The sequence below is a fragment of the Dermacentor variabilis genome, chromosome 5 (assembly GCF_050947875.1).
Source record: "Dermacentor variabilis isolate Ectoservices chromosome 5, ASM5094787v1, whole genome shotgun sequence".
NCBI classification, from domain to species: Eukaryota; Metazoa; Arthropoda; class Arachnida; order Ixodida; family Ixodidae; genus Dermacentor; species Dermacentor variabilis.
The window spans coordinates 89698545-89770633 of NC_134572.1; the positions used below are offsets into that span (position 1 = coordinate 89698545).

Sequence of the window (72089 nt, forward strand, 5' to 3'; positions counted from 1 at the left end):
GCCTTTTGGACACTAACCATTTGGACATATTTGCTTTACTTGTAGTGCCCCAGACTAGCGAACAATTATTGAGCTGCGACTGAAACAGAGCAAAGTCTCTTTTGAGTTTTGCTTTCAATGGAAACGCTGATCTGCAGTGACAAACTGCACTTGTATTCTCACAGAGCTTTTTACATATTTCATTATCGTGGCTGTCGCAGATCAAATGTCGCAAAAACGTGCCTCCCAAAAGCATTGTGCTCATAACAAGTTCATTTTTTCTTGTCGCAGAAATGAAAATTATTTACAAAGATAAATAATTTTTTTATCTCGCCTCTTAATACGGCTTCAGTTCTTGACGGAGTAATTCTAAGGAAATATCTGTTGGATGATATGCGTAAATTGGTTCATTCAAGATTCATTGCAATGTAATATTAAGGAATAAGCATCAGTGTGGGAAAAAATGCAGTGATGTCGACCACTTATATGACCAATTTTGCTTCTCATTGCGTCTTATTATATATACAGTCGAAACACGAAAGCGCCTTGCCGCATCGTAAAAAAATTCGCTATTTCTTTTAATTGTGGGAGTGAGAATAGAAAGCACAAATCCGAGAAAATGTAACTTCCTGGACAGAAGTGCATCGAGCGTTTTTTGACGCTCTCTGCAACAATAGAATCAACAAAGGCGGCTCCTTTTTATGCCTATTATTTTAATAATGCATCTTACCTTAATCCTAAATCTAATATGAGATGCTTCGACATATCTTCAATTGCACATCAAATCGATATTTTTACATCGCAATGTAAAACAGCCCAGCACACAATGTTTATTCAAATGACTGCATTGTTTAAATTAAAGTGGTTGGTTTCAGAAACGATACGAAACGCATTTGTAAAGGCAGCAAAGAATGCAAATGCTGGACGCAAGAGAGACGTTAATTAATAGGATGTTGCGAAAGCTATGGGGAGCCCTGGATGGTACCGCAGAAACTACGGTCAAGTTTGAAAGAATAGATGCGTTAACGGAATACGTGTGCACCAAGCAAGAAAGCACACTTATTGCAGGTCACTACGGTCCACTGCAGAAGCCAAAACGTTAAAAGGCTTTTGGACGAAGAGGAGCATGATGAGACTACAATCTATGCATGGCGGCCTGTTTAACATTATACTTGTCACGATGTTCAAACAGGCGCTGTTTGTTTCTGATTTTCAAACTACTTTTCGGAATTAAGCATGCTTTGTTCTCACCAAGAAGAACATTTCATCCTTCGAATAGAACGGAAATAAAAAAGGTAACGATAGACGTAGCGTTGACGTCATAATTTTTAGCAGGAATGAGAAAAAACTTTCCTCACTAGGTATCTCACCGCATGTGTTGTTCAAAAACTGACACGAGGGCAAGCTATATAAACTTGAAGTAGTCCTACTATAGATTGGATTCGCCTATATTCCAGCCTCGTTTATATAACGACTTTTTCTCAATAAGTACACGCTCACCTAAACCGCACAATAGTGGATTTTAAGAACATATCCAACTTGATGGCAACATTACGCCATGACAAAAGGAAAGAAAGGAGTTCATGAGAGTGGCCTGTTGGGCTAGTTGGTACATGGTTATGCTAGAAAGGAGTCCGAACTAAAGGTGTGTGTTTACTAATACAGCACCAAGAACGTCTAGCAGACACACACCTTTAGTAAATAGGATGGTAAATAAAGCAAACTCGCAAAAGTATTAGTAAACACACACCTTTAGTAAATAGCATGGTAAATAAAGCAAGGTCGCTTTCCTTACCACGCGACTAGCACAACTAACCTTCTCCCCCTCCAAATACCGCAAGTACATCCTCAATATATGCTTCCACTGAAAGAAAGATATGCAACTCAAGTTCAAAGGATACGGAAAGGCAGTTTTTTATGCGGGAAAAACTTCGCAGAGGCACAGCCAAGAAAAAGTCAGCAACGCCATCCGGAAACCGCGATAAGTGCAGTTGGATAAACAAAGCGTGTCCGACAAGCTCAAGCAGGAAAGACAATGGGCAAGTAGAAATGAAAATAAACGACAGACCCCCTGCCGAAAGTCTGGGAAGGCAAGAGGAGTGAAGTGGCAACAGGAAACGACGAGGTTAATGGCAAATAAAAGATGTAGTGAAAGCGCTTCGGGGAGTGATGGGACATCAGCACAAGAACGCCTAGACGCGCCCATCGGAACGTAAAGGACGCAGATGGAAATTACAGACACAAGCAAATACTTCTTCATGATATCTATTGGAAACTATAAACTTGCGCATGCACCGTCTCTACATGGACACCACGCGAACGACAATAAAATATGCGATCGCTATTTCATCGAGTAATTTAAAGTGTATAAGTATACAACAACTGAAGAGAAAATGTAACAGAGAGGTCCGTTGCCCAAGGATCAAACCAACATTCCTGTTAAAGACTTTCTAAATCTTACTGTGTGGATCTCAAAAACGGCAGCTATGGAAATACTACGGAATTCTTCAATTGCTATAGGAAGGAATTATTTACTGAATGCAAGAGTAGAGCCATGAAGGCGATGAATGCTGTTGAAATTAAATAGGTGAGAAGTTCGAGAGGACAGATCTAGCAAGGTCCCATGCAGATGAATCTGCCAAAAAAAAACAAGGCATACAACGCAATAAGAAGCCTGGGTCCTTCTTTCGTTTGTCTTCTTTAATGCGCAAAATAATGTTCACTAGGCCCGCGTCAACTTGCCGAAAAATAAGACCTCTTGAATTAAGTGTAAAGTTCAGTTAGAGCAAGATTGAGAAAATCCCAAGTTACTAAGGAACAACGGGAGGCGAGTATGTACAAATGTTGACAATAGCAGGCATATAAAAAGGGATGATCTGGTCACGTGGTATAGAGCAGCCATGGAGGACAAGGGCGAGTACAGCTTCCGACATGCTAGAATGTCATATTTCATTCAGCTGGCGAGCCATCCATACGTCTCCTACACCACAGACACGTTGGTCAGACGGATAATGTGTGGCGTGTGGGTCGTAATGATCGCCACCACCCCCATAATTACGCATCCGTCGACTGCCTTTCTAGTCACTGCGAGATTGCCGGGAATGTTCAGGCAGGCATCTGTGTAGCCCTTGGAACGTGATCTGGCTAAAAAGGGGTGCATTATCATCTATGTGCATGTATGCCAGTTTCCGGCCAAGGCATCAACTCTAGAAGATAGAAAAAGGAAAAAAAATATCTCATGCCACCTCCTGCGTATTTTTCTCTAAATAAATAAATAGATAACATGATGCATATCTTTTTCATGCCAGAAAGATAGATATGAGACGCTGAATATTGTTTTTCGTGAAGGCCCGCAGAGCTCTGCGGTTGTAAGATTTCGATTTACTTGAGCTCTCAATGAATGAATTTTTGACAGACGTGTGTTACATTAAGAAATTTCCTATTAATTCCAGTGTTCACCGTTTACCTTCCTATTCTCAAGACACTAAGCCAAAGTAGCACGGTAGTGAACTGCCGCAATCGTGCACCCAATCGATCTGACAGCCTCAACGACCAATGTGTTTCGAAGTCCTTCATTTGTTAAGCAGAAATAGGTGCAGCCCAATACGCGTAGCAGCTGCGTAAAAAATAAGACTAGCTTTGCGTGAAAAAGCCACGCCTGCATGGTTCGGCGGCAGAAAAGTAGAGAAGCATGACTTAGGATAGGAAAGTAACCGAATGAGATTGGAGGGTTGGGAAAAAGTGCCAGAATGTAAGATACAGGAGTATCCGCGTAGGGGTGCGATAGCGCTTGAAAACAGCGTCCGCTGGGAAGAGGGGGGGGGGGGCTTTATCTAGAAACTAAAAAGACAGCAACCAGGACAGTCGATTCTTTCTTCCGTCCCATCCTCTGGTTGAAGTCGTAAATAAGCGATGCAAAAAATAAATAAAAGACAGAGAAACAAGAACAAGGACAACATCCTCTAAAGGTGCACAATACTTTTTTCACCTACCTTACTTTTCTCCTGCTCCGGGCTTCTAATCCTGCGCTGAAGGCACTTGGTTCGAGTTATTTCTGCTTCTGTTTTGGCGCATTCGCCTGTACCCGGGAGAAGACGCGTCGTGCATAAAGTTCCCGCTTGCGAAGGGATTATTGGTGGAAGCAGCACGACCTGAACCAGTAAAAGCGGAGGCGCGCAAAACTGTGCCCGGCCTCCCCTCTACAAAAAAAAATTAAAAAATAGGCGGCTTAAAATAGCATGGTACGAGTAACGTAGCTGAAATAAACATGATAATCAGAAACAAGAAAGAAAGGTTCGAGGCCCAGCAGTGCATTGGTAAAATCCGAGTAAGTGCTTCGCATACTGTAGAGAGGGTACAGGGCCCAGGGCTGCATGGAAGAAAATTGAGACCGGGTTTTGGGGTGAGTGTTGGTACGAGCGAACCAAATGTGTACAAAGTGGTAAGGCGCTCGCTATCCAATGGCAGCTGCTGTTCGTGGCTGCCTGGTTCTGTTGGTCGCGGCCGGTGATTGTGGCGATAAGGCAGTCTTGATCTCATTTCAAGCCGGGTATCGGGGCAATCCTCTCGCACAGTAAGACAGGCATACTGCAATTCCCCGAGTCAAATTCGTAGTGGAAATTTTTGCCATTGATATTTTTTCACCCAATCCTTGTGTTGCTTTTTCTTATTATGCATCTTATTGTTTGCCCAGTATTTTCAATGTCTTTTTTGCAGCTATAGTCGATCGGGGCGAGCGAGTATCGTGCAGTACCGCTCGCTTTCTTCGGACTTTCCAGCTTCATTGTCACAGACACACATAATTCGGCCCTCGCTGCACAGCTCTCTGGCCACAAACGCAGTGATGGTCACTGAGGAATAATGTTTTATTTTTTTAATGACGCACTGGCGGAAGCGTTCCGAGTGTTCAACGACAGCGTGAAGTAAGCCATTAGAATGACATTCACTATACATATGTGCACTGGGTAGTTACTAAATTCTGTTTTCTTTTCGTTTTGTGTTGTTTAAAAGGTTGTGCCTCACTTACCACAAGAGGAAGAGACAGGTCACCACCTTTCTGATAACTTCCTGATTTACGGCCCTAATTATATAGCCCCAACAATGCTTCGGGCGATCGCGAAAGACACATGGGAAGGTATGCAGGGGTGCTTCCGTCTTCTGTCTCGTTCTCGAGTTACAGGCTGTTTTTCTATTATTATTTGTTTGCTTTTCGCTGACCATACAGAATTACGAACATACAGAATTACGATGACAGCAATGTGTCATTCTTCAAGGAAAATTTCAATTGATGCTTTCATTACTTATAAGGTCGTCAAGTGGCAATACAATGAGCATCTTAAGTTTTGCTCAGTGATAATTATTATTATCATCACCATCATCAGCCTATATTATGTACAATGCAGGACGAAGGCTTCTCCTTGCGATCTGCAATTATCTCGGTCCTGACCCAACTAATTCCAGCTAGCGCCTGCGAATTTCTTAATTTCATCATCCCACATAGCCTTCTGAAGTCCTGGACTGCGCTTCCCTTCTCTTGGCACCCATTCTCTTGCCCTAATGGTCTGACCGTTATCTAACCTACGCATTACATCACCTGCTCAGCTTGATTTCTTTCTCCTGATGTCAATTAGAATATCGGCCATACCTGTTTGCTCTCTGATCCACACCGCTCTCCCTGTCGCTTAACATTACGCCTAGCATTCTTCGTTCCATCGCTCTTTGCGTGGTCCTGAACTTGTTTTCGAGCTTCTTCGTCAGTCTCCATGTTTCTGGCCCATATGCCAGCACTGATAAAATGCACTGATTGTACAACTTCCTTTTCAATGATAATGGTAAGCTTCCAGCTAGCAGCTGACAATGTCTGCCGTATGCTATCCAACCCATTTTCATCATTCTGTAAATTTCCTTCTCATGATCCGGGTCCCCTGTCGGTAACTGACCTCGGTAAACGTACTCCTTCACAGACTCTAGAAGCTGACTGGCGATATTGAACTCTTGTTCGTTTTCCCGGCTATTGATCATTATCTTTGTCTTCTTCATAACAATCTTCAACCCCACTCTTACACTTTCTCTGTTAATGTCCTCAATCACTTGTTGTAACTCGTCCCCACTGCTGCCCAAAAGGACAATGTGATCTGCAAATCAAAGGTTGATGAGATATTCGCCGTTGATCCTTACTCCTAAGTCTTTCTAGATTAGCAGTTTGAATATTTCTTCCAAGCACGGAGTAAATAGTATTGTAGACATTGCGTCTGCTTGTCTGACCCCTTTCTTTATAGGTATCTTCCTACTTTTTTTGTGGATAATTAAGGTAGCTGTGAAATCTCTGTAGATACTTTCCAAGATATTTACGTAAGCGTCCTGTACCCTTTGATAACGTAATGCCTATATGACTGCTGGTATCGCGATTGAATCAAATCCCTTTTCGTTATCTGTGAAAGCCATACAGAGAGCTTCATTGTACTCTGAGGATTTCTGGATTACCTGATTGATGACATGGATGTGACCCATCGTAGAGTATCCCTTGCTGAAACCTGCCTCTTCCCTTGGTTGACTAAATCCAGTGCGGCCCTTTTTCTATTGGGTATTACCTTGGTGATTATTTTATATAATATTGAAAGTAAGGTAATGGGACTATAATTTTTCAATTTTTTAACGTCTCCTTTTTTGTAGATTGGTGTAATATTGGTATTCTTCCAGTTCTCTGGTACCCTTGAAGTCGACAGAAAGTTCGTATGAAGGGCCGCTAGTTTTCAAGCATTATGTCTCCTCCATCTTTGATTAAATCAACAGTTACTCCATCTTCTCCTGCCGCTTTTCCCCATTTCATGTCTTCAAGGCCCTTCTAACTTCATCGCTAGTTATAGAAGGACCCTCTGTAACCTGTTCGTTACCACTTCGAATGGAGGTACCGTGATTTCTTTGGGTACTGTACAGGTCAGTATAGAATTCTTCCGCTGCTTTTACTATATCTTCGAAGTTGCCGATGATATTATCCTGCATATCTTTCAGCCCATACATCATGTTTTGTCCGATGCCTAGTTTCCTTCTCATTGTTTTCAGGCTGCATCCATTTTTTACTACTTCATCTGTCTTTCTCACGTTATAGTTTCGAATATTGCTTATTTTCTCCTTGTTGATTTGTTTTGACAGTTCCACGAATTCGGTCTGATGTCTTGAGTTGGACCCTTCCATTCTTTTTCATTTCTTTATTAGGACCTTTGTTACTTGGGAGTGCTTACCTACTTATGGCCTTCGTGATTTACCTCCCATTTCAATTTCTGCTTCTGAAGCCAGCCTAGTAAAGGTTTTGTTCATTGACTATATGACATCTTCGTCGCTCTGTTCTAAGGTTGCATATTTGTTTGCAAGTGCTAACCTGACTTTGTCTGCTTTTACCCTTACTGCGTCTAGGTTGGCCTGTTTCTTCTCGACCAATTTTATTGTTTCTCTCTTCAAATCGAAGTAAATGCTAGCCCTCGCTAACCTAGGAGCACTGTAATTTACCCTACCTTACACTTCTACATCCTGCACTATGTTGGGGTCGGCAGACAGTATGAAATGAATTTAATTTCTTGTTTCACCATTGCGGCTTTTCTAGGTCAACTTTTTGTTCTAGTAGTTCCTGAAGAAGGTGTTAATTATTCGCAGCTTATTGCTTTCCGCGAATTCTACCAACATCTCTCCTTGAGTGTTCCTAGAATCCACGCCGTAGTTGCCAATTGCTTGTTCACCAGCCTGCTTTTTCTCCACTTTTGCATTGAAGTTGCCAATGACTACAGTATGCTGAGTTTGCACTTCTCGCATCGCTAATTGAACATCTTCATAAAACTGTTCTATTTCTTGATTTTCGTGAGTGGAGGTTGAAGCGAAGGTTTGTACTACCGTTATTCTATACTTCCTATTCAGCTTTACTACGACTACTGCTACCCTCTCAATTATGCTGTAGAATTCGTTAATGTTGACCGCTATGTCCTTATGGATTAGGAATCCTACTCCGAACTGCTTTTTATCTGGTAGTGCTCTATTGCAGAGGTTGTGACCATTTGTCAGCACAGTATGAGCCTCACCAGTTCTTTTAACCTCACTAAGGTCAATGATAGCCCAAACAATACCTGATTGTTCTTCAAAGAGTACTGCTAGGCTAGCTTCACTCGAGAGAATTCGAAACCTTTCAAGGGTTAGTTTCCATTGGCGGCCTGTCCGGGTCCAGATATTCTTAGCACTCACTGCTGCGTTACAAGTCTGACCGCGTCCTTGGTCAGGTGCTCCACAGATTCTGGGGACCGAGAGCCATTGGATAATTGAATGAGTCATTTGGGAGGGAGTGGCCGAATACTGCACCAGGGAGGCCATTTCCTGTTCTGGTTAGGGAGTGTCTCGTTGAAGCTTAGTGAGTCTTGCTAATTTGGTTGTACTTTGATTAGTATAGCGCCACTTGCTCTTCGCGTTTTTGCCGGTGTCAGGCGCCACTCCAAGCCTGGTGATGTAGTGTACTGGGGGAGGGGAATTCGAGTTTCTCACCTTCAGGGGAAAAAAAGCGCGAGGATTAAAACTTCTGACTTCGGCAACCTAGCACCCAAGCTAGCTCAGTCATTTAACCCTCTGGGCTGTCAGGCCCCAATATGTTGGACAATTCTAGCCCAGACGACCCTACGTGCCTGAGAACATGCTTGCATTATTCGCGGTATACGGGTTTTGCTGATCGAGGCCTTTGGCACAACATTGTATTTCTGAATGGTTCTAAGACCATGGTTTCGGTGTCTGCCGTGTGCATGCGGCCATGAGCGCGGCTAGATACACGATATATTTTCGGGGAATTAGAACTGCACTTGAATATTGCGTCGAAAAAAAGAAAATGAGAAAAAAGAACTTTCAGTCTTTACTGGAAATGCACGAGTCGCGTATGGACGGAGGTACAAGAAACAGCTTATGGTCTCGTCTGCCTGCCGCAGGCATCGGAGAAGTCTTGCCGAACGAGACGAACTGATACTGATGCGCCGCCAAATACTGAGGCATCGGATGTGAGGAGGGTGCGTTGGCAGAGGCTTTCGGCCATAGGGCAAATCCTCAGAGTGGCGAGACGGGCCGCCAGAACAATATGTAGTGTCGTTGAGCAGAAATACGGGTGGGAAGAAACGGAGTGGACAGGACAGACGCTCACTTACAACTGAAGTTTAATGAAAGGTTTTGCAGGGAGCTGCCCTCCACACATGCGCAGTCATAAGGCACATACAAAGCTCATGCATAATCACATGCAAAAATTGTAACAAATGCTACTGCCGAAGGAGACACCTAATGTCTTTATTTGACAAGGCAACTGACGGGACACTGACACACGTGCCAGATTGTGGATATATCTAGCAAGCCTCAATAATTTCTTTCGTCAGTCGGTCATTACATTTGTTTAAAATGGTTGCATTTCTAAATAGCAGAATGCAAGCCCAGTCTTTAATGGTTGCAGGTGGCTGCATGCCACCCGAAACAGCCTTAACACAAACCAACGCACCAACTGCCCCAACAGTCTACTCTTCAGAACAATATGGTTCTCAGCCGCGCGTAGATTAGGCGACCTTGGAAGCGGTCTTATTTATTTATCTATTTACAGAGTACCTACATCGCCATAAAGGCATTGCGTAGGGGGGAACAAAATATAACCAGTAATACAGAGAAGCTTTCGGACAGATATACTGACAAACAGAATCACTACAATAGCTGTTAGAGAAAGGCGCACAAGTAACGTGAAACAAGCAGGTTCCAAGATATATAACACATAAATTTGTTTTACAAGAGCGCCGTCACAGCATTGAATACAATAGTTCGTTATTTGAAACATTTACTATATCATTTGATAAACTGTTCCATTGTCTAATTGTTTTGGGGAAGAAGAGTAGTAGAAAGTGTTTGTTCTGCAGTTATAGGCTGATATCTTTTTGTTGTTATCACAGCGAGTCGATATATAATGTGGTTCCAGAAGATAGTTATAGCGATTAATACCTGTCTGATTATTATATATTCCGTGCAATAGTTTAAGCCTTAAGTTCTGCCTACGCATATGTAGTAGATCCCATCCTAAAGTGGCCTTCATTTCGGAAACGCTAGAGTACGACGGGCTGTAATTATTGCAAACAAACCTTGCTGCTTGGTTCTGTAGTTTTTCCAGTCCATTAATGAGGTAATCTTGATAGGGATCCCATATTACACAAGCATAATCAAGTATTGTTCTAACATGTAGGAAGTATAAAGTTTCTTTAACTTCGCGTGTTGCCTGTTTAAAATTTCTGCGAATAAAATGTAACATCCGGCTAGCTTTTGCTATGACAGTGTCAATCTGTTTATGCCAAGTGAGTAATTCGGTAAAATAGACTCCTAAATACATATATTCCGACTGTATGTCGATAAGCGTGCCATTGATGTTATATCGGTGCTGAAATTTGGATAATTTTCTGGAAAAACTTACGCTACTGCACTTTTTTATATTTAAATTCATGTTCCCTTTTTTGCACCAGATCGCTACCTTATCTAAATCTGTTTGCAATGTATCTATGTCATCTTCAGTGATAATTTCTCTGTAAATCACACACTCATCAGCAAATAGTTTTATGGGTGATGTAATTAGTTCGATAGTGTCATTTATGTAGATTAAAAATAGCAAGGGCCCCAGTACGCTTCCCTGAGGAACGCCCGAAGAACCTGTTATTGGTGAAGGTGCAACGTTGTTTAGGACAACAGACTGGGTTCTTCCGTTTAGGTAGTTTCGTATCCAATTTTGAACGTTTTCGTTTATATTTAATGCAGCGAGCTTTACATCTAGGAGCTTATGGGACACAATATCGAAAGCTTTTTGAAAATCAATAAGAACTTCGTCTACCTGACTATTGTTATCAATGGTTTTAGATAAGAAGTGCTGGAATTCTATTAGTGGTGTGTTGCAGGAATAACCTTTTCGGAATCCGTGCTGGGAAGGTGTAAAAGAAGCGTTTGAGTCAAGGAAAGCAGATATGTTACTATATAAAATGTGTTCGAATATTTTGCAACATATTGACGTTAGTGAAATCGGCCTGTAGTTTTCTCTGAGTTTTCTATCGCCCGATTTAAAAACTTGTGTCACGCTTGCCGTTTTCCAATCTTGGGGAATGAGGCCTGTTTCAAGGGAAAGCTTATAAATGATCATTAGATACGGAGAAATGATGCCATGACACTCTTTAAGGAATACTGGGGATATTTCATTAGGTCCGATTGCTTTTGTGTCATCTAAATGCCGTAATAAAGAGTCGACGCCACTAACATCAAATTCAATGTCTGGCATCATATCGCCTTGATTGGCGTTGTTCAAAAGCGAAGTCTCCCCAGCAGGTAATAGCGAAAACACAGATTGGAAATACTTGTTGAAGCATTCGGCCCTCTGATAGTCCGACGTCACGGTTTTGCCGTCAACAGTTAAAGATGGTATCGATATGTTTTCTTTTCGATTTTGTTTTACATATTTCCAGAAAGATTTTGGGTTTTCTCTCAAGTCTTTGTTTAATTTAACAAAGAAGGTATCTTTGGCAGCTTTAATCGTTGCTTTCAACAGCTTATTTATCTCTTGCAAGCGTTTCTGATTTGCTAGACTGGTGTCGGCAGAAAATGTTTTATACGTTTGTCTTGCTTTCCTTATAAGTTTACGTATTTCTACGTTAAACCAAGGTTCTTGTTTTTTTCGTTGCCGCAGGTTGCATGGAACATGACTTTCGACTAGTTCAAGTATTTTGTCCCGAAATGCTGACCACAATGTTAACGGACAGCGTGCGTTTGACATATATTGGAAAGTAGGAAAGAAATTTTCAAGTTCGGTCCTGATAGCAGCATAGTCTCCTCTGTCGTAGCTGTACACTTTTCTTTGCGGAATTTGCGCCATCCGTACTCGCTGTATGTTAAGGTCTATGACAACTGCCCTGTGGTCACTAATACCGGGGCAAACAGTAACTTTTGATATTATGTTCGGCTCATTGCAAAGTACTAGGTCTAGAATTGCATTTTCTCGCGTAGGTTCCAGTACGTACTGCTGCAATCCATTTATTCCGAGCAGTTCTTCGAACTTTGTGTAAATACGGGACCCATTGCCAGCCACACATCCGGCATTCCAGTTGAAGTCTGGCAAATTGAAATCCCCCCCCCCTAGAAATACGCTATCACTGCCATTATGAAATCTCTGTCAGGTAACGTCTTTATTATTTTTGTTCTCGGATCGTATTATGAGCTACGTATTGTTAAAGTATATTATTCAGTCAACATATATATCTATCTCCCGTGAGCTGTGTTTAAAATATGGTAGAAGATATAAGCGGTACGCTTATTCATAACAAAGTATTGAATTGGAAATCGCTTAATAGCATGCAGGGAGATAAGTGTACCATACGTTTAGCTTTTCATGGTTTGTGGAAACAATAATTTGAATTGCGCATACACAGGTCAATATTTACGCGTTCTACTTTAAGGAATGGCTTTAGGCGATCGATTATCTAGTGAATTCAGAGGTGTATGCCTTTTTTTCCATTGCATAAAATGCATCAGGCTTGTGCATAAGTGACGTCAAACCAAGTATGTATAGAACAGATGCTGTTGCCTAAGCTGCTGCTTCAGAGCTAACTGGCTCATTATGACTAAGTTGTAACTGCGGAATACAACTATACAACAGAACGAAGACGAACGTGACATACATCTGTGGCATTATCAAACAAGACTTTAATAGCCTTGAATTCTTTCTACAGCTTTGCAGGCAGTATAGCGGCGGCGTGATAGATGACAACAGTGGTTGACGATTTCACACTCTGTCGCAGAGGTTTATTGCACTGATTTTTTCACCACGGACGACACAAGAAGATGAGTTTGCAGTATTGCAGCTGGAGAAGTTGTTACTTCACAACTGCTGCTACCGTCCTGAAGACCGTTCTTGATAGCGAATGAGTGACACCATGTTGCTCTGCGTTTATGTCCTTGCTTCTCATACACGAGCTTCTTCTATAGCTTCGTTTAATCACTACAATTAGGACGGTTCGCCTTTGTTTGTCCACATTGCCCTTCTGTGACATAAAGTAGACTTGGGTGGCAACTAGTCGCATCAGATGTGCTTTCGGTCTGCGTGTCCTAAAGAAAAGGACGTTCTGTAACGGGTCTTGAAGGTGGTAATGCGGCGACAAGCCAAGAACACTACTCTTGACAACAATCTTCAAAAAAGTGCTGGCCTTTTCGAAATTTTCGAGATGAAAATTTAGCGTTCACTTTGTCTGATTTCCGCAATCAAATTTTATTGCAATTTTACTAATATTAACTTCACGAAAGATCGACCATCCAGCCCGTCTATGCTCATCGAAAGGCTATTTTTGCTCGAATTGTTTACAGATGTCACTTTCAGTCGTTATATAGCAGTGCAAACTTTGTTAGATATCAGCAATCTGTGCCTCCAAATCTTTCTTTTATCTGCTTTTTTCACCCTGCTACAGTGTCTTTATAGCGAACAGCTTTCTTTGGGTCTTAGACCTTTTTTTATTGCGATAGTAACCATATGGACACTATAAGCGAGCTCTTACCGTCGTTATAGCCGTTGGCATCGGTGTCGTCGTGATCTTCCGTGTATACTTAGGTATACGTATGCTTTATGCCATGCCATGGCATACAACATGTGGTATATGCGCATTATATTGACGCTCCTTTCTATGACTAAAGTTGGTCATGCCAGACCTTAGATTCCTGACAAAATTATTCCTCAGAATTTTGGTAACGGGAACAAATTTTATGAAACAAAACACCAGCAAGGCGTGCCTTTTACCTTAAATCTTCTCAGACTTACCTATTAAAAGTGCAAAACAATAACAGAACTCAAACCTAAAGATTATGTAACTTTATTGGCACTGCTGTGCGCTGGCTGTGGTATTGGCTCATGAAAGAGGTTTGAAATAAACCCGATACGGAAAAGTGGTGATAAAGTAGCTAAGAAAGACGTTTGTTTTAATTTACAAACATGAATCGAATTGTCCGATTGCAGAATTCAAACAGCCGACCCCTAGCACAACAGCTCGTTTTTTACTCAGTCAGCTTGCGTTTACTTCAATTCATACTGCCTCTACACCTACGAGTCTTTCACTCAGTGTAATATTTCAACATGCTGCTATCGCATTCATTGCATCGCCTTTGTGGCGAAACTGTGATTTTAGTGCTCCTCAGTGGTCAGTGGTGGTAGGACCTTCGCCACCCGTACAAACACGCCGATGCAAAGGCCGCGTACTACAGCAGAACCGAGTTTTGAGGCGCTTTCGTCGCCGAATGCCAACTGTCATTGCCCTTTGAGGTGGCATGTGCTGCCGCGTGAAAACTTGGTTTACCTCGGTGCTTATATGCTGTGTTGGAGTGATCGGGAAGGACAGCACTCCTTTTCTCTCCGCCGCCCCCTCCTTTGTGGCGGTTGCGGCAGAGGGATATGGTGGTGAAAGAGAAGAACGGTCTTTGCCTTCCACGCCGACACTCCCGCAGTGGTTCACAACACACATATGACGAATCGACTGATATATATATATAGCAACCTGCAGCGCCACTGATGTGCGATCAAACGACTGTGTTCCCCACAAACTTGGGCAATGAAATCACAGGCGCTACCTCAATATCCTGAGCGCAAAAAATATACAGCCTCAAACAAATACATTTTTCTTAAGTAAAGGCAATAGCCTACATAGGCGGTCATTGTCAATGGTATCTGCACAAATCTCGCCGGTCTATACCTTATACCAGTTGCTTTAGATGACACAGTCGGGGGCAGCACGCTCTCGGATGAGCCCATTCGCTAGGGCGGTCTGCCCATTTCCCTTCAAGGCGGCTGTGATGACAGCGGAAGGGCCATTTGGCGAGCGATGAGGAGAGGAAGAGAGGGACGACACTGCTTTCAGAGGCTCAGGGGGTCACTGCCTATGCGCCTCGTGGATGGTCCGTATCGACCACGTCGAAAGACAAGAAACAATCGCGCGTGGCCAGAAATGACTTACACCAAGACCTAACACGATATTTGAGGAAACGGTGGGACATATATGAGAGCTCGTCTCGCGCCATATTAACGCAGTTATGTGTAATCGTGACACATGTGTGATGGCACCGGGGATCAAGAAAATTGTCCGTGGATCGAAAATTCATGTCGGCTGCGTTGTTTTGCTTATCCGTTTAAGGTGCTAGCGCTTTCGTGCCTGTCGTAATGGCATCCGCGTAGCGAAGGCTAATGGTTATGTCGGCGCATCGGCCTATACGTGCGAAAGAGGAGGCTGCGGCTTTTTTTTTTAAGAATGGGCTCCAGTACACGCTGTGAAAGTGTTTGGCCAGCAAAGTTGTGGTATGACCTAATCCGATAGACCAATGTGTCGTAACCTTTAAATGCACGTGCTATTATATGCATGCGCTATTAATATGAACGTAGAGCGAAGCACCAAAGAAAAGTACTGTCCTTGCTTTTTGAAATGCTCTGGTGATATCTTTTAAAGGTTACCTGTGGTTTCCCTACTTCAGGGCTATGTGCTATTGGTAAGAGGAAGCAAAGAAAAAAGAGGACGGGGGAACAAATACCGCAATGCTTGTATGGTATGGTATGAAGAACTTTATTTAGGTCCGGAGGGATCAGTCTGGGACATATGCGGGCCGCTCCCACATCGGTACAGAGAGGCCGAGCCCCTCTGCTATCACACGGGCCCTCTGGACAGCCCTGAGTTGGTCCGCCAGCACTTCACTGTGCAGCATTCGCTGCCACCACTGTTCACCTCGAGAACCATCACCGGCCAACGCCAAGCAGCGCCACAGCATGTGTTGTAAATCGAGCAAACCCCCACACTTACTACAATAGACTGAAACCCCGCAGTCCTGATTAATTTTATTCATGATGACCGGGTTAGGGTACGTCCGTGTCTGCAGAAGCCTTAATGTAACCTCCTGCGGCCTACTTAATTTAGGATGTGGCAACGGGAATGCCCTGCGCCCTAAGTAATAGTGCTTGGTGATTTCGTTGTAGGTTAACAGTTGGTCCCTGTACTCAGGAGCGGGAGATCCAGCCCCTTCAGGGAGTACACGGCACACTAATCCTCGTGCCTCCCTGTGCGCCACCTCGTTGAGGTTACGCGGGGCTCCCTCCACTGTCCCCATGTGCGCCGGGAACCAAGTAACGGTATGCGAAGTGATATTCCTACCCTGCAGCAGTCTGTTAGCCGGTTCCGCAACAAGTCCTCTCGAGAAGGCTGTAATAGCAGATCGCGAGTCGCTAAACACCAAAACTCTTCTAGAATCAATTAGTGCTAGAGCAATAGCCACCTGTTCAGCAACCCCCGGGTCTTTGGTATAAATGGAAGCAGCATTTCTAACGCTCCCTTTGCCATCTACTACCACCACCGAATAAGCATTTTTACCATTAATCCATGCGGCGTCAACAAACGCAGACTCCTCCTCCTGATCCTTTGCCTCTCGCAACAAAGCCCTAGCTCTCGCGACCCGCCTCCCTACATTGTGTACGGGGTGCACATTCCGCGGAAATGGACGAACCATGATATTTGCCCTAAGGGTCACGTTCAACTCGTGTAGGGGCGCCCTATCGTGCGACACAGCCACCGATTCTTCAATTGACTGTAATATATACCTACCCGCTGGTGTACCTAGCAACCGCTCCCTCTGTGCGGTACGTTGAGCCTCAGCAATTTCATCTAAAGTATTATGCAAACCCAGTCGTAACAACATATCGTTTGACGTAGTCATAGGCAGACCAAGCGCAGCCTTGATGGCTTTTCTGATTAATGCTTCCAATTTATTTTTCTCCCCCCTATTCCAATTTAGCATAGCTGCCACATACGAGAAATGACACATAATAAATGCGTGAACTAAGCGCATCGCACCTTCTTCTCCTAAACCCCTATGCCTATTAGAGATCCTTCTTATAAGTCTTATGGCCTCCTCCGTTTTCTTGGTAATACGCTGAATGGTTCTAATGTTCGATCCGTTCGCTTCAAGTACAAAACCCAGGACCCTGATTGCTTCAACTTTGGGTATCACCGACCCTTCCCTAGTATGAATTCTAATGCAAGGCTCAACTTCCGGTACCCAACCCCTCGGCCTTGTGGGGCTACACTGCATTTGGGATAGGTAAAAACAAGTTTAACATCGATTTCTTCTCGATTTACAAGCTGGGTTCGTTTTTTAACGGAAGTTATTGTGCCGTATAAATGTGTCCAGGGCGAGCCTTGGATGGCAGCCTGTCCGCAGTCAGCCTACATTTCATATTTGCGCGACTAAATCTGCTTACTGATGACGTGGCGTCTCGTACAAGTTGTATTCATGCATAGCCCAGGCAGACAGTAGCTGAATGATAGAGCTATAGCAAGCATGCTGGCCTTACCCTGCTCCGAACGTGCGCCGCTCCTAAAACTGTTATATGGGATTCTTGATCCGACTCGCAGTTCCCAAGGCTTTTGTGCGCTTCTTGCTAAAGAGTAGATTAGACTCGATGCAACAAAATATAGCCTAACTTCTAACGTATATTTTACATCACCGTCTTGCACTCAATTTTTGTAGCGTTGGAGCGCCATATATGCTATGACATTGTTATAAATGTAATTGGGATTTATTATAATTTATTTTCTAGTAAGTGATGTCGGGCTTTCCTTCGGTCAAGCTGATTCCTTTATTTAATGAGAAATATCAAAGGAACTCTCCTATATATAGAGCAACGTGCGAAAAGATTCTTTACGTGCCGTTTTGATCCAATTTCGTAATTACAATTTAGAAAATCAGGCAAATACTATGATCCCGCAACCAAAGACTTAGTCGGCTGCAGGCGGATGTGTCACCTAATTACGCTAGCATTACCACTGCATCATTTACAGGTAATTTTCTTATAACCTTTAAAATAGGTGTTTTTTGAGGAGGCACGTCGTTTCCTGATCTCCTTTCATTCGGTCATTAAAAATGTTTTCTGGGCTCAGTGGGCAGTTGTTTACGAAGACATTTCCTTGCGTTATACTGAAGATGATGAGGACATACGAGAAAAGTGTTCCATAAGTATGTTATTATTCTTTTTCTGACTGATATGTATTGTATAAAAGAGAAATCACATGCGAGCAGTCGTGCGTGCTGCTGCCCTGCTCTGCCGAAGTAACTAACATGTATAATGCATCGAGTCTAATGTATTCTGCCGAGACACATTTGCTAGGCGAAGAGTGTAGACGTATATTGGATAAGTATGCATTCATGAAGTGCCGCTTCTCTGGAACTCTTTTTTTTCCCGCACCCGGTTGCCAAATAGACGTGGGAGACAGAACGCAACTGCTTACACTGTGTAACAGACACCAGCAACATCAGCAACATCGCAGTCATGAGTCATGAAGAAAAAAAAACGACTCTTGCTCACGGAAGGCTAGTGTTCGTGCCTCTCGAGCGAAGGTGCAATGGGAGAGAACATCGAGCTTTAGAGTAAGGAGATCGGTTAAGAGAGGAAAAAATGAGTACATCAAGTTGTGACTTTGTCATGTAATTGATAGCTTGCGTTACATGAGCAATCAGCAAAAGCTGGAACTAAGTTGACTTTTGCACTCGTCGTATGGAACCTGACTGAGAGCCGGCTGGCACTCTATCGTGCTAATGCGATAAGTGTATTTGTTTATTGTAGCTCTTTTCTTTATGTAAACATTGCCATTTTAAGTAATAATTTACTTATTATTTTGCATTTATGTTGTATGTGTGTGCATACGTAACATCTTTTGTCATTCTAGTAACTCTATTTTTTTATTTTAGTTGTATGCGCGACTGTCAATTAAGAGCAAAGATGTAGCCGGCACAGTCTGCAGGCACGAAAATATCCCTGAGCACAATAAAATAACGCAAGAAAATGCACTAAAGTCGTCCAAAAAAGCAGGTTTCTCAAAAGACACAACGTAATAAATTTCCTTTCAGGGCATTCACTTCTGTTCACATGTTCGTAGTTGTACTTTTAACTTTCATGCCATTATTGTGATAATTGACGCAGAGGAAGGAATTGTATATGCCACATCAGGAAGTAGTGCGGCTTGCGAGTAATTAATATTCTGCCATGGCATTCCTATAAAGTTTTCGTTCTGGAAATACAGCAGGTATTAACCTTCTTGGCCAGCAAGAAAAAAATGTATTCCTACGGAGAAAAAGACATAGAAGGCAATAAAATTCCGCGCGGTATGGTATAATTGACTTTTTTAAAGAACATTGGCAGTAAACCACTGTTTAACACGAGTGATCAAAAGTTTCACACCTTGGCTTGAAGTGGTGATTGCGTAGCTTACTATTTACTATGGGCACAAAATTCCTTTGGGCACCTTTAATGAGGCTGCGATGTCTGACTGCCTGTGAGTGTGAGCGAAGATTCCGGTCCGAGTGTGTCCACAGTGACTGCCTACTTATTAGTTTTGTTGTCTGCCCTTTTTCTCATCTATGTACCCCGCTTATTCCAACATAATTGTATGCTAGCCAACCGGGCAATTGCCTTGGCACCCTTGCCTTTCTTTTCTCGACGTCTCTCTCCCTCTCAATGTTGTAGCACTGGTTACAATTGCAGACGCGATACGTAAGAATACTACTAAAGACCAGGTTGCAATGCCATCAATACTTTATTTTGCATTAATCACTATTAAAATTTTCAGCTTTCCTTGATCGGAGTTGCGTAAATATGCGTTCATTATTCCGCAAAATACTCATGACTTCCACAATTGCTAAAGAGCCACTTAGTGTTTGCCTTCAACCTGATAGGATTTGCCGGTAGCCTGCCTGCACGCTTTTTTACCAAACGTTACTTAGACACACGTGGCCGGCTGCGTCGAATATAAAATGGGAGTTCAGATACATTAACTTTCTTATAAGTGCTCTTCTCCAATGCTTTTTCTCTTCTTTCTTTTACACCGAACTCTTTATGCATAAGTTTCCATGACATTTTCATGTGTACGAGCAAGAACTATCATCATCAGCAATGGCTCGTGCCATTGCTCGCGCGTTTGTCGTCATCTTGCACAAATAGCTCCGTTGCCGCTGATAACGCCAGCGTTCCCATACGGCCCCTCATGCTCTTGCCATCACGTTCTCGCACTTTCGTCGTCGTCTTCTTCCACGGCTGGCTCCGAGGCCACTCATTATGCCAGCGTTCCCATAGTGCCCCTTCCTCTGCGAAGGCGCTGATAGCACTGGCCCTCTGCGGTGGGCGCGGTGATTTTCGTCTCAAATTATTTGCCTCAACAAATCGCGAAATGAAAAGACTAATGCATATAGTGAATGCGTATAACGAACGTATAACACGAATTAATGCGAATGTACAAAAATAAATGTGTCCGCGTACCTTTCGTCACGATGACCACTGATGAAGACATTGCGTTCGTACCTTTGTTTAAAATTCTGTCACCTCTTTGTAGTTTGCTACACGGCTTCGCTTGTCATCCACCTTCACAGATTGGAATGGCTCGTAAGTTCTTTTCTTCCTGTCTTCTTCAGTAGCGTTGCCAGAACATTACAATGCTCTTAACCATAATGGTCCCTTCCGACTGTTTTATTCAAGCAACAGGGCGGCGCCAAGCACCTTCATAGTTCAGAAAGTGCGCTCCGTGACTTATTGCTTGCTTTTTTATTCTTCTTTATATTTCAAAAACGTCGTGGTTCAACTCGATTCAAGGCTCACAAATCTATGCTCGCATAACTTTCAACTACAGAACCCGACTATTTTCTGTAGTGCTATACTCAGTCTGTGATGTGATGTGTTGTTGTATGACTTTGTCTCCTCTTCCGTTTTTATCTCTTCTTCAAGCAAGTAGTCGAGGTTTGCCTTTCAAAAGACAACTGGTAGCCAGCTTGTCTTTCTTCTGTGTGTCGGTGTCTTCTGTAAATGTCTACAATAATTACTAAGGATGATGAATATGTTTAGAGTATTAGAAAATATAACTACTTTTACTACTACTATTTTATTATTATTATTATTATTATTATTATTATTATTATTATTATTATTATTATTATTATTATTATTATTATTATTATTATTATTATTATTATTATTATTATTATTATTATTATTATTATTATTATTATACTTTGCATGGCTTTTAAAGAGACGGTGAATGCAAATATTAGGTAAAGCTAAAGTGACAGAATAAGGCTCGAAATCGTCTAAGCTTATGTAAGTAATCTCGAGAGCAGAGTCTTCGTAATAGAGAAACTGAAGTAAGTGTAGGACAAGGTGCGAGTCTCTACAGTGACAATGAGTTGCATGCAGACTTCATCGGAAATTTTGCTTCCCATACATTGGTTATTATCATTACAGGCGGTGCCAGATGAAGATGCGTAACTTATATCAATATTTTCCATGAATTTTCTCACACTCGAAGCACTCCACACTGCGCCCTTAAGCAATGCTCGAATTTTTTATTTTCACTTTCTTTCTCTTTATATAAACAATGCCTAAATACACACCACACGAAGAATATTGCAATACGAGTTTTTTTTTGTCACATTTACCCTACAAAATATATAACTGTTGGCCACACGTGAAAAATAAAAACGCGATAAAGGGCTGGCGGCCTTCGCATTCTGGTGACAGCCAAAATCATTTGTCGCTCAGGGCGACAGTTCTCCAAACAACTAAACCCGACTTGCTTCATTTGCATGTATTGAGAAATATCATAAAGGTACATTACGAGCGCTTATTGCTGATGCTGATCAAAATTTCAAGCCTCTTTAGATCTTTCAATAGTTACAGTGATTATAAGATAATACCTTTTGCTTGGAAATGTTATGCACAGTTATCTGTGCAAAACAAAACAACTCTTATGGCTATATTTCAGGCATGGTAATAGTGTTCCCTAGATGTAGTCCTCCACTGTTCTTCTCTTTAACAGATGTTCCAGTTGTTTGATGCGTTATGAGAACCATGTTTCGACTCCCAGGAACAGTTTTCGCCACCTGTTAAGACGAAAACGTTCTTAACAAGAAACAACTCATTCATAAATACGATATCTTTATTTTCACCTGTGCATACTTTGTTTTCTCATTTTAACAAGGAGCTATGTTATTTACAGAGCCGCATTATTACATTCTGAGCTTGTATCCCGCGAAACATTTCGTAGAAGTGAAGGACGCGAAATTAAAAGCAAATAATAGCAAGTGCGTTGTTAATTCTTTCAATGCAGAAATTTCTATTTCTTCGGTTTTTCTCTTGCAACGTTATTAGCATTCGTCTCAACCAGGAGGAAACAGTGCAGAATGAGGTGTATCTAAATTTCAAGAAGTTCCATGAAAACGCTTGACTGCCGTTTGGTTTTGATGTGATAGGAACATCCAACGCCTCTCTTATTTTCTTTTTTTGATCCGGGCACTGGACTATTTCCGAGCGAAGTTGACCTGGTCTCCACAGAAGATCACCGGAAGCTGCAAAATATTTTTAAAGAAAAATGACACGCTATAGCAATACCACAGGTGCTTCAGTTAAAAAAATACGGAATATGCGTACATTAAATGCAACAAATTCGTACGCAAGAATGGTTCCTAAGAGTCGTAATCGGTAGCACAAGTGAAGGTGGCTGTCCATTCTTCAGCAATTCAAAGGAAGAAAGCCTTATTGAACCTCGCCTTTCTTTCATGTTGTACACGTAAACAGCAAAAAAAAAAGAAAAAAGCTTTACATAATAGATGTCAGCACGGATTTGCCAAATATTTCAATTTCGTAGAATCAAAATTATGAGCTTGTGGAATGTTCGTTGTTCCTTATCTACCGACTATCCATGCATCTAATATTTTTGTTTACTGCAAATTACCCGACTACTGCTTACTTACCTCGTAGGTGGACCCTCCTCAATATTATCGCAAGGCCCAAATAACTGAAGACATGGCGAGTGCGACAAACCAGTTGATCCCTCGGCAGGTAGCGCTGTCTGTGTAGTATTCTGCGACAGGAAAAATAGTATAACATCCACGATGCATTACTTCCAAGTTTTCTCCTAATGAAAGCCCCTAACATGTTAACACTGAGCTTCATAAGATATAAATTGGCACAATCCAACAACAGCCCTTTAAGAAACACCCAATAATCCTAAGAACAAAGAGAAGTAGCCCGAATGCACCGAATGCCTAGCTTGAAAGCGCAGCTTCGCTTCTATAAATGTTTATTTCAGAAATGCAACAGAAATGCAATAGAAATGCAGTCGTTAGCATTTCCCATATAAGTCAGCAAATATGACAGTGTTCCCAGAAATTTCGCAGTTGACCATGTGATAATGCTGAAGCACATGGTACTTCTGAGTTTTGGCCATCCTGAAAATTGCCAAAATTTTCGCTGTTACCATAAAATTATGAACTCTATTGCACAAAATGGTTCGTACGCGAGAACATATCTTGCTGAAGTACAGATAATTTCTTATCCTTGCTAATTTGGCCTTGGCTTTTATTGCGATAATCAATATATGGACACTCCAAGCGCATTTCAGTCGTCGCCGTTGCCGTGAGGTTCTGTATAAAGTCCAAGGGCGATGAAACTGCCTCCGCGTGCCGTATTGTGTATGTGCGAGTGAAAGCTTGCGAGGGTAAGCCAACGAACGCGGTTCAATCTCACGTGCGCGAGCGAGGAACACGGGACGGAAGCTCGCCCTCTCCTGTCGTGCGTGCGACACGGGGATCAGGCGAGGAAGAGGGAGAGGGAGGCGTTCTTGTCCGGCAGCTACTAGGGTGCCTCGATGTCTTCCTCACCTAGAGATAGTGTATATGGCTCCCGCAGGAAGCCAGAGTTGGGCATAGGTCCGCTATCTTGCAATCCACTTTTGTGCAGTGAAGCCACCTATCGTTGGCGCATGGGTTATTACACCGATTATACCCTCAAAACCCCGAAGGTATTACAGAGGGGATCCGTCTTCTTATGAGCTGGTGGCATCACTGTGGAAACTACACGAATTCTTAGCCAGTAGGAAGGTCGAATGGCCCTTAATATGTGCTTATCCGCACCGCGTCCTCTGCTCAGCGTCTGCTTGCCATCATATCACATGTTCCATGGCTGGTCGACTCACAAAAGAAAAAAAAACGTTTTGACCTCGTAACCATAAGCTCTGTTTACATCCATGTGGCCGCAGGGCTTCCCCTTTACCTGTACGCTTTCCCTGCAGTCACCTTGCAGCCTCCTTAGCAAGTAGTACGGGCTAATGCCGTTACAAATTCTTCACCTGTTCCACGAAGTCTACTCGGCCTATATTTGGCGTCTACTTGGCGGTTGCTCACTATCGTCATCATGTGCCATTGCGTAGCGGGGTAGTAAATTAATGAAGCAGTGATGCAGTGGCTTTGGTAGCTTTCAGCATAGTCAACGCATCACCAATGCTAATGGTGGGGCGTCATCTGCTACTAGAAATCAAACCAGTTTTGCGGCTTGGTGCTATGTCTGTAGTCCTAGCAGGGTGAAAACAAACAGCTGATCTCAATAATTATGACGAAACATACCTAAGGATTTTACCTCAGCTTGAGATGAGACTTAGCGATGGCGAATTTTGCCGCTTGTTTCTTGCTGACAGGGCGGAGAGCCAGTGACAAGCGCGAATTCGGATCGAAGCGGGTAGTCGGCGCTGTATGGGCTCTGCCACGTTGCCACTGTTAGGGTGGCTTCTCTGCAGCGATTCGGAGGTCCACGTGACTACGCTTGGCGAATGGCAATGGAGCGGCACGTGGAAACCCATTGTGCCCTTTACTAGATGCATGCGGAATGGCGCGCGCTCGCAGCGGAAGAGACCTGCCCTCAGTTGTGGACAAGCGTCGCGAGGTGGCACTCGTGACCAAAACTATCATCACCGGCGGCGGCGGCGGCGGCGGCGGCGGCGGCTGGTGATCCAGCGCAAGGCGTTTACGTGGTCGCTACCACGGTGAAAGGATGGTCGTCGCAATCCTTGGGGTGTGCATTTTAAAGGTTGGTTGCCTGGCACAAGAATAGCTGTCGCCTGCATATTCTTACACTGTGGCCGCCTGTAATGCACGCAAACATACGCTGAGCTACGATAAAGGTTCATGGCCTTCGAGATTAGCGCACACGCCTAGCGAAATTTTCGCAAGCCACGCGAGGTATTGCCCAGTGGTTCCGCCAGCGACATGTGGCGCTCGCTACCAACACTAGTGAAGAGGAGAAAAACGAGGATTGGCAGCTGGTTTTGCGCTCATGCGGCAGGCATCTAGTGAAGGAGGCAATGGGAAAACAGAAGCCCAAAATCTGGCTCCCTGCGGGAGCCATATACACTAATTCTATCTTTGCCCGCCACTCCGTACAGAGCGGAGACAACCGCGGCGTCTACTACGGCGTTGGGCATGCGAATGGCTGACGCCGTAGTAGAAGCTTTTGGCGGACGCCGTAGTGAGCGTTGCCGGCGCTCGTTTGTGTGGAAAACGATCTGCGAGGTGGCCACAGTGTGCGCCCGCGTGGGCCTCATTTTCAAAGGGATCTGCGATGCTTGTAGAGCGCGCGTAGTGTCGGTAGCTTCGTATGTTGTGCGCATTTGGCGTTTCGCTCTAGTTGAAGCGAGAGGTGCACGAAGGTCAATTCGCCTGCTGCTTCCGTGATTCCTCACTCCAGTATCTTGACAGCGAGTTTCCGCGCTCATCGAGCGAGATGTGTCCATGTTTATCTGTGCGCGCATGACACCATGCTTGTTAGTTTAGTAAAAACTCGTTGGTGGGCTAGTTGGTTTGAATCCATGATATAATCTGTAAGCGCAACTGAACACGAACCTAGAAGGAAGTAGACACACCAAGAAAGCGCTGTCTCTCTGTGTCTATTTCTTTCTACGTCATCATTTGGTCGCGCTTACACATCCTATCATTGTTAACTGTCCTTAATTCGTACAGCTGTCCACTAATTTCCTATCGCAATCGTTGCTTCGCCTTTCGGTCGGAACTGAGAATATTTTCTTACCAGCACTTTGTCTCGGATGCCCAGAAATGTTACTGTGCTGAACAGATGAATGGGACGGCAATTTTTTTTTCTTTGAGGTGCACTAAATTTTTTCAGTGTACACCTAATGAGGAAAGGAATGAACGAAGTTCTAAAGCATGGAAAAACCTAAAGGCTAAAGAAGGCAGGATGAAGAAGGTGTTGCGCTGCTAAGGACGAGCGCGCAGTATAAAATTCTTACTGCGGCGGCTGCGTTTCGATTGGGACGAAATGCCAAAATGACCGTGTCCCGTGCAATGATGGCAAGTTAAATGTTCCCGGGTGGTCAAAATTAATCTGTAGTTCGCCCACTACGGCGTGTGTCATAATAAAATCATGGTTTTGGCGCGTAAAACACCGGAAAACAATTTAAGATTTCATTCCTTATGTCCGCAGCGCACATAGCTGACATAGTGAAATAATAACAAGGCTGCGAGAAATAGCATCTTTCCCAGCAATAGTACACCAGTGCGGCTCGAAACACATACAACATTCGCATCTAAAGCACATCCCGCTGTCGTGCCCATTAAAAGATCAATCGCTCTTGAGCATTAATGAATTAGAGCCGATAAGCTCGAACAAAACAAAAAAAAGCATTAAGAACAGAGAATAAAATGTTGCATTCATCGGCGCTGCTGACCCCCATTCGAGTGCCCATCCTTTGTTTGGTGCTGCCGTCGCTTCATTCATATTTCATGAGCAGAAATTACAGCCTTCCTTCGCGCTCTCTTCTACAGTGAGGAACTAAAAACACGGGGTCCGAGGCAGCGCACACCCACGGAAGCGAAAACAGCTGTGCACCGGCGATCATTTGCCGCAAGGCCCAGGGACGCCGCTGATGGTTCACACACTCTTCGCCTCCGTCATTATCCGTAATGCACTGAAAAGCCATACCGCCAGAACCATCATCCGCGCAGCCTCATGGGGCCTTCAGTCTCGGTGTTCTCGGTGTTCAGTCTCGGCGCGGCAAGCATTTCGTGGTTCGTGTTTAATGATCACCGCGTTTCCACCAACTCCATAGCGCACGCTACGCCTCCACCAATCAATCTGCCTCAAGACTGATACATATTTCAGAATGCCGCTAAGAAATTGATGTACCATGTAGAAAGGACGCTTACTTTCCACTGCATCATATTGGGCGGCGGCTTGTGCAAATGAACATGCATGTACGTCACTCGTTCAAAATAAAATAGCGCGACAGGAACCGTACTGAAGTGCCTGAATTTTGTTAAAGCGTCTGTAAACGGCGTTTAAATTTTGCGTCCCTCACATTTGCATAAAACAGCAAATCTTAGCCTAGAACGTGGATTGACTCAGTTTGTTTGATTTCCTGGCACCAGAGCGTTACCAGAGCACCGGCGAGGTTGCCATCACTACTTTCCTGTCGAGAATGCTGTGTCCAGCTGATAACGCGCAATCCGTTCGTGACTAGGAAGTACCGTGCTCGCAGCGTCAAAGAACGGAAATGCGGGCAAGACCGATGACGATTATCGTTTGGGGACAAAATATAACCAAAATTCTGTAAACCTTTTTTAGAGTGGCCCAACAAATCAGCTTCCAAGGAAGAACGTTCATGTTTCAATGGATACTATCACACACAGGCAACTCGGGAAACGAGGCTATTGATGCTTTGGTGGCGTCAGCAGAACTCCTTAGGTTTGACAGATGACAATTTCTGCGAATTCGATGACACTAGACTACTTATAAGCCACCACCATACCGTGCTTGCACCAGAATGAACGTGTAGCGCTGGACTTGTACCCTACACCAATCACTGACCACGCTCTAACTCGCCGCCGTAAGTCAGTACTGCTGAAGTTACGCATCGGCCGTGTTAATTCCTGACATCGCGTTCACAAGCAAGGACGTACCCTGAGCCCTTCGTGCCTCGCTCACGCACGCTCCAGCGAAACGCTTCGGCACTTCCTTCAGAACTAACTTTCCGCAGTTCCGCTGAATGCTGCTGAGCAAGTTTCAACGACTTTATAATGCGCGAATAATATCTTAATATATTGTTTCCGAAAGGTCTTGTATCTACTCGATATGAGGCTTACAAAGCTATACTGCAATTCTTGCCAAACGCGGGCCTAGACTTTCGTATGTAACGCTGGAACTCTGCTCGTGTGGCTCTGTGACGTATCGTTTATTTCTTACTCTCTCTCTCTCTCTTTGAAGTTCTGTATTTTTCATCTGCAAGCTGGTGGCCGTGGTGTCCCTTTTAGGAGAAAAATTGTAGCCCAATTTCTCTTTGTGACGTTTGTATAGTTTACATGATTAATACTTGTAATATTAGATAGGTTTTTCCTTTAAGGACCTCTGTGCTATTTTCTGTGAAACGTATAGCGGTGGTACTCGGCAGCCACTTGGATATCATTAGTAGCCTCATTATGGGCATGATTTATTGCGCAGTTTTCACATAATGTTGTGTTTCACAATCTTCCGATTTAGTAGTCACAGTCGGGAGCTTTATCTGTTAACCTTTGTCATCGTATGAATCACCGAAATAGAGATTAGCGCCAGGTGCATCTTTAGTGTAGAAATTCTATCTTAAATATTCCGTAAGATACCAACATAGCTTCTTGTACATAAATCCCGTTATACTAAAGTAGGTTGCCACTCTGGAAAGGAAGCAGGAATTATCCCTAAATATTAATGAGGGCATGACAATATTAAAGAAACAAGCTTCGAATAGTTATATTGTTAACACGTCCGGTGAATGTCGTCAGCGAAATTTTCTAAAGCACTCATGTGACCGGATATCTTCTGCATTTAGCTGCCATTTACCCACGCTTGTGGAAAAGCGTGTCCATAAGGTGAGAACTGCCTCTTCAAGAGCGAGCACAGATGAATATTTCTATAGGGAGAAGGAGGTGGAGGGCTTTCCTATTGTAAAAGTAGCAAGCAAATCCCTTAAACCGGTTGTACACATTAAAGAAAAAAAGGCGCTACAGTTGCGTCACCACTAAAACAGATCCTAATGGTCAATACAATGTAGAAGCTCCCACTTCTCAATCACGAGTGGTTTTTCATTCCAACAAAACGATGCACCACGCTCCATTAGCGAGGCATGCCAGAACACCAGTGGTCGTAACGATGCCGATTAAGGTCCACAACAGCATAGAGCGGCAACGCATTCCTCCACATTTGTCTCGCGCCTGTTTTTTTCTGGTTTTTTATGCAGCTGCCTAATTGTTGTGCTTAATGCGTTTCCTTCCTGGCTAGCAGAATGACTATGGCTCCCGTTGAGAGAGCTTAGAGAGCCCGCCATTTGCAATGCACGCCCATTGCCGCCCACGGCTCCCTGAGGGCCCAATTGCTGAATCTCTCGGCTATTAGTAGCGCTGAGAACAGCATGTCTCCGCCGCGAGGACGTAAATCGCGAATCACATTGTCTGGCCAGGCGTCGTCTTCTCGAGTCTGCGGTGTACTCGCCGCTAACGAACGCTCTGTCGTCTTTGTCTTACCCTCTCTCTGCTCTTTCTCCTCCTCAACCCATTCCTCGTGTGTGCCAGTAATGGTCTTTCTGGTGCTCAAACCCCCGCGAAACTAAGGAGGATGCGGAACAGTTGTGATTCATTGCAGACTCTTCTTTTCGACCTCGTCTAGCACTCTTCCTTCCTCGCTGGCCTAACGTTTAGTTCTTTCCTCGCTTTAGTTTTTGCCTTCCGTAGACCACCATGTTCTGCGAGCAGGTCTGGGCTCAACACAAGTGTTCCTGCTCACGGTGTTTCCCTTTCCTTCTGCACCGCAAGGAATGTGCAGACGCAGACTGCACCGTGCGCGAGAGCACGCATGAATCTTCGTGTTAATCGCGTTCGGCGCCGCCACTCCCCCGTTCCTCTCGAGAACTATTAGGACGGTGAATAAGGAGGTATGGCAGGCCTCCGCCAAGCGTGTGTACACGGCCGACAAGGTGGCGCATAACGAACAAGTCCGTCTCCGCACCTCTGCGTGTGCGTCTGTGTATACGCAAACACAGATCATGGCCAGTTCGGGTGCCACGTCGCGCAGGCTCTGTCTGGAACTTCGGTGCCCTTGCATGTGGCGACAGACTATAAGGTCTGAGCGTTGTTAAGTATACACGGGGCTGCGAGAGAGTGCAACAGGTCACGGTTGTAATTAATTGAGTGATTGAAAGGAGTTGTATCGAAGACAGCACCTCCTGATGAGCGCACCGAACTCAATTTCCTGAGCGTATGCCTTAGTGATGTGCGACCAAACGCTTCCGGTTATTTTCGCCCCGTCGTTGCCTCCGCCACCCAAGCTAGCATCTGTTGGAAGTATGAATAAATAGACGCGGCATACATTCTTCTACGTACGCCATTAATGTACAGGTGCTGTTTCTCCCTGACGTTGCAACGCGATGGGAGAATGAGCTCGGGACGTGCTCAAGGCAACGTTAATGAAAAATTATAACTGCTCATGTGGGAAGCACTTCGAAGCGTTTCGCGCAGGAGCACAATTATGGAAATGCTTTTTTCTATTCAGAACGGCGTGGAAGTGCGGTTAAAGGCGGTGAACTCTCGCTGCGGTTGCATACTACTAAGAGCAGGCAACATTTTTGAACCACTGAAGTGCTGCTGATGCGCCAGCAATGGTGAGCTCCGCTATTGGAGGGTGTGGAGACTGGAAGAGCGAGTATGATAAAATTAGTTTCTGGGATTTTTGTATTTAAAGAGATATTAAGGAAATGACGGCGCTTAGAAACTTCTACGACGGCTGAGTTTGTACAAGGCGCTGAAAGTGGTTATGCACGCCTGGACCTTGTCTAATAATAGAGTGGCTATTGAAAAGGCACTCAAGAAAGCTACTTCAATAAGCATTTCTTTTTATTTCATTACATACCTAAAGAATAGATATTGAAAGTTGGTGCAATAATATGATATCAGTAAGTAGAGCTAGAAAACAAGGAGGAGTTTTTACTGCGAATCCACTTCTACAGCTTTGGCTCCCTGTCTGCTGCTTTAAACAAATAGAGTGTGTTTTTGTTTATTTCAAACCCTGCAAAAATCCTCAACAATTACTTTAATTGCATCCCTACAGGCGAATCAGTCGGGCGGCGCTCAGGAATCTGCCACATTGGCTTCGGTAAATTATTCATACCGTAAGGAGGACTCTAAATGTTGTAAATTATGTTGGAGCACTAACGTCGCACTTTTTTGGACCATGTGCAAGTCTTCTCAGATTCACAAATGATATTTGGGGCATATAACTCTGTACAGCAGTTAGGCACTGTCGGTTACTTCATCTGGCCAGACGCGTTTGAAAAAGCAGCAAATTTTTCGTCGAGTGCTTGCTTTTCGATGCGTATTGCCCTTTAACGGAGACATGCTGTGACAGAAATTACTTGAAGGGGTAATGTTCTGTTTTGCTTGCTCACTATAATTAGATAATAGAGAGAATGTCATCGCCACTGTGGCGCGTTTGTCGCACGAACAAATGATACTTATATATGCTGTAATCTTTAGGTATTCTCCTATACTTTCACCGTGGCACTACCATTTTCCCCATGACCCTTGTTACAGATACACTATAGTGTCCCCGGCTGGCTTGCTTATGTAAGAGATGATCAGCTTTGATAGTGTTCTTCAATGTACCCCATACGGATAAGAACACTGCCCTAAAATTGCGGGCGTACTACGCGTCTACCTCCACTGCCTTGCTGCATTGCGTGGCGCTTCTACTGTTTGTCTATTCATTAAGACCTGACGCGAGAATAAGAAAAACTTGCACTTTTCACCAGGCATGTGTGCATATTCTGAGACATGAGATTTATGGGAAGTTTCGCAGCTGGTATGATTTGAACTACTGTGAAAGAATGGTATTCCGTGATGCAAATGTCCAGAACAGCTATCTGTTCCTATAACAGCGTACAGACAGAGGGCAAAGCTAAAATAAGTTCAGTCTAACAAAATCTGGGACAGCTTACGACTCTCACACCTACGATCTTATCAGTATAAACCTCGTCAATCCGTCAACTTGCATTGTGTAGAAGAACGACGTCCCTGACTCACCTGGATAGAACTCGATGAGTCGCTGCTTCTTGAAGTCCGTGCCCGGTATGGAGAGCAGGCACACGAACAAATGCCGACCCGAGCGCGAGAACTGTTCGTCCGGCACTTGGCTGGAGACGCGAGTGACGTAGGATCCGTCCTGCCGCGGCGTCACCCGTTGCGTTGGGGCGAGGGCGTGCCGTCGCTGCGGGGACGCTGTCGATTCCTCATCTAGCTGATACAGCGACAACGTGGGCAAAGGAAATGCGCCGGTTGCCTCGCACACGAACGTCGTCGCCGACTCCTCGCTGGCTCGAGAGAAGTTGAAGACGAAGTGCTTTGGACGTGCTGCAGCAGAAAGTACAAAGAAATTAAAACCGCACAGCCGGTGTCTAAAAGTTTAGACGCGCGGAATCTTAGAAAAGCTCAATACATTATCCTGGGCACGTATTCTGCCATTCAGATTATAATCCTGTACTTGTGCATGTGACCAACATAGTCTTGTACTGTTACATTGGTTCCAAGCTAAAGCTGCGCTAGTCGGCTTTTCCGGAAAACTCGCATCCCACATACTTCTGAAGCCGACTGTACGTAAGGGCCAGTCGGTCTCGTCGTATGCCGTTGCGCCCGCTGAATAATACAGCTTAAAACATCGGAGTGGTAATTTCATCTTTCCGTTCACACATAGATTTCTAGGAAAGAAAAGTATGCAATAAGCACTGACAAATCAAAGCTCACGTCTTGTATATACTTAGCGCTTTGGTGCGTTCTGTCATGAGCTAAAATAAGATTCCAATTTTCTCTTCGGAGTTTTTCAGCAACATGCACAGACATCTATGCTTGCACCGGTGACAGTGCAAATCCGTGAAATTTTCAGCTTAGAGCAACGCGCAGCGCTCACCATAGACGGTCATGAGTTGCGACCTTTGGTCCTGGTTACTGTGCGAGGTCACGTGACACGAGTACCGGCCGCTCAGCTCGGTAGTCGGTCGCAACAAGTTGAGAGCGCGGAACTTTGTGAAGTGGTTCGCAGTGACCGTGAAGTCGGTGTTCAGGCGCCCTTTCAGCCTCTGGGAGACGTGGCGTGTCTCCAGCTCGGGTATCCACTGGTAGATGGGCTTTGGGTCGTCGTTCAGGAACCACTTGACCACCAGCTGTGAGTCGTCACGCTCAGTGTAGGCGTACTCGCAATCCAACAAAACTGAGTCCTCGGTGCCGTTCTCGACCCACATGGGCACAGATAACCGCACGATCTGCACACCACTCGCCGTCCGGATTGCTGAAAACACAAAAGTTCAGGCCATCTCGATTAAGCTTGCCGATGACGTTTCTACAATACCATCCAGCTAGAAAATCATATTCGTAGTACATTGTGAGACAAGTTACCGCCGCCGCATTTCGCTAATGGTCACACCAATGGAAGCGAAAGAGAGAAAAATAATTTACGGCCCTAATTGTTATTGAAAGATTTTGTATACAGCCGCCAAAAATGATTTGTGCCTAATCCGGCCCAAGGCCTCTCTTTTTGTATTGTTCTTTAGTGACGGGCACCCAGATTATCGAGGGAACAGGCTTAAATGTGTGGATATTTCTAACGTTTCCGTTATTCGAGCATGGACTCAAGAAGCACAAGCGAGTGGTCATATATGAATTTTCGCAGCATCCCGCGCAGGTGTGGTTTGTGAATTCCTTCTTTAGGTGAGATTTCATTTTCACAACCCCCCCCCCCCCCCCCAAGATCCTACTTATACACAATACTCCTTCTATTTGAAGCTTTATGTTTCGGTATGATGGCGGTTCCACAAATCAACCGCCGTAATGGCAGTTGATTGATCTTGCACTATACAAGATAAAGAGCTTAGGAGAGCGGTGCAGTGTAACAATTGAGGTTAAAGATAGCATATAACCTGGGCTGTATATGAATTCGAAAGATAGTGGCCTTTACAAATAGACATCCTATCTAACCCTGCTTGGGTGCATCATATGTAGTATTCCACCACCGCTCATATCTGAGTGCGTCTGAGCGTTCATTTTGTGTTCGGAGACAGCTTTTCAGTTAGACATATTTTGACATTAAAAAATGCAAGCAATTACAACGTGCTTCTTGACACGTTTAATTCATAATCCACCAACGTTAGAGAAAACAGATAGCACCATTGGGTAAACAAACACATCTGCGTCGATTTAAAGTTACACATGATAGAGATTCACACGAAATGGAAGGAAGCTGCAAATCTTGTCAGTATGAACAGTGCCTCTATGCTTAGTCGGAAAAGAAAATATCTGCAGAGGCAAATAAACCTAACTGATATTTACTCGAAGTTTTTCTTGAGGCTCCCAAGAGCGCCGTAAGTAATCAGAGTTGCCTCTGACTGAGTTAGCCGATCCATAGATGTTTATCTGCACAGCCTTTTTATTTCGCAAGAGGAATTGCGTAGTGCTATACTAATGCTACTTTTATTGCATGCGTAAATCTGATGGCGCTCTTCCTTACAATTGGAAACGCATAGCGAACGCACACTCAGCTAGATATTACAGTTAATTCTTGCAATATTCCCAGAGAACTATTGATGAATAAAAAAAAGGAAAAATATTCACTCAGGCGCAGTCGAATTCTTGCGGAAAAAGGTATAGACAAGCAAAGTAAAGCACCCGAAACACGTCCAAAGATACCTGACCCCAATACTCGGAGCTGTCCATGCGGAAACCGTGTTGAAACAGTGACATACCATGCGTAAAATAAAAAAGTGTGGCATACGCTTCCCCTTTCGCGCACAGATCAATTAGGGACACTCGATACAGCCATACAATGAGCTTAATTAAGACTGCTCGTTTCTGAGCCAAAAGTAATCATGCTAAGTGGGCAACCATTTAGCGATGGCAGCTGGCTGCGGAATGAAAAAGAACCACTCCAGTGATTACAAAACTTGCTGTGTTGTGTGTTTTCACTATATATACTCAGTGGAGCTATACAGACCGCTCGAGAGGTCGTATGAAAAATAGCCGAGGTAAAGCTCATAGGCCCGAGCAAGGAAAATAACAAATATGCTATAACGCTTAAAGGCATGTAATTTGAAAAGGAGAGCTCATTTCTTGCTGCAAGAGAGAGAGAGAGAGAGATTTTTCTTGCTACAAGAGAGAGAGAGAGCTAGAGAGAAGCCGGCGGGCTAAGGACCGGGCAAATGAAAATTAATTATTTGTATACATTTGCAAAACGTCCTCAGAGCTTTCGCTTAGTTCGATTTATAATTGACAGAGACGTCCAACATAAGCCCACACACTCACGTGAGATGTAAACACTGCGCAGTCAATTGATGTCGAATGCCTGATAAAAATGGAAGCTTAGCGAAGAAGAAAAAGAACTATAGGAAATTTCGTTAGAGCGTAAGCGAAAATCAATGAACGAAGGCCGCTCTCGTATAGTTTGCGTAGTCATCTTTCTACCCCGTGTCGCACTGCGTGGCACCCGGCAAAACTATAGTGAGCGGATTATCGACTCGTGGATTGCTTCCGCTGTGCAGGTCCTAAATTTTAACGTGCTGAATTTTGAGACCCAGTCGTTCCGAATGTGCTGGTCGTCGTAAATTTTGAAACACTTAGATTCGTATCTACTGCAGAAAACTCGCTTGTTTTTAACGCATTTTAGGCATCCCACCCTTTACAAATTGCACTCTCTGATGTTGCCCGGCAGTGGCGTTACCTTGTTGGTCAACACGGCATCGCGAATGAGATTTCCGATTGGGTTATCTGTAACCATGTGGGGATAGAATATTTATTAGGATTTACGCAAGAACCGCTATTGACTTTTCGTGATAGACCAAGGTGGAGGCAAGAAAATTGATATGAAGTTTACTCATTCATACCGGTTTATATTACAGCGATAGATGGTTATTTGGCTAGCAGCCCTTACGTTCTGAACTCTGTCGGTGTCTCTCACAGAAATCTTTGCCATTTGCGGGAGTTTAAAAATAAACTAAAAAAAAAGTCAAATGCGTCAAGTGAATTAGAACTCTGGTTCCATAAAGTGGTAGTCGGAGGATTTACCTCTGACGCGCTATTTTTTTACCTTATTATTCTTGTGGGAAACGTAAACATACAATCGTTGTAATGAGTGTCTTTCATTTGCACGGCGACACGTAAATTCTGCGTCGTAAATGCAGAACCCGGGAGCGACGGCCCGGAAAGGCGTTGGTACTTAGTTCGAATCATGGAACAGGGCTAATTTTCTATCAAATGAGAAGCTGTCTTCCTGAGAACCCGGTATGAGTTTCCTTTGTAGCTTTCTGCTATACTCGCCTCAATGCCAATTTTCCCGTTGGTGTACTTTCAAAGTGTCCCAAAAGGCGACACGCTGCTCAGTCAAGAGCAAAACTTCCCAAGAAACATAAAACACTCGAGGCCTCTTGCGACAGTAAAGCAGTGAAGAATGCTTCGCCTGCAAAGCGCACTTACGCCGCAAGCTACTCTGATTAGATGACGACATGCTCTGCAGCTTACTTGCTCTGAAATTCAGCTTACTCTGAAATAAAGCAATGAACAAAATGTGAAAGCGAAGATCATAAAGAAAAAGAAGTAGCGGTTTCTCCACTTCACCACTGGAGAACGCTAGCTGCGCCAGCAACGAAGTTTCGTTCTGCGCAAAAGCTGATAGGTCGCGCGAATCTGCGAAGGTTTACTCAAACAGATACCAGACGAAATAGTGTAGGACTCACTGCACGTAATATTGCCCCAGCTTTCGCGTCAATGCTTCGTAATGTGGACGAAACTTCATATATGTTACTTTGGTACGTTTTGTTCATTAGTCACAGCAAAAGTTCAAACGTGAATACAGCAGATAAAGCCCGGAACATGTCCCTCTGAAGTAATCTTCCCCGCTAGAAAAGGCAGATGCCCGTTATCAGTGCCTTGTGATTTTGAACTTGAAATTTGGAGAGCAGGCTACACGATCGCTCCTGATCAAAAAAGAAATCTTTGTCCGTAGATGCGCATAATACGTTTTCCTTCAAACGATACTGCACGCAGCTGAAATGCAGTCTTTTTCCTTCAATTTTTCAAAAGTAACTCTGTTGATCCCGCTGTTCGACTGTGCCGCAAGAAGGCCATAATGCGAGCCTTTGGTCCCAGTAAACGGCTGAGAAGAGAGCAAAGTTCCCTGCGTCGGGTTACGAAATTAAAGAAAAAGGAAGTTGCATGCATTGTACCACTAACTATGTTGAGCTGGCATCATTTGTTGAGTGCGTTCGCGCGCAGCACCTGTGTAAAATTACCAGAAGCCAGAGAGCAAGTGGACTGTCGGTGACCTCTGAATGAAGTCAACATCAACAGCGTGCGAGAAAACCGCAATCAAATTTCCGGGCCGCTCTTTTGAGCACGTGGACCACCCGCAGTTTTCTTCGTTTCTTAGACACCACGGAACGCCCTATTGCGAACAGGTATTACATTTCTGCGCTCTTACGAAAACATTCCTTTGATCTCACTTCACGTACTTTCGTTTATTTTGAATCTGTCGCTCTTGCTCTATATCTACTGTAGGCACCGTTCTTTTTACTATATATTTATTCATTTATTTATTTATTTTTCACAAACGGCGCTTTTCCACGTTTTATGGCCCTTACTTCGGTCAACGAGCAGAAATGCGAGTGCATGGTCGAATATACAAAATATTAACTGAATAATGTGAGCGCAGTACTTGAAAATATTTGTAAGGCTCACGTTTCGCGCTCTTTCGGTAAACGACTATAGGAATTTTGATGGAGGCCGGCAACTATACGCTTACATAATCGCCACGCTGTGCAAGAGCTGAAACGGTTTTTATTGACTATAGTGAAAGGAAGAATACATGTTGCTGTCTGTGTGGATGCCGGGTTCCCAATCGAAGTGGAGAGCTTTGCAGAACTTACTGCATATAGAAATTACCAATGCGCTTGATTGGAAAGAAATGGTGTTGTCTGAAAATTAGAATTTCGGCATCAGTGACCGATTTATAGTGCAGCTATGACTTAAATATATATGTGATAGCCACCATGGTCCGATTCTCCACAATAAATAGCAACATAACGCTCTGCGGAATTGTAGCACTTCGCTCTTCCAAGAATTGCATCAAACATTGGTGTTTGTCACATCATTCCCAAACATCCAACAACATAAGACTAGAATGCAAGGCTATCGATATGGTGCTTTCAGTGAAATTGCATTTGATAAGATGTAGGCCAAGCAAATCACTTTAATTTCAAGATTTTACTCTAAGGTAGCCAGAACTTTCGCGTTGATTTTCCTGATGTGGATGCTGCTACTCAAATCAGTGCAACGAGACAAGCGCATCAGTCTAATCGTTAGTCGAAACTGGCTATCGCGTGTCCTTGTGAGAATGTTCTCGTCCAGCAAAGATCAACGAAAGCTCGATAGCTCGGAACGACTCTACGACGTGTGGTAAAAATGTGACCTCGAAGTTTGGTCAGCAAGCCAGATCCATCACTCAACCATTTCTCCTTTTTCTCCGCGCATCATGATTACACTATAGCAGCACATACTGCTGAATTCTCACAAGATGGGGGCGAAATGCGAAAACACACGTGTGCTTAGATTTAGGTGCACGCCCAAAACCCCAAATATTATTATTAATAATTCTCACAATGCCCTTTCTTGCGCAAAGCCTAAAAATATATATAGGTAAATATAAACCCGTAAGCTTTATAATTCGGAAACCACTACTAATATTCTAGCACATGTACTGCTGTCGTTTTTGCAATCAAGCCATTCTTTTCTCCTAAATTACCATTAAATTGTGCGTGCAACATCAACATGTAGGTAAAAGTGTAGATTTGTTGAACATTTGGCTCTTGTTCTCAGTTATCCTTTGAACTTAGCCTTATTTCCCCATGAAAGGCAAATCCGTAGGACTTGGATACCTGCGCATTCGCATTGACCCATTATTTCTCGTGATGCCTAAAAAGGCTCAAAATTTGTAGAGATCGACTGTCGTCGCATGATTGGAAATAGTTCTTTTTTACTGTCATTCTGTAGACTCAACATGCGTCCGAAATGAGGCAGACGCTCAATTTGTCCCGGCCTCCTTTTTGTTGAATCGTGGCTATCCATACGGCAAATCAAGAGCTGCTCGCATTCTACTCTCCCCGAAACCGAAAAAGTGTCGCCTCTAGCCTACTGCCTTTGCCATGTTATAGCACAAAGTTGCTGCTGAATTGTGACAGGCCTCGCATGTAGGACGGACAGACACTACCTTATTTGGCCCACGCACACACACACAAAAAGACACAGATATATATTATTTGTTCGTTTATTTACTTAAAGAACTGCGAACGATAAAAGAAAAGGAAATCAAGAGTTGCAGGAGGGCTGCTTTTTCAATACCAGAAAAGCCCATTGTCTGTGCCGGTGGGAGAAAAAAGTGCCTGCCTTTAGAATAAAAAGAGTAACCTCTGAGCGCTTTCGCATTGTTTGTATAAGGATTTCGGAACTGCAAACAATACAATGCGTGGAAATAGAATGCGGATAGGAGAACAGTGTGGGCCATCGTAAATTGAAAAATCTGGCCAGACATTCGAAAGCCGATGGAACAAGTACGCCCGCCCACGGACAAAATGAAAACTGTCCTTGGATGTTCTGTTTCTATAGAATTAAAGGATGTCCGGCTATGAGCGAATATGTTGTGGCCTCAATAAATAAAATAAAAGAACGAAACGCGCTAGCAGGGATAAGAAATACGATGAAGTGAAAAAAAAGAAATAAAAAAACATAACGAAAAATTTTTGATGGACAAAGCTGGTAAAGATTTTCACTGAACGCAACGGGCACACAGGAAAAAGAAGGTATTCTTTGTTGAAAACGAAACAGCGGAGACCAGTTGGAACGATAACAGTTCGGCAAAACTAAAAAGAAAGCTTAGACAAAAGAAATTATTTGGTTTTCGACTTTACCTCAGCTCGAGATAATACTGTCAGCAGTAGTGTACTTCAGCATGATATATCGTTATGAACGACCGTACTCTGCTGGTTAAATTATGCAAACACATAGTTATCTCCTCTTTTTTCTGAAAGAATTCTACCAGTCCATTCCGTTGGAATTGTCTTCCTCGCACCCACTGGTGGTTATTGCGAGAATAGAGTAGTCATGAGATTAAAGGATACGCTGTTGCTTAGATGGTGTCATGGTGTCAGGCCAAATGCAAAAAAAGGTATGTCAATGTCGACAAATTCCTACAGTAATAAAAATTTCAACAGTATTAAAATTCCTATAATTATAAAAATAATGATCATGGTAAAAAAAGATGGAATAGTTGCTCGCAGCTTGTTCGGAGAAACAGGGATAAGATTGACCATATGAAGAACGTGCAACGGTTACGATACACCCTAATGCGAAATTTGAGTGCAGCTCTCAACATGTTTTCATTTCGCGTATATTGAGGGAAAGAATTGAGACTGAAACAACTGCACCGACTGGTAGTGAGGCTTGCCGTCAGAGCCTTCGCAGAGGGAGGGGGAGTTTTGTAACGCTGGCATGATGAGTAGCATGAGAGCCAACTATGAAAAAAAGGCGACGACGAACGCGCGAGCAGTGGAACGAGCACATTGGCGCAGTTACGCCGTGGGAAGACGGTGCTCAGCTTTGGAACAAGCGACTAAGAGCTCCGCTTTAAAATAACAAAACAATTATGCAATACCTGTAAACGCTAGACTCTCATGGCACAACAGGAAACAATGAGATCTGAAAACTGTTCAAAATAATGAGATGGGCGATCGCAGCAAAGAAAAAAAAGTGTCGTGTGCTTACCCAAGGGATTCATAATCGTCCTGGCGTTTCTAGGCTATGCGCAGTGCAGTTTTCTAGCATTTCGGCCAACATAAGTAACAGCAGCTTTAACACTGCATCGAATTCTTGTTGGCCTAATCAGTTCTCTTGATATGTCGGAGTACTTTCAGTTAATCCTTCACATTTTTTCTAGTGGTGACTGTATAATAGCTATAGTGGCGGGCTGTAAAAGTCTGCGTGTGTGAGGAGCGTTTACCTGTCATCATCACTCGTCCTGGGTCCCCTCCCTGGATGATTGGAAATTGCCTGTGCATTCTTGCAAGCACAAGGCCACAGAATAATTCCTGCCCTTCTTGTAGCCGACTGGACTCGTCCAACGCTTGTGACAGCTAGTGAACATTCCTTGACGAGTCTGCGGAGAACGGCTGCCTTTGTGCTCTTTTCAGAGTGCAGCTCTTAGGCACCCGTTCCTGCGTTGAGCGTTGGCGTGCCTCAGCATCGCTCCGCCTCTGTCGGCATAAGCCAGCGAACGAGCACAGCGAAGGATGACAGAGCGAACGTAAAGCTCAGCAGATGATGAAGGACAGCGATAGCCAGGAGAGCGCTAGGAGAAAAGCGGAGAGGAGAGTGTGGCAAAAGGGTGAGGAGGAAAGCGTATAGTACCGCGCAAGCCGGTTTCTGCGGTGACGAGCGCTACAATGTGGCGCCATAGTTGTGTACCGTTCTCTACTCACCGATGGCACTCAGCGAGCGCGTAGACTGATACCATATATGGAAATCATGGGCAGATGTATGCATGCGGCGGCTGCTGTGAATCGTACCTACGCGTCAACCACACGCTGCATTTCGCAATGACCCGATTACCGAAGCAGTTGCGCTACTCTTTTCTCCATTTGCAATGTGAATCACGAGATAGATTGTTCGCGCCAGCCAATATATCGCGAACTGCAATCAATAGCACTGTACTGAAATTTTCCATCACAGAGTGTCGTAATCGTCGGTGATGTTTTTTAAATATTGCTTCTTTATCACTTCTTCGCATATCCCCCTCCTCAAGTGTAGGGTAGCCCGCCGGTCACTTTATCGGTTAACCTCCTTACCCTTCCTTCTTCGTTTTTCTCACTCTCCCTTCCCTCGACAAAACTCAGACACCGTCGTCCTCAAGACATCCTTGTGTAGACTTCTCTCACTGAATCTGACTCATTTCGTATTTCCCTTTCGACATAGTCTGTGAGCGGTGCATTGCATAAACATAAAGCTTGCATGAGAATAAAGTTGCGACTTTTGCAGTAGATAAATATAACCATTGCAAAATTTTGCACGTGGCATTGAATGAAACTAAGCACAGTTGTACGCATTAAGGCTATACTCCTGTATTGTGTTGAAATAAGTACTTCAGATGAATTATATAAAAACTTTCTCTAAACGAAAGGAATCTTTGTGCGAAATTCAGTTCACAGAGAAAAAGAGCCATCCTTCAGTGTCTTCCCAACAATAGTCACGCACACTCAGGCATCATGTAAACATATGAGGGCATATCATAGCAAATGGCTTCATATAAACATTCTGCTTTGCCCAAAGCTTACTCACGTGTGAAGTATTCATGAAGAAAATGCTGTTTAGACGAATTGCCACAGGATATGGGCACGGTTGCATATGTGCGCTCTAGTGCACTGAAACCGCCGCAAGACGCAAATCCTGAACATAAAAAGTGTGTATATGTAGCGGTTCAGACTCGTCAACGTGAACCTGGCGACTGCAAACGTCAGCTGATCCACTACGTGAGCCAGAGCTGGAGAGTGCAGAATCATGTCGTTTTGAGTAAACAGCGCGCTGGCGAACGTATTTTGTGTGCACGACACAGAACGTCGGTAAACACGTCAAGGCGTCCAAGCAAGTCGCGTGTGAGGAGAATTCGTAGCTCGCGCTTTCGTTTTCTTTGCCGCGACATACACTTAACGCGAACCACAGATGCAACTTGACAAGGTGACAACTCATGAATTCCGTTCCATCAGGTTTGCATACTGTCACTTGACGGTCATACAAAAATGGTTTTATTTTATAGAGAAGTGAAGTTTCATTCGTATTTTATGAATGACGTGTCCATCGAAAGTCCGACCGGAGTCTATACGCGGACCGACGTGATGCTCAAAGACAACAGCCGATATTGCTTATTATTATAGATTATTATCAATGGGTATAATTTGTGTGTGTTGTTTTAAACAACAGATTGTGTAAAATAGTAATTGTGAAAGAAATCGTAGCGAGTTCATAACGTGCACTACGGCTCATGTGTGACATCTTGTCTAACGTGGAGACGACATACTCATGCACCGACTGGACCTCACATTATAAAGATTCCGGCTGTTCAGTGTTTCTTCGTAATTTTCGAGAGGCATGTGCCTCATTTATTTTCTCGTGGTGGCAGTGCATAGCCATTTCCATGACCTATGAATAAGATACTTTACTACGGAACTGCAGAATTTTGTGTCTAAATAAAAGCTCTTGTGATTCAGCTAAAATGCGAAGCTGTAAATATGTATTGTAAGCGAGACTTCGTGTCTTTATGAGAATGCGCACGCAGAGTAAATTCAAATGAGTGTGGCTATTGATATTGAATTCGGCCTTATTAAAGCAAGAGTTTCGCAAACGTAAAAATAAAGAACGCCCTACAATTAGTTATTATGTGCGTTGTTATATCGTCTGAAATGGTTATATGACGTTGTCATCAGTTTCTGCCTGTAGGGGGCGAGTTTAACGCTTACTTCGTCCACTACGTGAAAGCAAAAGTAAAGATGCAGTCTCATACAAATACCATTGCTTTATTTCATTACAAACAACTCCTGCTACGTCGAAGCTCCTGCAGGCCTCGTGCAATGACAACAAAAATGGAATGAAAGGAGAATTAGGAACCACCTTACTGTGGAGTCTCCTTATTTTGTTCCAACTGTTTACGCCTTCACGAGGGCAAGCACGGACGTCAAGCCCACTCCGCACCAACCTCTAGAGTACCGTTGGGCGTAGCACTTTCAGACTTCGATCCCACAAGCCTCGACTGAAATTTTTTAAAAGAAGGAAGTCGGAAGTACGTGGAAGGGACAGATTAAGAAATTGGTTACAAAAAATGCAAATGGAAACCGGTGAATCACGGTGGCATGTTCAGTGACGCTCCTTCTTTATTGGAAATCGACGGCGAACGGACACACCAATCGAAGCAAAGTCGTAGATGGCTGGGGTGGAGCAAGCCTCTTCGCCAGAAGCGCACACGTGGTATTTGGGCCACGTTGCACAGGCGCCCTAAAATAGGCAGAAAAAAATGCTGTAAAGCGGAAATAGAAAGAAAGCCGGATAACGGACACTGGAGGGTGCTTTAGGAAGGACGAGGAGCGAGACGCGGAGAGCAATGCACACACCCTGTGGAGAGAACGAAGAACTGGCTCGGCTGTGTAGCGGAGAATCGAGCGAAAACGATTGAGGCAGGGCTGGCAGGAATGAAAGAAGTTTGCAGACTAAGATTAGAGCAAAACACACGCAGAACAATAAGAGGGGATGGGGGGGATGGCGGAAAGCATTTGCACAACTCTTCATTAAGGAACACAATTGAAGCGAGGCGAAATTAGCTCGCGCCCACTAAGTTGGCGTGATGATAATGGGCTTAGAAATTACTCGCTTTATCTTGTGATTCGATCCGATAAGACAGTTACCGTCAGCTTTGAAATTGCACCACTCGTTTGGCCAGCTATACACTCGCGTCTATAGCTTACCACGACGTACTATTCCCTAGAAATCTGCTTTCTAATCCCTCTTGGTCTCCTCTAGATCCGAGCGATGAGGCGAAAACGACGGCGGGCGGCGAAACGGGCGGCGCCACCAGTTAACTCCCTGGAAGAGTGGGGCGAAGGCCACTCGCTCACAAAGGATCAGCGGGCCCTAATAGTTCGTAGGAGCCGTTAGAAGCAGCAGTATCTGCCATGCTGCTGCGGAGGAACCGTGGTGATTGCTTCAGCCGCCGAGCTCCTGGAACCGACGAGCGCCCCTTTGTTCGCAACGCACCATTTCAGCCGTTAACAAAGTGGCCTCTTTAATTGGCTGGTTTCGCTGTAGTATTTAACCCCCCTTTTTTGTATTGCCATCTTTTTAGGGAACTGACTTGCATTGTGGGTGCTCACAGAAGTAATTACGGTTGAGAAACGAAAGTAGAAATATATACTTCAATCGATAACTCATGCTATGTGAGATCCAGAAGTTTCACAATAGCGTCTTTTTTTTTTCTTGCCCTTCTGTTTCCTCTACAGTTTAGTTCTCGAAACAGTGTTCTCGTTTCCTTAGAATAGATTGTTCCGGCTTTGCTAGAGCCGGACCCTTAAGCGTACTTATAAAGAGATATGATTCGTGTTCCAGAATTTTCAGTGATTTGAATAAACCCAGCTCTCTCTGCTACACCTTATTCTGCAACTTGCGCACGTTTCAAATTTTCAGATAGAACATGATCCCGTTCTCTATTTCTCTATGCCTTCTCTGTTTTCTTCTGCTTCATTTATTTTATTACCTTTTCTTGAAGGAAACCTGTGCAATGAAGATTTTCATTATAGATATCGATAACGACTCTCAGTTTATCTATTGTCCCAGCTGCAAATTCTTGAAAGAAGATCAGTGAACATTTTTGTACCGTGAAAATACAAAAAGCCTCTATGCAGCACCAAACCTTTGATGCGGAGATGATTAGAGATAAGAGAGATCAGGAACATATGTTATTTTACTTTCATCATTGCGTGAGTAAGGAAACAATATTCTTTTCCAATACCCTCTTAGAGAACATGCATTCATCAAACTCTTACGTGCCTTAATAAGAACTTGAAGTAGGAAACGTATACAGTCGCGACACATTTCTCAGTGAATGTTTGCGGAACCTTCAAACTGCGGTTGTCGCTGATATTCAATGGGGAGAATATGCGACGCATAAGTCTAGGCAGGCTGACGCAAGACACTGTAGAGACAAGGAAAATTTGTGGGACTGTATAACTCAAAGGTATCAATACATAACTAGAAAATACGCGCCAGGCGGAGAGTGAAAGAACAATCTGTCACTTCCTGCCTGTCTCTCATTTCTTTAGTATGTGCGCGCTGTCGGCGCCATCAAAATGAAACGTTACCAACTCGCACTAGCTTCTACCTTTGTGCAACGGTTTGTGAGTGTAGCCCCACTATAATTGAGAAATCGACCTAACGTTCATTCAGAGCAATGGACGAGGTGATTCAGTTCAGTAGTTCGACGTGTAAAAACTTCCTTTTTGCCTTTTTCCTGCTTGATCCTTGCATTTTATTTCTCGTTTATTGGCACGGGCACCTCTGTGCGTGAGGGCTCTGACGAAGACCACTGGACTAAATGATGGCTCAAGGAGGAGACGTGCTTCGAATGTTGATTGAGATCCATGGAATGACGTGGTACTGCAAATATGAGTTGAAACCAGAAGGAAATTTTCTGAATTTCTTTTTGTGGTTATCTGAAGCCGATAATTTTCTGTGTTGTGAACGCCGGGGCTGAAGTACTGAAGTTTACAGCACCAGAACTCCATAGGAAGCTTTCACAACAACTTTCACACAGCGTAGTATACTATGGTTGAGAGACTACAATCATCATTTCTTACAAAAGAAAGCGCATCGTTTATGCCTACTAGCGACGTGCTTTAATTAGAAAACACCAGTTATTGCAGCAGCCACAAAGTCAGGTTTCAAATGAAAAAAAGCTACGAAGAAATTATTACGCCTTTATAGGTGGATAAATCATACAGAAACGGAAAAAGAAAACAAGTGTTCCTTTCACACCTTCACTCGGCGCTCACCACTTTCGTTTACTCCTAGGGAAAGCTGCCATGTTATTCACGTCGAAGCCACTACGTGCCAGCGAGACAGAAAAAAGAAAAGCGCGAACAAATGTCTTCTCAAAACGCCTGAAAAAAAGAAAGTCAACTAATGCGTTGTAGGTTGTCCGGGCTCGTTAGACCATTTGCTGTCATTAATCTCGCTCGTAGCAGGCAAAGGACATTTATATTTATCAGACCATTATCACCCAGGCGTAACGGGCCTGGTGCCTACGTCACAAAAAAAAAAAAACGACCACCGCTTGAAATGGTCCATGGGGTTGTTCTTCAAAGCTTGTCTGAGCTGCTGCCTGATCATCAACTGTACCACATTTGCAACCAACAACGCACCAATAACGTCAATGGTAATCTATTTCCTGAACATCCTTGATGTCTAAGAAAAAGGGATTGCAGCTGATGTTTCTTTTTTTTATCAGTCGACTGTGAGTTCCGGCATGGAATGGTCGAGGGCTCTTTGTTCACTCATCAATAAGCCATCCCATGCAGTCATTTAGTTTTTCAGTATGTTGTTGCCATATCGGGCGGGAATAAATATTTAACAGTAGTAAATATGACATCGCCTCTTTACTGAAACCACCTCTTCCAAAACTGAGTTAACTTGAACGAGAACTCGTTTAAACATCCCTGTTATTGTTTTCTCATGGGAAATATTTAATGTATCAAATAAAATAACACATTGAGTTTACACTCACAAAAAAAGTTCAAGTAGTAAGGTGATACAAGTTTTCAGGCTACGCGTTATGCAGAAACCTATCAGTGTTATACCCTGATGACTTTCACTGTTTCGCTGCTTCATCTTAACGAGCCCTTGTTCGACATTGATAGCTTCCTAATGTGTGCAGAAGGTAGCATTTTCAAAGCATTTCGAGTAGTACAGTGTTTTTTCTTTATGGTTAAATCTTCGTGCTGTTTTTCCTTTTTTTGTTCATGATCACCGCCGAGATTTTCTATCATGAAGTTTTCTTGAAATTTGATGAAATGTTGATCCGTGTATTGTCTGCTTTGTTGTAGGAAATCTGTTCTTTGTTCAAAATGGGAGCGAATGGAAGCCCAGTATGGACATGTTTTGAAGAAAATTTTGCAAAAAAAGAATGTAGGCCCTAGACGCTGTGGGAATCCGTTGAAGGGAAGTTTTCTTTGTTCTCTGTGAGCAACTCGGTTATTATTTAACGGTGATTTGCAAGTATTGCAAGTATAAAGCGCATGGTCAAGTTGGACACATATTCACCGGAAAAATGCCGAGTTCAATAAAACGTTGTGAAGCAATAGCAGGAGCCAAAAGCATATTCAAGCGTTAAAGTCCATATTGTGTGCACCCATTATTAAACTAAGAAAACTAATATGTATCATCAAAACAGAAACGAAAGATGTGCCATGAGCTATGCGAAAATGCGTAGAACAGCCAAGAAATGCCAACCATGTTTTATCTTGATGGGCTTCTAAGTGGCTAATATTTCCGCCCTTCAATCTATGTTGAAAGATTAATTTTCTTCTCATAAGTCTTCTTCCTGTGATATTTGCGCTGAGTGAATTTATTCGCTCTTCTACCACGAAAGACTATATATATATATATATATATATATATATATATATATAGTAAGAAAGCCCACTGATGCCCTCTGAAGTGAGGTAAAATTTCGTGTGCATAACCATGCATTAACCTCAATTATAAGCGTAATTTTTTATCGGTGCAATGATAATCACTGGTTACGCTCAACAACGCTCGATCGTTTACGTATGCTGAATTCCAGAAATATGCTAGAAAAGAGTGCTTAGTTGACAAAGCTTCTTTTTTGTATCCTTTTTCATTGGTCAGTCACTATTGCTAACGATATTTCCTGCATCAAGATTAACTGCAATTTGTTCTTACCAACTTCTCTAGCGCAAGAACGGCTTGTGAATGCGCGCCTAACTTAATAAGTAACCTAGCTAGCAAAAAGCGCCAGACAAGATGAAGAGGTGAGATGTCAGCAGCCGGATGTGTAAGATCCGCTAGGCCAGCATTGCGTAAAACTTGAAGCAGCGCGAAGTGTTTTTAATTATTGTCTTCGTCTTCTTCGCGCTGCTTCAAGTTTTACTCAAGATGAACCAACTCGCTCAAATCAAGTTGTTGCCAGTATTAATTGCGTTTTATTTCGCAACTTTTACGACTATTATGCAAGAAAGTAAATTAATATGCAACTGTCTGTAATTGGGTGCAAATTCTGCACTTCTGAACGGTTGTAATAAGTTCCGATCAACAAACAGGCAAAGAAAAAAAATAAAGCTGAGTAGGCTCTTTGAGCCGACCGGAGTTCAATTATCGCCGCCAGCTTAAAACCGGTTACTTTCCGGGCGCTAGAAGTAAATCTCGAGTGAAAGAAGTGGTGAATTTAGGCATTAATCTTGGCCAACGTCTTTAGGAACATATTTATGCCACGTAAAAAATGGACAAAGAAAAAAACATCGCTCCTCGCGTCGGCTCTACGCTGATGAGCGTTTCTAAAAGGCGCCCCATCTAGCATAGAAAATTATTGATAAGGCCTAGTAATCTACATTTTTTTTATCATCTGGCCATGGAAAGCGCGTGTTTATTTCTTTCAGATTGATTTTCTTGGGAAGTGGCGCGCCTTCAAATCTACGCGTGTAAAACCAGGGGGAGGAGGGATGGGGCCAAGCGGCAGAGCAAATATATATATATATATATATATATATATATACTCGAGAAAACGAGAACTGCCTGCATGCAAGGTCTTACTGATATTCGACAGCTGTCTCAGTAAATTTACTGTTCCAAGACGTATTTTGGGCTTGTTGGTTCAGCGCCCTGTGTACGTGTCGTTCTTGCTCGTCTGGTCCCTTGTGTTCTCTGGCGCTGTTTAACTGCTTTTACGAGTTGGCTGAGTAGAAAACTACATCAGTTCTGCTAGTTCATTGCGTTGTTGCTGACTGAGAAATTTCAGGAACTAAAACTGACAAAGAGAGAAAAGCTGGAGGCAATGAGCTTAACCAGGCTGAGCGCTGTTAGCTACTTTGCACTGGGGAATGTAAGTAACAGCCAGAAACTAAAATGTGGAAGCAAGAGCAAGCACCACAGCTGGTACTAGCAGACAGTGGTACTGTGAAGAAACAGTTACTTAAGCTGAATACAACTCAATGGCCCCCTTTACAGAATTATTTTATTGACAGTTATGGTGAAACTGACTGCACCGCATTAGTCTTTTTGTCTTTCTGACAATGTGCACGGTTGTCATTTTTCACACACCAAAAAATTTCTCGAATAGACTCTACTACAGGTTTTCGTGCTCGTACATGACAGGCCTGGCCAGTCGGTAACGCCCATCATTCTGCAAATGTGTTTATCTTAAATGAGATAAGCAATAATCGCAAGGCTTACGGCTAGCTGTTTACATTTAGTACGAGCATTCCACTCGTTTCAAAGTGGTTTTCTGACCATTTTGTTTAGTTTTGCTGAAGATTTGTACGGCGCAACACATTACGCAGGTGAGATATTTTAAACTCGGATGTTAAAAGCAATGTCGAATTAAATTTTCATGGTGCACAGTTGTCAACCATACAGAGCGCGGTTCTTGTCAACAAAAAGCCTCGTTGTCCACCAAACAAATAAATATGAAGTGCGTTTTTGTAACTTAGTTTCCGCTTAGACACCAAACAATTGCTGGCTGCACGTGACTATGAAGCCATGTCTCTTTATAAAGTTAAAAAGCAAACAGCGGAAAGAGCTAACGTAACGCCTTTCACTGACGCAACTGAGGCTAACCATCCGCAAGTTCACTATTCAGACAGGAAACCTCATTGTCTATTGGAGAGAGCCGAAGCCACGCGGCCACCGTGGCTTGAGGATTGAACATCGGAGGCTTATCAGGCGAAATGCTAAAACGCATGTGTATTTAGATTTAGGTGCACGCTAAACAACCCGAGGTGGTCAAAATTTCCGGAATCCCCAACTACGGCGTGCCTCATAATCACATCATGGTTGTGGCACGTAAAGCCCCATAATTTATTTTTTTATCCAGTAATGAGCAGATCTTGAAAATCAGATTTTTCTTGCAACACCTAAACATAACGTGCCGGCTCCAAATGTTGTCACACAGCACAGCATAAGCTTAAAGATGACCCCTAGAACTTGTTTTCACACCTGCGGCGCAAAGCCTCCTTCATGCTGACACTTACCGAAGAGGCACAAGAGCATCCAAATAGCCGTGGCGGCGGTAGTAGAGCGCACGATGCCAGCGTATCCCACTCGTATGGCTCCAATCATGAACAACATAGACGTGAGTACAGAGACCGGACGAACAGGCGTGCAGCGTCAGCGTTGGGGGCACTCACGACCCCGTATTTGTTGTCGTAGCCGTCGCCCGCCGCGAGTGACCGCCCACGCTGGATTCGCCCGAGAGGAGCCTGTCCGGAATCGCCCGGCAAGCAGCAGGCAATTCCGGAGAGCCGCACATTCGGCGCGCGCGCCTGTGGAACGTGGGGCTGCGAGGAGCGGTCGCGACCACCGGCGCCGGCCCAAATGGAAAACTGAGGAACGCAGCGGCGGGCTAAGACCCTGCTCGGTTCCTGACGTGGCCGCTAGGCGAGGCGCGTCCATCGACCCGTTCGAGGGAGGGCCGTTTCACTGGGGTGGCCGTCGCTTTGCGAACATTTCTCGCGAACGGGATGCCCTACGGGTGTCAGTTGCAGTTGACTTCGCCGTATTATGTTTCTCAATGAGGTGAAAGAAACTTAATTCTTTCTAAATGGCGTGGTTTTTCGTAGCGCTTACTCTTCAAATAAAAGCGTTCACTCGTGAAGAAGCTGCAGTTACGTGCCCTGTGGATGCTATCATCAGTTGCTAATTTATCGCAAGCTGCGCTTTATTTGCCCCATTTTGTGATCCCCTAAGCATTTTCTTCTGTAGCTTTTGTCCTTGGACTCAGGGTCAGCAGATGGGAAGCAATCCGAAAAAAATAAGCTGACAGATAAAAGCTTTGTCATAAAACATTTTTGCTCGCTACCACACTTCATGCATTCGAAACGCCTATATTAACTATATATATTAACGCCAAGGCTGTCAATATCAAGATATTTTCTTTGTTTGTTTACACTAGCGCATGTTGTCACGAGACCATTGGTAACACCTCAAAACGGATAATTAGGTCCCTGTTAATGTTAAGTTCCCATGGGGCCATAAAATTCGTGAGCCAGCTACCACTATTCTAGGTGTCATTTTCTTTATTTTAGTGTTCCTAGCTACATATTGGTATTTTTAAAAGTTTTAATGCTGTTCTCTGCAAGGGTTCAAAAAGGGCAATGTGTAGTTCTTATTTCATATATTCAGGATCGTACACAAGTAGCGTTTTGATCTATTAGACTACTGAAGCATCTCATAAAATGCTCCTCGACAGCACACTCCATGGCGTTAGCTGTGAAACAGCCCCCCCCCTTCCCGCCCCCCCCCCCCCCGTACACAAGCATCATCAAATAAAATCCGCGGGCTTCTTTTTTTGCTCTACGTTAAGTAACACAACCGGAATTTTTCGGGACCGTTTAACGCCTTGCTGGGTAGGAGGCGTTTTGCTGTTTTAGTTCCCTGTTGACGAGACAGCGAGTCAGTTTGCGAACGGACACTTTCTAGAAAAGATTTACACTTTTGTTGCTAAAATGGTCGCTTGAAAAAAATAGTCACAGAACATTGGATGCATTAAAGCGCGGATGACGGGGGGAATCTTCGATGGAGCACATTTTTGTCAGCGATTCGCAATGAGCCAGTCCCACGGCCGACACCTGTTGCAGCTTCGATTCGCGGTCAGAGAAAGGCATTGATATGTTGCCGCATAGAGCTAAACAAATAAATGACAGCGCCAAACATGTGTTTAGTGCCAAACATGTGTTTCGATTATCTCTCTTCATCTTTTGTCCTGTTTCTGATGCACTATGCCTTTTGCCTACAGCAAATACAGATCGTGCCTCAGGTTTATGAGGGACTACCAAGATGCAAAGTGCCATAATTTGATGCAGCCTTCTGCTTAGTCAGGACCCCTTGGCAGTCGGAATCCCCTTGGTCGATTGAGCCCCCAGCGCAGTGATTGCTTATTTATGAATTACGCGCCATTTTTTGTCAGCTTGTTCCTTATGCACGAATTGAAGTTTTATATCACATCCACGCCTCTACGTGTCGCACTGCTGATGCGCCAAGTGAGCAGAATGTTCGTCTCTCGTTCTCGTAGACATTCTTTCTTTCTTCATTCTTTTCCTTAGTATTATTCTCACCTTCCTATATTTGCGCATATCGTATCACAACAAGAGAAGCAACTGTAAGTTTCTGTCGTAACCTGGAATAGGTTGGAGTAGTTACTATGTCCAGTAGTATGTGGTGCGTGATGATAATACATAGTCTTCGTCAATAAATTGCTGCGTTTGCAGTAATAGTGAAATAAATTACGTCAAGGTGTTTGTAAAGCCCAAGCTAAATTACATGGAAATGAAGAAAAATAATATAAACTGGATCACTCTGTCAATTTTTTATCGAGAAGACAAGCGGCCACTACTATATCGATGTGTAAATGTACTGAATAAAATAAAGAATAATAAACTATGAAGTGCATAAAAAAATCACGCTTTTCTTTCAGGATAAGTTCAACCGGTCTAGTGGGTCAAGAGAATAAGAAGGAATAAAACTTGCAATAACAAAAGTATAATCATTACAACTGCGTGAGAGAACAGCAGGCAACGTCCAGCCACAACTTTTCAGTGAAGAGAGATGGTCGTTGCCCAGCGGAGTCATAATGGTAGGAATACGAGGCTTCATATTATGCGAGAATTCGATTTCTTCCACGTTGATATCGCTCGTGTTTGTTTTAAGAACCACTTCCTTAAGAGCTGACCTTCTAAATTCCCTCTTGTATGTTCCTTGGGCGCGTGCACATTCAACTTGGTGTCATATTTTCTTCGAGTTGGATGACTAGGACGTCTTGTTGCACTTCAAGGATGACTGAATCGAGAAGGAAAACAAAAGAGATGGAATAGCAAACCATGAGGCAAAGAAAACACAGCAAGGAAACGTTGCCACTCCCTACAGCCCTCGGTAAGCAACGCTCACCCAAGCTTTGTTGCTACAGAATGGCTTGCTTTAGTTTGCAGCAGCATAGCTCATATGAGGAAGAAAAAAAGCAAAGAGAGGCTAGGTTCTACAGAAACGCGAATCATATTAAGATAGTACTAGTCCATGCGATACTGCATTTGTCCAAATGCTGAAGATGCCACCCGCGGGCAAATAAAAACGCTGTTTGCTACTTAAAGGCCACCTTCAATATATTGGTCCAAACGATCAAAGAAATCTTGCTTGCGCGGCTTCAGCAGCTTTGTATCGTTTTCATCGAGTTCGAGCGCGTTCTCTTTGTCGGCGCCTTAATCTTTGAGAAAATTTCATTACCGTTGTCAACATTGAAACGCCGGTTCGCGTGGTGTTTACGGTCCGGTAGCGCGCAGCGGCCGTAGAAAATTGGATTCTGCTGAAGGGGCAGCGCTTTACTTTGCTTGTATTTTACATCCACAATTCTGCAAGTGAAACGCTAGAAAAAAATACTATCAAGCGTATCCTAAGGTTGCGCTTCTGCGTTAAAGTTTTCCGCAAATTACGTCCTGAGAAACAGAAGTTGGAGTACATATCTACGTTTAAGTGACGCTTCCGGTACACGGCTTGTCCCATTCGATTTATTAATAAATGAAGTCCTAACAAAAGATATTTGATAAATAAATTTTGCCTGTTTTCATCAACTTTAAAACGGTGATGTTAGCTTACATCAGATTAGGCAATGACCATAAGAAGTCGAGCATTAACAACTTATTGACGTATTATACTTCCGCAACGTCCATTAACACCTAGGAGACGTGGCCTTCTATTCACACCTTTAGCACGATCAGCAACGTGTGATGTGCGCGTACTTATGAGAATGCTTCAAGCGTTTTCCTACTCCCAGTAGATAGTTTTCTCTTTTTGGACATTAAACTACCGTTTTATATTAGCCTGTATTAGCATGACATATAACTCAAGAAATGATGCGGCATGTATTACCACTTGCTGACTTGTGATCTGGTATTAATATTTTCCGCACACATAAATATACACCGATCGAACATACATACTGTAATATAAGTGAAGCGAAGTTTTAGTAACGCGGTGAATTTAATAATATGCAACTAACGGCGATGCATACAGTTTTGTTCACTTTCATTCTACGCGACGTCAAATCTACATAGAATGCTTCTGCTTATCCAATACAGACGTCAAAACTTTATTGTCATGGCATTTTTATGCTTATGCACGTCACTGCTCACAAGCTACGACGAAATACATACTCCGAATCAGATGGATGCACAGTATAATATGTCTACAGAGTGATTTCGCAAGCGCGAAGGCGATGTAGGGTGCTTATCGAGCGAAGGTAATGACAGGTGTACGCACCGAAGAGTTTGGCAGTTACCAAACAACACTTAAGGACTGTGTACATATTGTGTCGCAGTGGCGCACACCCGTTCTGGATGATTGACCACGGATAGGCAACAGACCTAGCGGCACGTACCAAATAGCTAAATCAAAGTAAATGAGATCAATATTCCCACGTAAGGTAAAATATTTCAATAAAGTGAAATTGCAGTGATATTATTAACAAAGAGATAAACGGCAGTTTTAGCGGCCTCAGTCTTGCAATTTGGATGGTCCGAAAACGTGCATGATGGCTCCAGGATTGCTCTGTTAAACAGGCTGTTTCTCTAACACGCGGCCTCGTTACCTGTTTTCAGAGAGCCGCTATAATATAATTCACAATTTCATTTAAAGGTCACTGCGCTTACAGGATGCCTGTGCGGTGACATATGTTCAGGTTTTATGTAACAGTATGTTTTTTTTTTGTGACACAGTACTTGAGGTGCACGTAATTGCACTTAATAGAAGCGCTTTCGCTGTCACTTTCATTCGGCGCACAAATAACCTTTTGTGTTTATAACCGCAAATACATCCGCCAAGATAATTAGTGATCAGGCCAGCAGCCACGCACAACCCGAGAGGGTATGCCAAAGGAAATTTCTCTTTCGAATAACGTTTCTCTCTAAGCTTTATGTGAAACTGCTTTGTATTGCTGCCTTAGGTATTACGGCATCACTGAACTGCATACCTTCTTACTCAACAACCGTATCTAAGACTGTACAGCTAAAAGGAAGGTACAGACCACAACGGCGGCTTCGTGAACTGTTTCAGGCAGGGCTGAAAGTGTGTCTTACGTGTATATAGCGTAATCCTCGCGGAACTGGCGCTAAGCCGTATAGGCTCTCCGTACTGTGTCCAAGATATTCGAGCACAGCAGTTTCCATGCTGGATATCTTGCATAGCATACTTTCATATTTTAAATCAAGTAGGACGGGCTCTCGTAAAATACCAAAGTTCTTATTCTGGATGTTTTGTGTCAGTTATTTCAATTTTCATGAAGTGCATATGCCATTAGGAAAGACGGTACGGCACCGTAACAAAAAGCAGAGTCTTTATTATTTCAAGCAATTTGGTAATGTGCCGTACTTACTCGATTCTAAGCACCCCCTTTTTTTTCACGATCGCGATGCCCAAAGTGAGGGGGCGTGCTTAGATTCGAAGAATCTAGAATGACCCCCCCCCCCCCGCCCTCTTTTCGCTGTGATGTCATGACGAGACGGGTGCGATAATAACATTTTATTTTGCAAACATTCCAAAGAAAAATTGGTGCACACAGTGAACCCACCGCTTGTGTCGGATGCTCAGTTACTATCACTGCCACTCGAATTCGTCGCACCGCTTGAGCCGCCGCTCTCGGTATCCCACAGCGGGTCGTCTTCCGTTCCGTCGAAGTGGTTTGTGATCGAGCAGTTCTTAAATGATTTGACCACAACGTCCACTTGGACCCGCTTCCGCGCATCCGAAATCCACTTTGCGGTGTTTGATGGGGACGCTTTCTGTAGCTTTCACCATACATCCTCACAGTCCGGCTGTACGCGTACTCGCGTCGCGGACGCCGTTCCACCTCGGCACTCCGACGGCTCCGGCTCGATGACAGTGTGAGCAAGCGAGCTTGGCGGCCTTCGCTACGCGCGCTTCCTAACAAATAGGGGGGTGCTTAGATTCGCATGCAAACTTTTTTCCCAATCTTTTCGCGAAAATAGAGGGGGGGTGCTTAGAATCCGGGGGTGCTTAGAATCGCGAAAATACGGTACTATCGACATTATTCAATTTCCCCTTCTTCCTCTCCTGGAATCTCCTAGGCGCGCCAAACACGCGCCTTTTGCCGGCCTTCTTCAACTCGTGCTGAATTTATAAGCGCAACATGTCTTGGGAGCCTAAGAAATATTGTTCAAAGTAATTTAGCCTACGAAATGAAATTCCCTGGGTTCTCGAGCAGGTCTTCACGAGCCTTATATATGTGTCTATGATTATTACATAAGCTAAAAATTCTCGCGCACCTTACTATATCACTAAACCTTTTCTGGCCAAGTTATTTCTAGAGAAAATGTGTTATTGCACAGCTAGCAGGGCGTAACACAATCGATAATGACATTTTTGGAAGGCGTTTAAAACTTTAACCATAGCTCCCTTTATGTAGTATGATTACATCATCCACACCATATGCATACTATATGTAAACGCACAGAGTACGATATGACAACATCTCACTGCTGGTAAGATTAGGTAGCGTCTGTGCGGGTGTTTTCTTGTTTTTTTTATCTTCCATATTTCTGTCGCAGGGAAACTTTTTACTTCTCACCTCGTTTTTGTCGTTCTGTCAAATACGGGCGCTTATTCATTCTTGATCTGGAAGGCGCTATTTCGAAATATTGTCACGGTATTGCAGCCCCTTTATAACGTATAATGTGTAATGGCGTTGGCCATACAACCCACAAAATAAACTGTTATAAAAATAAAATAAAAACAAAACCTCGCGAGCTCTTTTTTAGAATATTAATATGCCTTAAAATAGAACGTCGGAATTCTTGATTTCCTTGAAGAATAATATGTCGAAACATAACAATGAGAAATTCTCAGACCCTCCCGCTGCGCCTTTCACCAAGACTGCTCATTGTCTCTTTTCTCTTACTTGTTACAGCGTAGTGGTATACGGCTACCCAGCGGCGGTGGTCGATGTTAGTCCGTCTACGAGTCGACTCGACACAAAATGTTTTCGTCTCCTGTTTCCCGCGAACGCTCTTCAGTTCCCAATATAATGTAGGCATAATGAAAAAAAATATACTGAAATTGGTTCGTAAGACGGCACTATTACTACGCCGAGTTTCATTTACTCGTCATAATTAGTTAGTTCACAGTGAAGCTGTAGACGTTACAGAATTCCCGTCTGCTGTGAATGCGTGACCGTCTACGGAGGGAGTACTGTTACAGGAAACCGCTGTAACTGTTATTCTATCAAAACTAGCCCGCAACAAGTTCTATGGCAACTAGCCGCCAAGGCGACCCTAACATTATGCGGAGATTCGTCTGCTTTCATAATTACGTAGTTCACAGTGAAGTAGTTGTAAATTGTGGAAATTCCTCTTTCGTATGGCCGTACTTGCGCACGTCGCTGCTTCATAAAAGAGTAAGAATAAATCACTACACACTCAAAACATGTATTCGCTGTCGATGTCCTTCAATAATAATAATAGTAACAATTATATATATATATATATATATATATATATGTACGGGATGCATTCAGTGACAGCGTGCGTGGGAGGAAAAAAAGAAATGAGAACACACCGATGATAACTCGAAATGGCAAACTTGACATACACTGAACTTGACCTGTGCTTTCTCCCGCCTTGTACCACGGTTTTCGAGGAAAAAGGGGTACAATTACTCTACCAATAGCCGTTAATGATTCATGTAAGAAACTTTCAGCTGTGTTTGTGCGCCAGAACTTGTGCTCTAGCATTGGGAGCTATAGGAAAGGTCCTACTTTATTCATAGGAGCTCAATTCGATATATTGAATAAGCTCCTTTGATCGGGTTTGTTTGCCTGACAATCTGGGTGAAGCTTACCTTTTGACATGCTGCCTTTATTATGAAGCTAAAAAAGATACTTGGCCCATGGCCAACTGCGGGCCTTCAAAAAAGAGCACTTCTTGCTCTGAAAGAGTTTTTAGAGGACACCAACATTAGGGTAAAATATTAAGTTTCAGATGATCGGAATACGCTAAATGAGTAGCATAAACGTTGTTCGTGATTCATAATTGGTTTATGTGGCGATCACAACTTTTACGCAATATGTATGATTCTGTTCTGTACTTGCAGTGTATTACATGTGTTGTGTGTTTTGGGTGTTCAAAATATCTGACTTATATATGCGTCCGTGTACAGAACTAATGCACAAAATTTTGCGACTCATGTACTGTTTGACTGTATATTTTTTATTCATGCAGTGTACTACTGAGTGTCATATTTTGTGTCGCTATTCTCCCTTCTTACGCAAACTTGTTTTCTTTGCCAAGTGACAAGGAGCAGCCGGTGCCACCATAAGGTGCCAACCTATCCTGATATTCATTGCTATAAAAAAAAGCAGTTTTAAGTGAGCCCTTCTCTTGTGTCCTTCAATAATAACTATATATATATATATATATATATATATATACATGAGAAAGAGGAAGAAATCGCGTTGGTTTTTCTTTTCAGCAAACGCTGGAAGACGTGAGGACTTTCCCATTTTCATCATTTATCTCACTTGCTTTGCACTATTTTCCCATCTATATAAATCATCAAGCGAACGTTCTTTTCAAAATCGTTATACATGCGCAGAGCTTTAGGTAGTGGTGGTAGCTAATGTCTCATCTGGCTTGCCATTCCCACTTTGCTACGATATGTGAAGTGAGTGCCAATTTTTTTTTGGCTGAATCCAGCTTGGGAAACACCAAGCGGTGCTTTCCATTTAAACTCGGCCGTTTTCCACTTCTCAATTTTCAACAGTGGCGTCATACCGGATATAAAATCGCTTTCTTGTCGATGAGAAAATTCCAGCAGTTTGCGCGAGTGAGACAGTGAGACCCTTTCGCAACATATGAGTAGGTAGCCGCCAAGAATTTTGTTGCGACACGAAACATCGTGCCAGCTCTTATGTCATACCTGGTGCTTCGTTTCACTGTTTCGCGATTCATGTTTTTTTTTAATGGGACAGTTTCTTTTCTGACTCGATCCCTCTCAGATAAATCTCGTGCAATCTATGGTAAAGTAACGTAAAAAGCGCGTATAATAGATTGGTCTAGTTGCCCAATATATAAAACCACCTTGCCCCATTTTTCTCTTTCCTTTTGGTCTCTGCTTTCCTGACCTCACGTCTTAGTAATGTGCTTTGTTGGGCGAGTTTGAACATAAATGTATAGGAACGAGCACAATATTTGACGGCGACGAGGGGGGGGGGGGGGGGGTCACAGGAGAAGGGCTCACTTACAAATGCTTTTTATCAAAGGTAGCACGTCAAAAAGAAACCTTCGCCCAGATTGTCAGGCAAATAGTGAAGACAAAGAAAACCGATCAAAGGAGCTTGTCCAATATATTGAATTCCGCTTTCCGAAGTAGGACAGAGCTGTCAGTAATGCACACATTGCCATCCCGATGAATAAAGTGGGTCCTTTCATATCGCTCCCAATGCTAGAGCACCAGTTCTTCTTCTGGCACACTAACCCACCTGAAAGTTTCTGACATGAATCATTAGTGGGTATCGGTAGAGTAATTTTATACCTTTTTCCACGAAACCCATGGTACAAGCCTAACGGGCGAGATAAAGCAGAGGTCAAGTTTAGTGTATGTCAAATTTCCAATTTCGAGTTATTATCGATGTGTTTTCATTTCTTTCTTCCTCCCACGTGCGCTGCCACTGAATGCAACCCACACAGCTCCCTTTTCTGTGTCCACGTGCCATCGCCTCTCTTCTTTTTTTCTTCTCCGAGTGGTGGAGGTCGTGGGGCAAAAATGTTTCCGCCTAGATCATTACGATGGTCAATAACATGTTTCGGCAACATGGACTACGACGAGCGCTCTTGTCAAGCCATGCTGCGGTCTCGATTTATTCGCTTGCTGCCAGGCAGGCCAGATATTTGCCTCACGTGAACCTGCAACCTATTTCGATGACCGTAACAATCGTCGTTTGGCCAGATTGTGCTAGGCCCGCGGGGTCTCCTCGTCAAGGAAACTGATGGACTCGTGGTTCCTACGGCTACATCTTCGGGGAGCATTAAGAGTAGCTTCGAAGCTGTTTTCTTTATGTCATCACTTGTTTTGCCTCTTCTGGCCGCTCTGGGCGTTACAGCGCTATTGAGGCTGTAGACAGAAGGACAAAACTGGGGTGTATGCAGAAATAGCAAAGAAAATATTGTGTTGCGAAGGGCAATGGAGCGATGGGATATGGAATAAGTAAGACGCTTCTGATTCGAGATCCCCTAAGCACAACGAAGATTTTCTGACGGGGTACTGCGTGACGACGAAAAGAGAAATCGTATTGTACAGAAATCACAATCCGTGACACAGTCTTCTAATAGGAGCGGTTTCTAAGGAACCTTTTAAGGAGAAACTCTATTTACCAGGTGTTTTCATGAAAGAACTGAGGAAAACAAAGAAAGCTGTGTGGAATACTTAAGTTTCTACGTATAGCGATTATTTAATCCCATTACATAAACTCAACATTTTAAACACGGGAATAATTGAAACACCGAACAAGCACTCCGAACAACATATTTCGTTCACCTTTTCTATAAACTTTTTATCTTGTTCCTCTTCTTTTCCCTTTGTAGTACGTTTGCGTATCTATACTATTTAGGCAAAAAGTCCTGGATGAATTTAGGAATACTTCAAATTATGAAGAGTATTTTAAACGATGTTTGCTTATTGAATGACACGTTGTCAGATAAATCTTACGAAAGGTGCATGCGCACCTGTAAAATTTGGTCAGGTTTAGTACCATAATCATACAATATTCGAAAACAGAGTAAGGAACACATTTTAATCCGAGAATAGCTAATATTTTGGGACCTGAATTTAGGATATAACCGATGGCCGCGTACTTGACACCTTCCTCAAAACATGGCAAACGTTTAGCAAGAAAGAGTAGTTCTTAAGCTACGCTACTCAGAGGGAGTTACAACTATGCCCCATGACACAAAGTGCATGTCTAGTCCCAGTGGTAACACGACTGTGGGAAATAATACGCATGAGGGTGGGAGGTTTGTTTATTAAAAATGCAAATTCACCGAATCAATAGTTCCAGTTTACGAGGTCTGAATGACTGATCCCTTGTGTGCCATAAATAAGTACAGTGCTTTATATGCGCATCAATAATAATTTTACATGCAGCAAAGTGCCGGCATTATTAGGCTGCTCGTAACAAACACGAAACTTTTCGCTTCAAGCACAAAGAAAATCGAACTGACCGAGTGTGAAGGAAAAATTTCATCTCTATTCATGTGAGTTGTCGCTCCTATGGCTGCAATTTGCTATGCGGAATGTGAAAGCGCCCGTTAGGTGGGAACGAATTTCGATCGGAGAGGACCAGTTCTTTCCAAGCGTTTAGATGCAGTAATAGCCAAGCACCATGCAGGCCGGGCGCGCGCTCCCGCATATCTTACCCGTAGGTACCCGGCGGCAGCCCTAACTTGCCTCTCACATCCGCGGCAGTTACTGTGCACCAAGGTCATATGTGGGTGGCAAGCAGCGCCCAAAGGCCGCGCCTTGAAATTTTTATCGGGCCCCCCTTTCGAGTTACGAAACCAGGCGGCAACAATTTGGGGAATATCTCTACCCGGTGGACTACGAGCGACAGGCGGATTCGTTCCCGGTACCTCCGGCATGCGAGGAGCATGTTCTGCCACAAGGCCATGGCTGCGGTAGAGCGCATCTGGTAGGCATGCCTAGTTTTTTTTCCCTGTGTTCTCTGTCGCTTAGGAGCGTTTTGTGTAAACTAATTAGTGTTTTCGGTAACGCCTTCCATAAAAAAATGACGAAATAAATTTTCAGCGCGATATTTTTCACTACTAGGACACATAAATACCCAAAGAAAGTGGATCGGGAAACAGCGCCGCGGTAGCTCAATTGGTAGAGCATCGCACGCGAAATGCGAAGGTTGTGGGTTCGGTTCCCACCTGCGGCAAGTTGTTTTTTCATCCACTTTAATTTCCATTAATCTATAGTTTCTTTATTTCATTTACTAAGCACAATTTCCCGTATGTTGTCCTTGGTGTCAGTATTTGTTGACTTCTTATGATATGACTAATATAAATCGGGCCCCTCGGTTAACCCCCTTTCTTCTCACACACACACACACATATATATATATATATATATATATATATATATATGTATGTATGTGTGTGTGTGTGTGTGTGTGTGAGCGCGAAAATGTTTATTAACGTACATAAATGTACATAAATATATTATTCTCCTGTCAGATACAGGGAGCTGTTTCTCAACGGAGATATGCATATGCATCAGCGTTCCACTTCTGTGCTCCAGTGCATAAAACTACGATTTCTTCATGAACTAACTAGAACGCCCGTGCATTTCGCGGCTATCTTCGGAAATTAATATATCTAAACTGATGTGATCCCGAGAATTTGTAAGTTGCAATATGAACCATAATATATTTAGTCAAAAACATAAGTAGCGAAGTTTTGTTGATTAGTTGATTATGCATTTAATTATTTATTTATTTACAATACTGCCAGTCTCATATCGAGACCATAACAGGTGGGCATATGACTATACATACAGTGCATGTTTTATATACCGAATAGTATAAGCATCAAAACATCTAAATGCAAATACATCAAGCAGGTTCAATGGACTATTTCACAACACTAATAATATAAATAACAAGAGCAACTCACATAAATAGTACACTTCAGGTTAAATGTACGTAAAGGTTATTACAACGTCACAAAAACAAAGAAAGAAACAAAGGAGGTAAACGTTTAGCTATAGTTCAGAAAATGGGAGCTCTGACGAATATATGTGGATAAGAACTATTTTTTCCTAACTACTTATTTCATCTTCTAATAACTTAACGAAATCAGACTGCTATACTGTGTTAGTTATAGATACATCCAGGTTATTCCTCTCGCAAACAACACGGGGGAAATAGGAAGTCTGAAAAGTAACGTTATTACAAAGGAACTCGTTTAGTCTATATGGATGATTATGATGAAGTACGCGGGATTTGGAAAAGGTAACGTATGCAGAGGCATATATTTTTAGTCGGTCATGTAGTATTTGACGCAGAAATGTTAGGCGGGCTCGATTTGCTCGAACAGCCAAAGTTGCAAGCCCTGACTGTGTTAATGAGAAGAGTAGGGGAATTACTGCGCCGGTATTTTCGGTGGATAAACCTAATTGCCTTTTTCTGGATGCTTTCCAGTTTAGATATTTTTGTTTCAGTGTACGGGAACCACACGACATTAGCATACTCATGGACAGGTCTCACAAATGTAACGTAAGTTAAAAGTTCGACGTTAGTTAGTGCCAACCGCAGGCACCTTTTGAGAAAAAAGAGTTTTCGCAATGCACAAGAACTAATGTTGTTAATATGTGATGTCCAGTTAAGGTCGCACGTTATTGCTAGACCAAGATACTTATGCTTTTGAACTCTAGTTAGGAGGCTGCCGTTAAGTGTGTAGTAGAAAGGCAATGGTTGCTTTTTTCTGGTTACTGTCATACAAACCGCTTTGTTTGTATTAATGCTCATTTGCCAGTTATCGCACCATACGGTTATTTTTGCTAGTGCATTATTGAGCAGAACTTGATCCTCGTGATTACGTATTTCTCTCTATAATATGCAGTCGTCTACAAAGAGTTTCATTTTGCAATCAATGTTATTTGTAATGTCACTGATAAAAACCAAAAATAACAGCGGACCTATTACAGAGCCCTGTGGGACCCCTGATGTGACAGGCACCGGAGCAGATGGGATATTTTCGATGACGAAAAATTGGGATCCGTGTGAGAAGAAATGTTTTATCCATGCGGTAATGGGTCCATTGCCAATCACCGCGGTAATTTTGGCAGTTAGTTTAGTATGGCATACACAATAAAACGCTTTACTGATATCCAGTAAAAGCAGGTCAGTTTGATTATGATTATTAATACTTCAAGCAAGATCGTGCGCCACCTCTGTTAGCTGAGTGTCTGTCGATAAACCTCTTCTAAAACAATGTTGAACATCTACTAGAATATGTTCTTCGAAATATGCAGTTGAGTGTTTGAGAATAATGTGTTCCAAAATTTTACATGATGTGCTGGTAACTGAGATTGGTCTGTAGTTCGATGGTAGGTTAGTATCGCCTGACTTATGAATCGGTACAGTTTTAGCAATCTTCCAATCTTCAGGCAGGTCTGACGTCGAAAGTGTCTTGCGGTAAATAAGGCCAAGATAGTTACTGTTATATTCAGCATATCTTTTCAAGAACTAGTTGGGAAAGTTATCAGGACCGTTTGCTTGCTTCACTTCTAACTCAGGTAACTGCTTAAATATTCCTGAGTTGTTTATTGTCAATGTGTCAATATTGGGGAATGATGACGGTGGCAAATATGGAATTGTGTCGTTAGCTTTAGTAAAGACTGAGTGAAAGTGCTGGTTAAATTGATCAGCGAGTGCCAATTTTTCTTCGCGTGGACGATATGGTGTCGCTGCGGAACGTGCGCGAAAAAGTTCCAAAAGCGATTAGGGTTGTGATTGATAAGGTTAGGCAATGTTTCATTGAAATATACATGCTTCGCAAGCTTAGTCTTTAACTTCAGTTCATCGGTAGCGCGGAAGAGTTGCATTTTTTTGGTGCACTTTCACCTTTCTTTTTCATATTGCGCCGCAAGCGTTTTATTCTGCGCTTGGCGTGAATTATATCGTGTGTTCTCCAAGGATTTTTTTGTTTAATTTTTTACTTTTTTGTGGGGGATGTAATGACGCATGCAGTACGAGACTATACGATAGAAACGAAGCCAGAGATCATTGACGTGAACATAACTATCGTTGGAAATTTCGTAAAATTCTTGGCATTTGTGCGCTAAATAGGTTAGTATAGCGGAATCATCTGCTTTTTTTTTTCAAGATTAGGGACAATATTTAAATTTTTTATCCAAGTAATGTCCGCATCTTTGAGTAGATCAGCTCATCAACTAGAGTTGTACTATTTGCCACAGGCTGCCTTTCAAAATTTTGGTAGTGTTCACTGCACCACCATGTATACTATTTTTACATACTTGTAATGGTAGGATTTGTAATGGCAAGGAACTGTTTTTTGCAGCTCAACAGATCTAAATTTATCCAAACGACGTTTCGCAGGCCTGCATAACTATGTTGATGTAGTTCATTGTCTCTTCACTGTCGTATTTTCCCACTCGTATGGCCCTTTTGATACCGTTACCTTTTTTGTTTACTTTGTTACTTTCTGAAATGTTATCATACAAGCCTAAGCACTAGCGTTTGCCTGAGCTCGTTGGTTGCACAAGCAGAAAGCTCCGACAAGAGTCTGAGGGAAGAAAACACGCGACACATGCCTGTCGGTCATGGGTCTTCTTCCTTTCTTTCCATCTCTGTGCTTTCTACTGGAAACTTTTCTTGCAGCACGTGACAGCTGCACAACTCAGTTTTCCCAAGCTCGGGCAGTGAACTATACTTGGAACGGGAAAAAAATGTTTCACGGTAGCCTACCCGTTTGACTGCAAAGAGCAGAAGTGAGCGGGGCTCCAAGGGTCATGCATTCGAAACATTTTCAGGAAACGAGTTTTCCGCCAGTTTTGACCTGTTTTCGCGTTGCCGCTGTTCACACGATATGAATAGCAGACGATAAAGCTCGTTCAAATTCAGGAACGTGTAAGCGAAATGCCTCGCGTTCATGTTTCTGGTAACTAGTTATGATGAGCTACAAGAAAACAGCTGTGCCTGTTCCCGCGCCAGGCTGGCAGGCAACCAAAACCACTTCAGACCAGCTGGAGAGGATACGGGATCGCCATTTTTTATGCGAACTTCCTGGTGTGCAGAAGTTATAGTTGAGTTTCAGCAAAGAAAATGAGGCAAGAAATGGTAATATCCTTACGAAGGTGTTGTGCATTGGACACGTTGAAGTATCAAAACTTGAAATAGTTACAACGTTTGATTCTCCGAGATCAAATAGTGAAATTGTTTTTTCACAGTATGTAGCTTGTGCAAATCGGAGAGCTCCTGAAAAGACGTGCCTTGCTATAAAGTGTCCATGGTTTCGAATATGACATCAATCCAAATCTACCAGAGGAGATACACCTTTTTGTTTAGATTTTGCCAGAATTTCTGCTATTCCGAGTTTTTCGTTCTTGAAGCACGTCTCCCTGACTCTTACAGCTGCTTGACGCAGAATGAGACCCAGCAGACCCGAATACTATATAAACACTTTCTTTGTTTTACTCAGGAAAGAGCTATTTGCATTCTGAGTGAGAAAAGCGGCTCCTTCAAGAAAGAGTCGACCGTCTCAGCACACTCCTGTGAGTTCTTTTACGAGCCCATTGCGCTGACGAAGAAGAGCTGCCTTTATGGTGGCATAGCAGGCATTATGTTACTACTTTAAGATGCGAGGCCACATTCAAATGCTAATTTTGTCGCAAGAAGGTTATTACTACTTATTTACGTTTTGAGTATCCTCATACAATGGGGAACATGTAGCAAAAATAATTATGTTCCTACTTTGATTAGCTTGAGAGGCACAGCGTATTTCTATTGTGAACTCGGTATTGTGAACTGAGTAATTCTTCTCATAAATAAATATTATTCTCACAGTCTTTTTATTCTTCAATGCCTGTAATAATAACTAGCGATATTTTGGATAGTTTCGCAATTATGATGTTAAAAATTCTGGAAACAGCTACAAGAGAGGTACCCGACGCTTTAAGAAGCTTTCTTTCTTATTTACTTTACATTTACTTTCCCCGAAACAAGATTTCTCTCCGTGTCATATTGAGCAAACAATTATGGTGTTATACTAAAGAAATATTTTGACGAGAAGTTTTATGCATCCATTGCTCACATTAGGTGCATAAAATGAATAAGGACGAACAACATTCGTGGAAAAGTCTACATTACAGCTAATTTTGTTGTTAAATATGTGATCAAAGCGAATCACATTTTTTTTGTAAAAATGTGATCTAAAGCACTTCTTAGATTTTCAGTGATGACTTCACTGATATACATAGCTTTGCATTTACCCTATTTCACTGCATAGGCCGACGACACCGCTACCCAAATTTCGAAGATTTCTTAACTTTAGCATTTTAATAAGGCATTTTTTTAGATTTTAGTGATTCATTCTTTGATATACATAGCATCGCATTTACCCTATTTCACTGCATAGGCCGACCACACAGCTACACAAATTTCGAAGATTTCTTAACTTTAGCATTTTAATAGTTACTTATCACTTTTGCCGGAACCAGCAGCGCTATCATATTTGTTTTTACTATAAGCTCCCAAAATATCTTAAGGCCTATTTTGTACCTTGAAAAGTGCAATAAGGAAAATAAAACATGCTTTATGACAAAAACTCACTACTATAATTCTGGCTGCTCATTAAACAATTTTCCATTTACATGCTCTGACGTTAAGACCGCCTGAAACACTTGTGCGAAGAGAACACGAACACTACGCACGCACTCCGCTACATCGGCCTAGCATACTTTAGCGCACAATATGCCGACGGCTCCGTAAGCCGTAATACAACGACTCGCGAAAGCATTAGCGGCATTATGTGCCAGTGCCTATATTATTGCACACAGAGACGGCTGACTTGCGTGCTCAACAAGTTCAACGGCGGACCTTTGCCAGAAGGGACTATCCTCCAACGTGCTATTAATCGTAGTCGGAAATGTCTAAAAAACATATTCGTCGCGACGTTTGGCTCGACGAATCTCTTCTTTAGACATTTCCGACGACGATATTTCCTGCTTGGAGCAGCCAAAGCATCGGCCTTTCTTTTCTAATACCCCTTTTTCCCCAAGCCATAGGCAGGGTACCAAATTTTATATTTGCTTCTGGTTAACCTCCCTGTCTTTCTCTCTCTCTTGCCGACGGTGTTTTGACACTTGGCTCACACGCACCGTCATGTACCTGCCGCTTTTCCATGCCCGGAGTTGCGTGACGTCAGTGGTCAGACAGACGGTGCGTCAACCTGTCTGGAGCCGCGATAGCGACACTCTTTGCACGGTGAGAATAACGTTGCGCAAACCAGAAATATATTTCTGTTTTACTCGGAGAAGGCGGCTCTATCCTGGAGAAAATGGGCTTCCGAGAAAGGGTGTCGAACAGTTGTTGGAAGTACCGCGGTTCTTTCGGAATTAATAAGGCTAACTTCGTTATGTCATATCGCAAGTGAGCTGCTATCTCATACTGCCTGATGGCATTTTCGGCTGGTCGCTTCTGAGCGCTCTAGAGAGCTCTCGCAAGCGTCGTTATCTTCGGTTGGTTGAATAAGGGCGCTAGCCCTGCGTTCGGCTCGTTCTTCTCGATCGGTCTCTTCCATCTTCGAGCGCTCAAAGGCGTTCCGAGCTCTGTCGTCGGAGCAGTCGTCGAGATTGGGGCGTTTCCCACAACGTCCTCGCAGCACAGCGTCGCTGCTTTTGGCGACGGTCCACCGTAACCCAGGCAACCTAGTCCACTGCATGCTGGCGTCTCAACGAACGGCTGCCACATGGCGCGCCCACCGGTTTTCCCAGCAGCGCCGGGACCTTTGGATAGCCGAAGCATCGGACGTTTACAGTAGTCACATGGTTGAGCATCTGCAATTTTCTCCTCTGAGGGCGAGTCACACGTTCGGCTTGCTCGCTTGTCCTCTACGTCTGAGTTCGGGGAACGCCGGATCTGCCCGACCCTGCTTCGAGGGATGGAGGCGACCAGTCAAACGTACCATAGATAGGTTAATAGTATTGCCTTTGCGACACACTATATGCAGACATATATCTGGTTATCCCCTATCTTTTAAATCATGACCTCAAGCGTACGAGCTAAATTTCCGTAAGCCCCGGCTAACTTTAGCGAAACGCGAAAATGGAGAAGATTTGGCATTATTTGGACATTTATTTTAATTTCTAGCCTGCGCTGGCTATCTAAAAATTACCTTTATTGACCTTCACGCAACTATTTTTGAATTTCATTGAATTCTGGGGTTTTTACGTGCTAAAACCACGACTTGACTGGGAGACGCGCCATAGTTTGGGAATGAGGAATAATTTTGACCACCAGGGGATCTTTAACATGCCCCCAATGCACGGGACACGTGCATTTTTGCATTTCACTCCCATCGAAATGGAATTGCCATGGCCGAGGTTTGATCCCGCGACTCCGTGCTTAGTAGCGCAACACCATAGCCGTTAAAACTACAGTGGCAGTTGCAACTATCTATGAGTTCACAGGGATATCTGACATGCTTTCTTACATTCTACTGGAAATGTTTGCTTATTAACGGCTAATAATAGGCGGAAAGAGCCTGCTATGCACAAAACTAGCTCAGTAATGCTTATAAGGCAGTATTAGGCTGGACAGTTAAGTATAAAGGTGGTATAAATGTCACAACGAAAACCAGAAGCAGGGGTGATCCATGAATTAAAACGCATCAACCGTATACAGAGGCATTGGGCAAGCAGTAGTGCCGCAATAAGTTTTAGTTTCCAAAGCTGGGAGCCATATGCCGCAATTTCACTAACACTGTCCCGCAAAATGTAAGTCATTCTACAAGCCAGGCAACAACAAACAGCGAAGGCCTGTGACAGACCTCAGGATGCAGGTAGGTATATGAGCTTGTGAATAGGTCATCCTTTAGTTCATCGCTGCGCAGGCACTATAACACGGACATAGAAGGCACATAAGACAACAGACAGCGCTGCGTACCGTGTGCCTTTTACGTTCGCGTCATCGTGCCTCTTCTGCAATAATGGAGAGGACCATTGAGTCCACAGTCTTATGAGGCAGATAATAACTAAATATCTGTGTACCCGCTCAGACAACGCTTCAGGAATGCCGTGTCCCATGCCCCATCACATTTCCTTCTTTCTGTCGTTTTGATGTTTACTCACAACGTACGTCGATGGCAATTTCACGCTTTTGTCACCACAGATGATAACAACGAGACGACATCACTGTCGTCTACAAAGTTTACGCTCCGTCGGATTCCATCGAGTGGCAATGTCCTTGGCGAACAGTTATTTGTTCTGACATTTAAGCCATTCTCACGTGTAGCGCCGCGCAAAGCTATATACCATCATTATTACTTGAATTTTCATGCTGTCTCTTTCTTTCTCTCTGTTTTCCGCGTGTGCTCCTCGCTGGTGTTCCAAACGCCTCAATATACGCTTCGGTGACTCGGGGCCCGGTAGCTTTAGAGTGCGGTGCAGTCGCCTGAATTTTTAACGAGGCGCGCAACCTTGTTATCATACAGAATATTGTCTCGTGGACTCCGATGGCACGCGGTATACATTTTGTTGGGGCGAGAGGGCACGTGTACGCCGACAACGTTTTTCCTGAAGCCTGTTGCACAGCACCTTGTAGGTTAGTTCTTCATTTTTGTTCGTTGAAATTTTTCAGGAAAATTTCGCGTAATCTACTATTAACAACAGTAGTGTCACGCCGTGTAGAAACAACCGAACGACATAAGACAGGGGCTGATACCTTCGTGCTTAAATCCTTGCAACTTGATGGCATAGCAACCAGACGAATATGTCACCCTTTGATTTTGTGAAGCTTTTTCTCCAAAAAAGGGCTTTTTATTGGTGACCACGTTTGATTTTAATATACACGCTTTTACTATATTGAAAGGCTCCTTTGCTTACAAACGCCCTAGCGTGTGAGGTATTTTTTATTACCCGCTCTGGTTTGTAGTGGCCGCAATAAGTTTATCCTTTATCAGCACATACATCACTGCCACCCCTACTAAAGTCGATGATATGCTCTAGTTTAAAACTTCGAGAAGCGTGCTTCAAGTTAAGAGGAGCAAGAAAGAATACTAGTGGTCTATAATAAAGTAGCACGCACTTTCACGATACCTGCTACAGTTTAAATTGAGTCCGCTTCACGGATTTCAATACACAAAACTGCGCTAACGTATAGTTGCCCTCATAAGTGGAGAAATAAGGCAACCCAATGCGTACAACTAAACGAAAAATAAATGGCGAAAAGAATGACGACAAGTATAGGGCGCTGCAAATATAAATCATTGGACTAATAGCGGCCCAAGAGCCATGAGGCAAGCCGCCGGCACAGTCCTGTTTTCGCTATGCAAATATCACGGCGGCCGTCTGCAGGATACTCTGTGAATGGTCGTTTGACATATCGGGAAGGCTACGAGCACCCAAGCAGGCTGCCAATCCAGATCAGCTGAGAACTCGCAAACACACATTCGCTCACACACGAATAGCTTTAGCCAAGCGGAAAAACCGTTTCTATAAACATTTCTAAGCTGTCGAGAATGAACAGTCTCACTTATATTTAAAGCCTGTTAAAAAGAATTAGACAGTGC

At 43.3% G+C, this 72089-nt stretch overlaps 1 protein-coding gene across 1 annotated transcript; it reads right to left on the bottom strand.

Annotated features, from left to right (window-relative positions):
* Positions 1-21983: 21983 nt before the first annotated feature.
* Positions 21984-51089, bottom strand: LOC142581921 (uncharacterized). The gene is made up of 5 exons (XM_075691364.1): positions 50757-51089; positions 32834-33211; positions 31954-32280; positions 22816-22925; positions 21984-22410 (listed from the first exon to the last, which is right to left on the bottom strand). The coding sequence occupies exons 1-4, from the start codon at positions 50851-50853 to the stop codon at positions 22840-22842; spliced, it is 888 nt and encodes a 295-aa protein (XP_075547479.1). The 5' UTR covers positions 50854-51089; the 3' UTR covers positions 21984-22410; positions 22816-22839.
* Positions 51090-72089: the final 21000 nt, after the last annotated feature.

Bases quoted from the DNA above. Each gene is read 5' to 3' on its own strand.
- LOC142581921 (XM_075691364.1), bottom strand. From the start codon at position 50,853: ATGTTGTTCATGATTGGAGCCATACGAGTGGGATACGCTGGCATCGTG. The intron at 32,281-32,833 runs GTGAGCGCTGCG...TTTCTGCTGCAG, and splicing joins GCAACTCATGACCGTCTATG to CACGTCCAAAGCACTTCGTC. The intron at 22,926-31,953 runs GTGAGTCAGGGA...TTCCTGTCGCAG, and splicing joins ACTCATCGAGTTCTATCCAG to AATACTACACAGACAGCGCT.